This window comes from Odocoileus virginianus, chromosome 10 (genome assembly GCF_023699985.2).
Source record: "Odocoileus virginianus isolate 20LAN1187 ecotype Illinois chromosome 10, Ovbor_1.2, whole genome shotgun sequence".
Classification (NCBI taxonomy): Eukaryota; Metazoa; Chordata; class Mammalia; order Artiodactyla; family Cervidae; genus Odocoileus; species Odocoileus virginianus.
Window position 1 is genome coordinate 68580295 of NC_069683.1, and position 71380 is coordinate 68651674.

At 41.9% G+C, this 71380-nt stretch overlaps 2 protein-coding genes, 1 long non-coding RNA gene and 1 pseudogene across 6 annotated transcripts; all 4 read right to left on the bottom strand.

Annotated features, from left to right (window-relative positions):
* Positions 1–2878: 2878 nt before the first annotated feature.
* Positions 2879–3719, bottom strand: LOC139037039 (transcription factor BTF3 pseudogene; annotated as a pseudogene).
* A 4272-nt stretch (positions 3720–7991) lies between these two features.
* On the bottom strand, positions 7992–11089 carry LOC139037040 (uncharacterized). Its single transcript, XR_011489819.1, has 3 exons — positions 10714–11089; positions 9109–9191; positions 7992–8672 (listed from the first exon to the last, which is right to left on the bottom strand). It is a non-coding gene; the product is annotated as an uncharacterized lncRNA (long non-coding RNA).
* A 5387-nt stretch (positions 11090–16476) lies between these two features.
* Positions 16477–30384, bottom strand: MMP27 (matrix metallopeptidase 27). 3 transcript variants are annotated; one of them, XM_020883407.2, is made up of 10 exons: positions 30204–30384; positions 29182–29420; positions 27933–28081; positions 27714–27842; positions 22470–22631; positions 22179–22299; positions 20264–20394; positions 19143–19302; positions 18255–18358; positions 16477–17052 (listed from the first exon to the last, which is right to left on the bottom strand). In XM_020883407.2, exons 1-10 carry the CDS (start codon positions 30300–30302, stop codon positions 16811–16813), a joined length of 1536 nt encoding a protein of 511 aa, XP_020739066.2. In that variant the 5' UTR covers positions 30303–30384; the 3' UTR covers positions 16477–16810. The 3 variants fall into 3 exon arrangements, with proteins under 3 accessions (XP_020739066.2, XP_020739065.2, XP_020739067.2); XM_020883406.2 differs by having other exon boundaries at positions 29182–30296; XM_020883408.2 differs by lacking the exon at positions 27714–27842 and having other exon boundaries at positions 29182–30296.
* A 4301-nt stretch (positions 30385–34685) lies between these two features.
* Positions 34686–47296, bottom strand: MMP8 (matrix metallopeptidase 8). 2 transcript variants are annotated; one of them, XM_020883411.2, is made up of 10 exons: positions 47147–47296; positions 44669–44913; positions 43626–43774; positions 43413–43538; positions 40642–40803; positions 38549–38666; positions 37726–37859; positions 36994–37147; positions 36231–36334; positions 34686–36073 (listed from the first exon to the last, which is right to left on the bottom strand). In XM_020883411.2, the coding sequence occupies exons 1-10, from the start codon at positions 47249–47251 to the stop codon at positions 35964–35966; spliced, it is 1407 nt and encodes a 468-aa protein (XP_020739070.2). In that variant the 5' UTR covers positions 47252–47296; the 3' UTR covers positions 34686–35963. The 2 variants fall into 2 exon arrangements, with proteins under 2 accessions (XP_020739070.2, XP_020739074.2); XM_020883415.2 differs by lacking the exon at positions 47147–47296 and adding an exon at positions 46581–46760.
* Positions 47297–71380: the final 24084 nt, after the last annotated feature.

The following is a 71380-nucleotide window of genomic DNA, read 5'->3' on the forward strand; positions in this document are numbered from 1 at the left end:
TCCCTAAGAAAGGAAATGCCAAAGAATGCTCAAACTACTGCACAATTGCACTCATCTCACACGCTAGTAAAGTAATGCTCAAAATTCTCCAAGCCAGGCTTCAGCAATACGTGAACCGTGAACTTCCAGATGTTCAAGCTGGCTTTAGAAAAGGCAGAGGGACCAGAGATCAAATTGCCAATATCTGCTAGATCATCAAAAAAGCAAGAGAGTTCCAGAAAAACATCTATTTCTGCTTTATTGAGTATGCCAAAGCCTTCAACTGTGTGGATCACAATAAACTATGCAAAATTCTTCAAGAGATGGCAATACCAGACCACCTGACCTGCCTCTTGAGAAACCTGTATGCAGGTCAGGAGGCAACAGTTAGAACTGGACATGGAACAACAGACTGGTTCCAAACAGGAAAAGGAGTATGTCAAGGTTGTATATTCTCACCCTGCTTATTTTACTTCTATGCACAGTAAATCATGAGAAACGCTGGGCTGGAAGAAGCACAAGCTGGAATCAAGATTGCCGGGAGAAATATCAATAACCTCAGATATGCAGATGACACTACCCTTATGGCAGAAATTGAAGATGAAGTAAAAAGCCTCTTGATGAAAGTGAAAGAGGAGTGAAAAGGAGTGAAAAGCTTAACATTCAGAAAACTAAGATCATGGCATCTGGTCCCATCACCTCATGGGAAATGGATGGGGAAACAGTGGAAACAGTGTCAGACTTTATTTTTTGGGGCTCCAAGGTCACTGCGGATGGTGACTGCAGCCATGAAATTAAAAGACGCTTACTCCTTGGAAGGAAAGTTATGACCAACTTAGATAGCATATTAAAAAACAGAGACATTACTTTGCCAACAAAGGTCCATCTAGTCAAGGATATGGTTTTTCCAGTGGTCATGTATGGATCTGAGAGTTGGGACTGTGAAGAAAATCGAGCACCGAAAAATTGATGCTTTTGAACTATGGTGTTGGAGAAGACTCTTGAGAGTTCCTTGGACAGCAAGGAGATCCAACCAGTCCATCCTAAAGGAGATCAGTCTTGGGTGTTCATTGGAAGGACTGATGCTGAAGCTGAAACTCCAATACTTTGGCCACCTCATGCGAAGAGTTGACTCATTGGAAAAGACCCTGATGCTGGGAGGGATTGGGGGCAGGAGGAGAAGGGGACGACAGAGGATGAGATGGCTGGATGGCATGACCGACTCGATGGACATGAGTTTGAGTAAACTCCAGGAGTTTGTGATGGACAGGGAGGCCTGGTGTGCTGCGATTCATGGGGTTGCAAAGAGTCGGACACAACTGAGTGACTGAACTGAGTGTAATTTTTATTTCATTAATTGTATTCTGCATCTCTGGTTCTTCTAACTTCTCTGTTCTGTTCATCCATTCTTCTCTCAAGTTCTCTGATCATCTTTATGGTCATTACTTTGATCTCTTTATTGGGTAGATCACTTATCTACACTTCATTTAGTTCTTCTCCTGGGATTTTATCTTGTTCCTTCATCTGGAACATGTTCCTCTGTTGCCTCATTTTGCCTGATTTGCTAATTTTATTTCTATGTATTTGGTTTGGTAGGTTGGTTAGATTTCCCAACCTTGGAAAAGTGGCCTTTGGTATGAGATATCCTATGCATTCCAGAAATGCACTCCTCTCTGTTCACCAGAACTATTTTCTAAGGGTGTCCCCTATGTGAACTCTGAATCTTTCTGTTGTAGAGGGCTGACTATTATGGTAAGTCTGGTAGGCACCACTGGCCCCTGGCCTGAAGAGGCTGCTGGCTGGTGGTGGGTAGGGCCACATCATGAGGCAGCTGACTGTAGAAACCTGGGGTTTCAGACTGGTGATGGCCCGCTTGTGGGTGGGGCTGGGTTCTGGGGTGGGTGGTTGCAGGGTCAGGTATCTCAGTTCTAGTGTTGACCTGCTGGTAGGTGGGGCTGGTTCCTGACACTGCTGGCTGTGGGGTCTAGGGTGTTCCAAAGCTGGTGTTGGCTCACAGGTGAGTACAGCTGAACCTGGGGTGGTTTGCTGAGGGGTGCAAGTTGTCTGAGATCTGGTGCCACCCAGCTGGTGGGTCGAGCCATTTCTTGAGGCCTCTGGCTGCAGGGCCCTGATTTTGTGCCTGATGGTGGATGGGGGCTAGTTCTTTATATGGCTGGCTGTGGGGTCCAGGGTATCCTGAATGTGGCTTGTTTCTTTGTCATCTTCAAAGGGCCTTTCATGGGGAAAAGGTTTTTAATTTTGATAAAGTTCTTAGATATCTTTTAATATTGATGATATGTTATATTAGTCTTTTTAGTGGTTGCATTGTATTCAGTTGTAACGATGTAGAGTAATTCATTTAATTGGTCCTTTATTCACATTGATTATTTCTAACAATTTACTAAAAGCAGAGCCACAGTGATTTTCTGGGGAAACTCAACCTTGTGTATATGTGCACATATACACATATGTATATGTGCAAATATATCCTTAAGATAAATTCCTGGACATGGTCTTCACTGAATCATAAGCTGTATGTATTTTAATTACTCATCACCTACATTGCAACAGTTTACATCTCTACTAGCAGGATGTGGTGATGGTTTTTATCCTATACTCTCATTAACTCTCATCAACAATGTTTCATACTAAAAAGCAGACAAATAACTTTGATGATCTTAGAGGTATTACCTCTAAGATCATCAAAGTTATTTGTATCTATATATACATATGTATATCTCAATGACTTTTCATATTATTTCTCCAACTATGAGTGATATTGAGCATAGATTCATATGTAAGCCTTCCTTCTATTGACCTTGAACTGTTCCTGTCATTTGACAATTTTTCTAAGTTAATAGTCATTTTCTTTTTTTTTTTTTTTTACTAGGCAAAGAACTTTATTTATCTTTGTCTCAAACTTTATTCTTAGGCTTCTTCAGCTTCATTAGCTGCAAAGAATAAATTGTATATAAGCAAAAACTGAAAAGAGCTGCAGTGTCCAGGGGCTTAGGCTTAAAAATATTAGAGATCTAGATTTTATCAGATCCATAAACAAAATTTTAAAAAGCAGTCATAACATAAAATAGCAGCTCCCAGTAACTTCCTCTAGATTTATCTTCTTCAGAAGTTAACTCAATTCAGTTTGCTTCATTCTTGGAAGCCTCATCAAAATTCTCCACAAGATCTGGAACTTCATCATCATCCTCCTCTCCAGTGGCAAGTGGTGCTTTTCCATCCACGGACTGTTTGGGCAGAGCTTCAGCCAGTCTCCTTAAACTGGTCAGACTGTCGGCACCAAGCTGGTTTAAGATGCTGGGGAGCATTTCTGTCAGTTGCTTTGTCTCAGCGTGGCCTGTAATGGTGAAAGTGTTTGCTGCCAGAGATGCCTGAACTTTAGGGTTGTTAAAGTGGATCACTGTTCCTTGATTTGTGAACATAGTCACCTCTTCAATACCAGAGATATTGTTTACCCCTAACTTCTTTAAAGAGAACTGAAGTTTTTTGTCATCTGCTGTGGCTGTTCTATGAACCACCTTCTTCTTTCTGCGAGCAGTTCCTTTCCCACCAATGCGCACTTGTGCCTGCAGTTTGGCGAGTTTCTCCTGGTTCATGATAGTTTCTTTCATCTTGTTGGAGCGGAAATGGGGCCGTGCGGGGGACTAGGGTTGGCGCTCAGGTGGTCTCGGGCAGACCAGCTGAGGTTAGGCGCACACACGCGGGGACGCAAGATGGCAGCTAGAGCAATAGTCATTTTCTTAGTGAAGAAATTTCGACATTAAAAAGGGAAACAATCCCTTTCCATATGCAAATATTTTTCCTGTTTTGCCCTGATTATAATACTTTTTACCATGGGAAAATTTAGATTTTTGTCATATTTTTCAGTTTTCTCCTATTGTGATTTTGGATTTGTAACCTATGTAGAAAGGAAAAAAAATGTTTTTAAAAATTCTCCCATGTTTTCTTTCAGTATTTTGACATTTGTGATATAATCTATAATACCAGTTCAGACGGGATAGATTCAAGTGCTTTTCAAAGAATCTCAGGCTCTACTCAAGGCTATTTTACAACTCATTTTACTCTGCTCCCTCAGTGATTCAAATGCCCATTAACATCAGAGAAGCATTGGAGTAGATTGTATATGTTTGTATTTTCCCCTTTACTAAATAGTGGTCAGACCCTGCAGAATAGATGAAACAGCACATTTTTCAGCTCAAAAAATTTTCACTAGGTGACACATGGAGACTTTTAAATAGTCAAGATTCAAAGAATTAAGCTCAGCAAATTGTAAAAACCAGACTTGACCTATTGGGTCCACTCAGCTATGAGAGTTGAAAGAGGTTAAGACAGAGGTTAAGAGAGAGTTAATCCAGGTCTGTGTCTTGTTCTGTAATCTTGTTTCATTCTCTTCTAGTCAGTGGTTTGAATGTTGTCAATGGCTGAACCCCATATTTTCTAATAACTATGCAGAAGTTTGTGGAACCTGATTGATTTCTATTAACCCCTAGAAATGGAATTTTGACTTTCCCTGATGGAATCACCCTACTTAGTAATGGCTCACTCCAAAGTCCAGCTAGCCGGGGCAGTTGGTTAGTGCAGCCTGGATTGCCCTGAAAAGTGAAAGTAAAATGAAAATGAAAGTCTCTTAGTTGTGTCCGACTCTTTGTGACCCCATGGACCATACAGTCCATGGAATTCTCCAGGCCAGAATACTGGATTTGGTAGCCTTTCCCGTCTCCAGGGGATCTTCCTAACCCAGGGATCAAACCCAGGTCTCCCGCACTGTGGGCAGATATTTTACCAGCTGAGCCACAAAACCCTGGGCTGTCATGAACACTGGAATTGTAATACTTCGCTCTCTCCTTTATGTCACAGCTGTCTTTAATCACTCAGTACAGAGTTCCAAACACTTAGGGCCAGGGGAGTTGCCTATTTTCTTTGGGAATTGAGTGGCTGCTTATGAGGAAGCCCAAGTGAATGTGAGGCTGGCTCCTATTTGGTAAAACTGTGATAGATGAATGGGGACTGTGGAGAGAGTTAGACTGCCAGCTGCCTTGATCCAAATTCTGGAGTTGACTAAATAGAATGCAGTCAAGCACTTTATTTTCCTGGGCTCCAAAACTCACTGCAGATAGTGACTGCAGCTATGAAATTAAAAGACGCTTACCCCTTGGAAGAAAAGCTATGACAAACCTAGGCAGTGTGTTAAAAAGCAGAGACATTACTGACAAAGGTTTGTATAGTCAAAGCTATGCTTTTTCCAGTAGTCATGTATGAATGTGAGAGTTGGACCATAAAGAAGCCTGAGCGCCAAAGAATTGATGCTTTCAAACTGTGGTTTTTGGAGAAGACTTCTGAGAATCGCTTGGGGGCCAAGGAGATCAAACCAGTCCATCCTAAAGGAAACCAACCCTGATTATTCATTGGAAGGACTGATGCTGAAGCTGAAGCTCCAATACTTTGGCCACCTGATTTAAAGAACTGACTCCTTGGAAAAGACCCTCATGCTGGGAAAGATTGAAGGTGGGAGGAGAAGGGGATGACAGAGGACGAGATGGTTGGATAGCATCACCGACTCGATGGACATGAGTTTGAGCAAGTTCCGGGAGTTGGTGAAGGACAGGGAAGCCTGACATGCTGCCTCCATGGAGTGGCAAAGAGTCAGACAGGACTGAGGGACTAAACAACAATAACAACATAAAGACCCGGATCCAAGCACAGTCGAGAGATGGGGTTTTCTACCCGTCTTCCTTGGTTGTGCTTTCTGTCCTCTTGGACTTTCAGTATTGCAACCACAATGGAGCTAGGAGGACAAAAAAAGCAGGAGCGGTGCTGATAGGGGCAGGGCACACTGCAGTGATTTCAAAGTGGGATCTCCAGACCAATCATATCAACATCACCTACTGAATCCTTAAGTCTAAAGTTAGGCCTAACAATCTGTATGTTAGAAACCTTCCAGTTAATTTGAAAATTTGTTTACTGATTTTTGGTTGTGATAGGTCTTCACTGCTGCATGCAGGCATTCTCTAGCTGTGGTGAGTGGGGGATACGCTGTAGTTGTGGCGTGTGAGCATCTCATTTTGGCCGCTTCTCTCGTTGCAGAGCATGGGCTCTAGGCTGGCAGGCTTTAGTAATTGTGTCACATGGGCATAAGATTTTGGTGAAGGTGATCGATGCAATCAAGGCTTACTTTACAGAAGTAATAGTCACCAGGGGCTCATGTAACCATGAAAGCTTTTTGAGATAGGAGGAAATGAAAGGACTGGGATCATGAAATCAGTTCCTGAAAATATCTAAAGACTTGTTCCCCAGTTTCCCTGGAGCACAGAGTGCCTCACTCTCCACCCTGAACTTCCTTCAGGGCATGTTGAGGGTCAACAGCTGCAGCAGCACAGAATTCAGTCTCTGCATTGGCAGGTGGCAAATGCTCCTGGCAAATGCCAATCTGTAGTTGATACTCATTTGGGAGCTTCTTAGAAATGTGCAATCTCAAGCCCCACTCTCTTGAGATTCTAATGTAATTGGTCTGGGAAAAAGGAGCCTAATTATTAGTAATTAAAAAAGCTCCTCAAATGATTCTAATTGTGCATTGGCATTGCTTTGGACCAAATGTTTGTATCCCCTCAAAATTCCTATGTTGAAATCCTATTAATAATACCTAGTGTAATGGTATTTGGACGTGGGGCTTTGGGGAGATAAGCAGGGTTAGATTAAGTCATAAGGGTGGGGCCCTGATGATGAAATCAGTGCCCTTATAAAAAGAGGAGGAGACAGGAGATCGCTCTCTCTCCCCCTGCTTATACACACCAAGAAGGATATAACGTGCCATGTGAGGACATAACCAAGGAGAGATCTCTCACAAAGAAGTCCACCGTGCTGGCACTCTGATCTTCCAGCTGCTACAACTGTGAGAAATCCATGTTGTTTAGGCCACCCAGTCTATGGTATTTTGTTATAGCAGTCAAACTGACTGAGGAATGCCTCTAGAATTAAGAATTACTGCTCTCAGGAAGAAATTGTTAAGTGTATTTTATGTTTTTTGGGGGGAGAAAAGGTAGTCCCTTCCACACAGATATTAAAAGATTTAAATGATTTTCCTTTGCAGATGTACTGGAGCTCAGTTAGAAGAGCTCAGTTATCACAGCTTTTTCTCAAAGTGGGTAGGTTTCAGAGTTTCAGCACTAGATGATGACTCTAGTCCAGGTGTTATAAATAGTTCAACATCATTCACTGAAATTTTCAGGTTCCCATAAGGGAATGAAGCAAAAAACTAGATCTAGCTACTACCCATGGCCATGAAAAACCAAAATGAGGAATAAGAAAATGAGGGTCTAGCTCCAACTCCAACCCAGCCCAGGATCACTGGCCCAGAGGCTGCAACCAAGGAGAAAGGTGGGCAGGTCCCACCATGAGAAATGACGGGACTCAGTCTGGACTCTGCCTGAGGCCCGGCTGAGTTTAGCCAGCAGAGAGGCAAGCTCAGGGGAGAGGGGAGGGCAGTATTTGGAGAGGGGTAGGACTGCCCCTGCCAATTGGACGCCCATCAGGATTGACCTGCAGCCTCCCCAAGAAACATCAGCATCTTGTTCATTCAGGTTAACAAACTGTCTGTATATGTGACATCTTTAGAAAGCTGCAACTCTGTGGGTTGTGAACAGCTGTTTCCACTTAAGGCTGCTTCCATTGTTTTATAACCCTTAGGGTGACTGGCATTTATGTTTTGGGGTGTTAAATTTTAAATTTCCTGAATACTCATCTTCTATGGCTGATGCAAGGCAGTGAGTTGGATTTTAATATTTTTCAAACCACTACTGGGACTTCAGGCAGGCTTATTTCTCATGGAATAAATGCAGGGAACATGAAGACCTAAACAAAATCATAACAATATGACTACAAGATCATTTATTCCAATCCAATACATATTCCTTGAGGCCTCTTAGGTATTAGAAATTATATTAAATATAAAACTTCCTAAGGCATGGTCCTTACACTTGGGAAAAGAGTCAGTAAATGTTAAAACAATATAAGAACAACATAAAAGAAGTTGGAGAAGCAAAGAATATTATACAGAAAAGAGTTATAGTAAAAAAAATACAGAACCACAAGCCAGGGTATCTAATATGAATTCCATCTTTGTTATCATCTCAGTATGTATCTTAACTTTTTTCTGCATTAAATAGACTTATTACCACCATTCTCTTTTTTATCTCCCAAGGTCATCTTGAGAACCAAATAAGGTCATGGATGTGAAATAATTAGTGAAATATAGAATTTCAATCATCATATTGTCATACTTTGCTTAGGCAGTCTGTACAAATCACTTGCAAGTCAATACTTTAGTTATTTTTTAATTACTATAAAATAAGGGAGTTCCTGGCCAAGAGGCTGAAGAGTTGAGACTTCTGGGTTTCCCAGAGCCTCTTTGATGACTGCATTCAGCAGGACTGTTTTCATGGAAGGATGCAGGCACCATTGGGTCCAGTAACCATAAGCTGGGTTACTGCGGTTACAGCCTTTGGTTACTTGGTGTGTTGTAGGATTGCTTAACAGGGAAGGTACTGTGTTCTTTCCTTTTCCTTCACACATATTGAGAAAATAAACCACAGCAATTGTGAAATCAGAACTCTGGTGGAACATATTACAGAAGAACCAGGAAACATACTGCAATGGAGCCTGCTGGGTGCTGCTGTAGCCTGGGGAGTGAACAAAAGAATCAGGTTCTCATAGGTAGATAACAAATGTGTGCAAGGGAATTATGTATTGCTTTCTTTTGAGTGATGGTGAGTACTGGACATAATAGAGTGTTAAAACATTCACATTCCATGAGAACATTGAAAATGAGACTTTATGAGACAGAATTTGGATTTTGACATTTATCATATGACCTTGGGCAAGAAAAATAAAATAATCTCTTAAACCCCATTTCTTCATTTATAAAGTGCAATAGGAGTTTTAGGATTTTTTAGGATTGTTACAAGGATAAGTAAGATTCCATAAAATAACTAGCATTGTTAAATATTGTGTTTAATACATGGTCACTATTACTATAATTATTTAAAGAGTCCTTATAAGCTTGCAGATAACCTACTTTTAACAGTGAAGATAGGGGCTTAAAAATATAAAACTTACTTTCCATCTGAGTATCTGCTTCAAATAAGGTAGGTGCTCCATTCTGATATGTGTTGAGGAAGATGCTTTCCTGATTTGAATGACTGAGGTAGAAAACGATCAAATTAATTTTTAAAGAAATGTTGCCTCTAACCTTAAATTCTTGCATTGATTCTTTTAGTGTTTTTTAAAAACAAGTTCCATTCTTATAGAAAAAGAAAATAAAATTTCAGTGTTTTTCAGTTCAGTCGCTCAGTCATGTCCGACTCTCTGCGATCCCATGAACCGCAGCACGTCAGGCCTCCCTGTCCATCACTAACTCCTGAAGCACACCCAAACCCATGTCCATCGAGTCGATGTGCCATCCAACCATCTCGTCCTCTGTCATCCCCTTCTCCTCCACCCTCAATCTTTCCCAGCATCAGGGTCTTTTCAAATGAGTCAGCTCTTCGCATCAGTCAGTGTTTATAATGCTTGCTAAAATAAAGTCATAAGAGCCCACTGGAAACTGAGCTTGCAGGCCACTTAGCAAGGAAAAGCAGCACAGTTCTCCTCCACCACAGATAATAGGTCTCTCCTCAGGATGGCATGGTGGAAGCTTTCCCATTTTATAGATTTTTCCACACTGATAAAGATGTATTACATGTATGTGTGTTGTGTGTGCTCAGTCATGTCTGACTCCTTGTGACCCCATGGACTGTAGCCTGCCAGCCTCCTCTGTCCGTGGGATTTCCCAGGCGAGAATACTGGAGTGGGTTGCCATTTCCTCCTCCAGGAGATCTTCCTCACCCAGGGAACAAACCCGTGTATCCTGTGTCTCCTGCACTGGCAAGTGGATTCTTTTACCACTGAGCCACCTGGGAAGCTCTTATTACCTGTACATATAAAATATAATGATGACATATATTGTTGGCACGAACTTGATGCACACCCAACAGGAAGCATGTGCCCAGGTACATAAATAGAACTGCTGTGGGGATCAAATGCACAACACAGTTTTGATCTTTAATCTGTCAGTGACTAGGGATCAGTTCTCCATGTCTTTTTCATCTGAGTCACTGCCCAGGTGACCCCGTCCAGTCCTGCGTCTCTCCACAGTATCCCCCAGATGGACCCCTCTCACCCATGCTCAGGCTCCCCTCCCAACTTCAGGTCTGTGTATCCGACTGCCAACTGGACACAGTGATTTTCCCCTCAGAGTCGTTCCTCCCCAAGACTCGGTCACAGTGAATACACACCCCAATCTTCCAGTGTTCAGAAACAAAGTTGGCTTACACCCGACTCCTCTCTTCACGCGGCACCATGCATCCAGTCAGCTAGCAAGTTCTCCGGTCCTACCTTCAAAGTACATCCTCAGGCTTCTGGCGGCTGCCACCACCATCTGAGATGGTGCCACCACCTCCTGTTGCCGCTCTTTCGCTCCTACAGTTTATTGTCCTCAGAGTAGCCTGTGATTCTTTTACAACGCAAGTCAAGTGATGTTTCTCTTCTTAAGCCTCTAGAAGCTAAAGCCTGTACAAAGGCCCACAAGACGCTGCACCACCTGTCGTTCCTGCCGCCTCCCTCACTTCATCTCCGTCCCTCACTGCACCCCTAGCCCAGTTTCCCCAGGTCACAGGAACTCACCGCCCTTGCCCCGCGGTTCCTCCCGGGCGCCCTGTTGCCCAGGTTGGGTTTCTTGCTCACTTCCTGCAGCTGTCGGGTCAGCTCTTCACCAAGGCCTCTGCGTGATTCTCCCCGAAACACCCACGTCCGCCACGCTCCCTATCCCCTTACTCAAAGAATTAAGTCAAGTGTCAACCGGAAAACAGAAATCACTCAAGCATTTGAAACAGGAGGTATTTAACGCAGGAAATTCGTTCCCTGAGTGATGGCTGCGAAGCCGGAAGGGACAAGCGACCCAGGAGCTAGGAACACCGGAAGCCGCTAGTCCTCGTCTCCCCGCGAAGGTGGGGGAGGCCGCCCGCATCACCAGCAGGGAGCAGGCAGCTCAGAGGCTGTGGCAGAGCTGAGTCCGGGGAGACGGCCCCCACTGCCAGGGGAGGCGTCTTCTCCTTCGCCCAGGGCTCTCAGCGCCTCTCCTCAGAAGGACTCTTTGAGGCCGGAGCTCGGCCTGCCGGCGACGGCGCCCACCACCCCGTTCTGAGCGGGGAATCCAACCCCGAGGCAAGCAGGCCCAGCACCCACAGAGGCTGCTCCCTGCTTTTCCTCAGAGCATTTATTATCCTTGACATAGTTAAAATTTTTGGTTTATTTGTCATTTCTTTATTTTGACTGGTCCATGAAGCCTGGCGCTTTGCAGTGTTGTTCACTGTTTTATCCCTGGCCCTAAAACAGTGCCTGGCACAGAGTAAGCACTTAATAAATAATTGTTGCAGGAAAGGATAATCCTCAACAGACAGTGCATCTGATTTACAGCAGGCATTAGATATGTTGAATAGTTGAGACTGATTAGCAATTATAATACCCAGGTAAGTGTTACGTGAAAAATAACAATGTGCCATCTTCGATGAAATCCACCTCAACAGTTTTTTTTTTTTTTATATTCCTAATTTTTTTTTTTTCCATTTATTTTTATTAGTTGGAGGCTAATTACTTTACATCATTACAGTAGTTTTTGTCATACATTGAAATGAATTAGCCATGGATTTACATGTATTCCCCATCCTGGTCCCCCCTCCCACCTCCCTCTCCACCCGATCCCTCTGGGTCTTCCCAGTGCACCAGGCCCGAGCACTTGTCTCATGCACCCAACCTGGGCTGGTGATCTCAACAGATTTTTTAACACAAGACTCCTGAGAAGATCAGATCAGGTTGGCTTGAAAATCTTACCATCTAAGACGCGTTTTCATATATAGTTCCTTCAGATCCTTAGTATCATATTTCTTGAGGTTTTTAGACCCATTTTTTTTCCACTTCAACTTCATGAATTCGTCAGTTGAAATTTCCTATTTGAAGTACTTTGCTTCTCAGTTTTACGAATAGTTCAAGAAACTTGAAATTCTGAACTCAGTGTGATAAAAAATACAAGAACTTTGAAATAAATGCTCCTATTTGTTACTAATAAAACTGAGCACTATAATTCACAAAAATGGACAAAAATCATTAATTAATCAAAGCTCAAGATTAAATTAAAATCTGGCTTATGGTCAATTAAGCAATAAATACTGCATAAAACTATACATAGTGGTCAGACAGAAACACTTCTTTGTTCTGGGAACTTACAACCGTAAGGAGATTTTGAATTCATTGTTAACTATCTTATATTTTCTTGATGTTCCTAGAGATAAACTTCTAAGTGGTTCAAAGTGGATTTTTATTTTCTTGTGGAAACTGCAGATAGATAGTGGTATTGGGGAGTGAATAAAGACCCAAAATGAATGATTTTGTGACCAGTTTCAGTATGGAAAATATTTTGTAGGTGTTGATCTTCCTTTTTAAGATTGTCTATACCTGAAGACAAACAAGGGACTGAATTTCAACCTAAGGAGATGTTGAATTCAAAATAACTTCAAGACCAAAACCAAAAACAACAAATCATCGCGTTTTCCTCTGGGACAGATGATTCATTTAGATGACACTCTTAAGGAGAGTCCGTCCATGATGAATAACAGAAAGATTATGATGAGCTTCTTTCTTTGTCCCAAAGCAAGAATAATTCAAAACATTCTCTGCGTGTGAATTTAATTCTGTTCCATCTCAGCTGCTCAAATCTCCAAAATGAGTAAATGCTTGTTAACATAGTCTTGTTCATGCTTGTTTTTAAAGCTGTTTCTTTCTTCGAAAACCTGAGCACAGGTCCTTGAGAAAACCAGAAAGGACACAGCAAACTGGAACAAAGTTTGTTCTTCCAGTTAATTTATCCCCAGTAAGTGTATTTTATAGCAGGCTTCTAGTTTTTCCAATTGTTTGTACTTTTGGATAAACTGTTTAACTTACTGTTGGATAAACAGTTTAATTTGCCTAGTTCCAATAATGATGGCTCACAGTTATCAAGCAGTGTGTCTCAAGTGCTAATTCTACATGCTGTATGTGACTGGTTCAGCATCTGGGTCCCTTCCTGTTCTCCTTTCACAAATGGAGAAGCCAAGGTCTAGAGAAGTCAGTAACTTGCCCAAGCTTCCACAGCTGCTAAGCAGAGGAAGTGGGCTGCAAGTCTAAGCAACCTGGCTCCTGAGCGCATACCCTTCCCCAGCCTCCAAGCTGGTGAAGGGAAACCAAATCATCTTCTTTATGAAGCAAGCTCAAAGTGCGTTTTGGTCCTCTTCTCTTGGAGAAAAAAATAAGCTGCTTTTCCAAGTAAAGGGAGGCCCTGATGGCATGTTTAAGAGACAGCAAATGAAGTTACAGCTTAACTGCTTTATGTTTAAAGAGAGAAATAATTCAGTAAGGAGGAGCTGGGGTTCCTCACAGAGGGCAAAGCAGAGAGGGGGTCAGACAGAGGAGCAGGAGGGTGGAATCCAGGGGAGACGTGACTGGTGAGATGACTGGAGGTGGGTTGGCTAAAGAACATTAAGAATATGAATTTTTTTCCCCAATAGCTTGGTGGAGGGCCTTAGAAAACTCCAGAGGCTTTTCAAAATGACGTTCCTTAAAATTTCAAAGAATGAATAAAATCAGCTGATCTTTGAGTTATACTTATAAATATTTAATAAAGCTCTAATAGTCAACATAGATTCTTTGGAAAACTGTTTTTAGATATTCCTATATTTAGATTTAAGTGTTGAAAATTAAGAAGAAAGGAGAAAGTTGAAAATTAAGGAGTAATCAATATATATTGCAATCAATATAAGCAATTTCAGATGCTCTCTAAATACCCCAGGTGTTTATACCACAGAACCGAGAACAGATGTAAGGAAACAAAGGAAGTTTGATGAATATTTGAAAATCTGCATGCATGCTAAGTTGCTTCAGTCATGTCCGGCTCTTCAAAAAAACCTATGGTCTCTAGCCCGCCAGGCTCATCTGTCAGTGGAATTCTCCAGGCAAGAATATTGGAGTGGGTTGCCATGCCTTCCTCCAGGGATCTTCCTGACCCAGGCATCGAACCCCCATCTCATGTCTCCTGCATTGGCAGGCAGGTTCTTTACCACTGGCGCCACCCTGAGAAGCCCAATGTTAACTACTAAGCTGCACTACTTTTTCTAATAAGCAGTGTTGTAATAGAATTAGCATATAATAAAATTCACTAATTTTAGGTGTACGGTTTTAAAAAATATATTCAGTAGTGTCACCACCACCATAATCATGATATTGAACATTTCTGTCACATATATTCTATTGTGGTCAATCCTTTCTTTCACTTCTGACCACTGGCAACCAGCCATCTGTTTTCTATCATTATAGTCTGCCTTTTAAAATTTTTCATATAAATGGAATCATATGATATGAAGTCTTCTGTGTCTGTCTGCTTTCATTTACCATAATACTTTTGAGATGCATCCATATTGTTGCATGTATCATTCATATATTGTTTTTTATTGCTGAATAGTTTCCCACTGTCTAGATGGACCAGTTTGATAGACATTTGGGTGGTTTCCAGGTTTTACATATAAATAAAACTATCATGAACATTTCTGTATAACTAATTATGTTAGCATGTTTTCATTTTTCCTAAGCATTTAGGAGTGAGGTTGTTGGGTCACATGATGTGTATGTGTTTAACTTATAACAGCCAGACCATTTTCCAAAATGGGTGCATCATTTTTCACTCTCACCAACACTCTAAGAGTGTTCCAGTTACTCTGCATCTTGTCAACATTTGGTATCTTCAGTCTTAAATTTTAACCATTCTGGTAGATATGTAGTAGTATCCTACTGTGGTTTTAATTAGCATTTTCCTAATGATTGAGATGTTGAATATCTTTCCATGTGTTTATTTGCCACTCATAGCAAATATTTTAGCCATTGAAAAAATTGAGCTGTTTGTCCTCTTATTTTTGAGTTGTAAGAATTATTTACATATTCAGGATATAAGTACTTTATCACATGTTTTGAAAATATTTTCTCCCAATGTGTGGTATTTCATTCTTTTTTTTTCAAAAGCAAAGTTTTTGAATGTTCATGAAGTTCAATTCACCAATTTTTCTTTTATGGCTCACACTTTTTATGTCCCCTATTGAAAAATCTAAAAATCTTTGCTTAATCCAAAGCTACAACATTTTAAAAATATTTTCTTCTAGAAGCTTTATATTTTTAATTCTTCTATTTAGAGGTCTATGGCCCATTTTTAGTAAATTTTTGTGAACAGTGTGAGTTAATCTAAGTTTTTTATGTGTTTGGATATTTGATTATTCCAGCACTATTTTTTTTTTTTCCAAAGACTGACCTACTATCTCCTATATGCTAGGTATTAACCTGTACTTCTTAAAACTTACTGTTTCAAATATGCAACTACTTTTTTCTTTGGGATAAAAGAACACCCCATTCTTTTAGGAAATGTGTGTGAGTTGGAGGGCCAGCTGTAGGAATTCCTGAGATTTTCTGCTCTCACTTTCTATCAATTGACACCTACGCAATTTATCACCTAATCAGATTCAACTGACAACCACCCATCTTTTGGGTCACAAAACTTGTGTAGAGCTTTGCTAAGCATTTAGCTATAAGGATGTAAAGGCAAAACTTAACCACAAGAATTTAGAAGCCCAACATGCACATGGTATAACAGAGGACAGGAACTTTCTACCAATAGGTATAAGGACAGATGACCCATAAACTGGAGAAGGAAATGGCAACCTAATCCAGTATTCTTGCCTGGAAAATCCCATGGACAGAGGAGCCTGGTGGGCTACAGTCCACCGGGTTGTGAAGAGTTAGACACGACTGAACACACATGACCCATATACACAGGAAACACAAGAAATTTCCACATTTCTTGTATATGATATATGAGGACAGTGTGCACAAAACTTGCTTGTAAACTTTCTGAGGAATGGTTCAATGGTCTCTGCTTGGAGGGTGAGGGTTGGAGGGAACATTACTTGCCTACTCCTGCTAGTTTCTGAATTGTTGGGGGGTCATTTGTAGTGGAGCACTTCCTGCATCTCTCTAGGTTCTCACTCCTCTCTTCGGGAGGCAGAATAGCTTATTTGATTTGTGAATTTGGGAGCAGAAACTAGGTACATGTACCTCCATCCTCACTTCTTTCTCTTTGGGCTCCTTGCAGTCTGCAGGTAGCTGACTTTTCCTTGGGGAGGCAGGGTGCTTTCCAGTTCTTCCCATGACATGTGAGTAAGTATGTCTCACTCTAGAATTTGATATCAGGAAGATTGCTCATCCACAGATACATTCTCTAGCATAAGCTTTTCAGTAATAAAGGTGGTATTATACTCTCCCAACTGTATATTTCTCAGTAGATTCAAAACATGGGTAGGGATGTGGGTTGCAGTTTATTGAGCCTCTCCAACTCCAAATGTCCAGACAAAATAGAATGCTAAATAAAGATTGGTTTAATAAATGTTTTCAGTATTTTGTTATTATAAGACACAGAGCTTACTTCTTCAAGTCTACAAAACATAAAATATGCTTAAAGTCCAGTGAGAGTTTTGTTTATACATAATTTCCTGTAAAAAGAATCAGGCAGCTCAAAATAGCTGTTTCACTCTTCATTCAATAGATATTTATAACTAGGCCTGGTGACTTGACGTTAAAGAACAGTTCTGTTCTAATTTGAAGCAGAGTTCAGATTAAAAGATCTCTTGAGGTTTATATTAGGTCTATGAATTTATTGGTAACTGTAGATTTTGTTCATCATGTGAACAATACTAAAAATAAGAAAATTTAAATTTTTATAATGAAACATCTCCACTCCTGAATGTACTTTTTCCTCACTGATAGTAAAATCAGATGATGAATTTAACAGTTCTTTACACCGAAGCCAAGTATTGGTTTTCATTATTCGGGTAACGGTCTTTGCCATAGGATCATATTCAAATTGTTTTGATCTACGGAAGAAATAGAAGAATCCTAGAGAGAGAGAATCATGATTAGTTATCTTATGCAACTGTATAATTGTTCCATACTTTTCAATTTTATGAATGTAGAATACAATAATTGAACATGATATGGAGAGAAAATAAATATGTAACTATATACATACATTTTACTTTACCCAGTCACATAAAAAATATTACTTTTATTTCCCTGAGGAAAAAGCCAAGGTATGAAACATGAATTTCAAGGGGATGTAGTTTATACCAGAGGGTCTCAAACTAGATTTTCAAACAATGTCTCAGTGAGGGGGAGAAAGAGGCCTCTGTGAGTATGGCCTTGGGCCCTATTTCATTTTCCTAGAGCTGCTCTGGTTGATCTGTTTTAAGTTCTGAGGTTCCGTGTTAGATTTCACTGGTAAAAGATGGCGATACTCAAAAATATCTCTAGACTTCTGCTTACTCCATGGTCTGCTTTGTTGTCTTTGAAGATATAGTAGCTGGACTGATTCATTAATTTGCCTGAGGTTCTTTTAAAACTGTAGATTCCTGGATCTTACCCACAATCCTACTGCCTCAGAAACTCTAAGGAACTTGTCACTTCATGCTACTGCTGCTGCTGCTAAGTCGCTTCAGTCGTGTCTGACTCTGTGCGACCCCATAGACGGCAGCCCACCAGGCTCCCCCGTCCCTGGGATTCTCCAGACAAGAACACTGGAGTGGGTTGCCATTTCCTTCTCCAACGCAGGAAAGTGAAAAGTGAAAGTGAAGTAGCTCAGTCGTATCCGACTCTTAGCGACCCATGGACTGCAGTCTGGCAGGCTCCTCCCTCCATGGGATTTTCCAGGCAAGAGTACTGGAGTGGGGTGCCATTGCCTTCTCCGTGTTGCTTCATACACAAATCCTAAACTGTGTATATGCTATATACATTGAGGCTTGAGAATCACTGTTCAGATGCTCAGTCATTGTTCCACACTTAAAACTCTTCAGGGGTATCTTTATCAGACATCTATGATCAGTGATAATTTTGGTAACTTTTGCATAGTTTTGAATTTGTATGTCAGAGAACATAACTCAGAACTTACTATTCAATTTTGATAAGTTCCTCAAAGTTTATTATTACATGTACTCAAAGCAGTAAAATGACATTAAAATGGAAACATTTAAGTTTTCATGCTGAATTCTTTCACAGTCAGTAAAGTCTTCTAAGTATCCTAATAGTCAGGTGCTGATGCTTACCTTTGTGTTGGAAAGCAGCATCCACTCGGAGACCAATTCCTGGGAAGTACTTTACCACTCTCCGTGGGTACCCTTTGTCCATGGTTTGGGTCACTTCATCATACCTGGAGACATGGATTTGAAAGGTTTTCAGGGGACCTTTGCTTCAACGGGAGAGGATTAATTTTTTTACTGCACAACTTGGAGTCAAGAAAAGATGTATAAAAAGAGTAGCCCTATTGGAAGAAAACTAGTTGGATCAATAGTTAAAAAATGGCTAAGAGTATGTTCAGTCAGATCACTGACAGTGTCTTGAAAACAAGGAATTATGAGGGAAAAAAGCCACATAATTTGTCAGATCAATACTATTCTGAGGAACTGTTAAATCAAAGGACTCTTTCCAGAGTTTCAACGATTTTGACTGAATATGTTTGTCACTGGCAGCTTGGTTGGCACCACCAGTCTTATTATTTTATCTTTACAAAAATTTTTTTTTTCATTCATTTTTATTAGTTGGAGGCTAATTACTTTACAATATTGTAGCGGGTTTTGTCATACACTGACATGAATCAGCCATGGATTTACATGTATTCCCCATCCCGATCCCCCCTCCCACCTCCCTCTCTACCCAATCCCTCTGGGTCTTCCCAGTGCACCAGGCCTGAGCACTTGTCTCATGCATCCAACCTGGGCTGGTGATCTGTTTCACCATAGATAATATGCATGTTTCGATGCTGTTCTCTTGAAACATCCCACCCTCTTTATTTTTATAAGCTGGAGAAAGATCTTTGACCTGACTGAAACATTCTTTTGTTTGGTGAATACACTTTTGGAAGACCGTGTTAAAGTGATGCTTTGTGGCTATTTTTCTCCAGAATAAAACAAGGGTCCAATTGTCAGCAAACTTACCTCCAGCACCAAATGCCCACAAAGAAGTAGGTCTTTCTTGTGCTGTGGTCACACACAGCTGCATCAATTTTCTTTACACGTCTTGGAAAGCCAAGAGTATAGATGGATTTGGGATAATCCGGTAAGACAGCATATCCTCTGATCACCCAGAAGTTGTCATCTAGGATGAGAGGGAGAGTCAGTATTTTCTGATTTATTTCCTAAAGGGAGAAACAGGCATCTTAAGAAGTTTGAAAATAATTAGATTCCTAGTTCCTTTCAGGTTCAAATCTTAAAGATTTAGTTATCTTGTGTCTTCATTTATTCTTACCGCATTCTTTAGCTACTTAAATATCATTAATACTACACAAATAATATATACCTAGGAAATGGCTACCTGCTCCAGGATTCTTGCCTGGAGAATTTCATGGACAGTGAAGCCTGGCAGGCTACAGTCCATGGGGTCACACAGAGTCAGACACGACTGGGCCACTAACACTTTCACTCTCACTTTCGTAGTTAATAGTATGCATACCCTGGTCAGTTGAGTTCATTATATTGATTCTTTTCTAATTCTGACAAAACCGTCGAGTATATTTGTTCTCCTAAATTTCCATACCCTCGTGTTCTCAAAGGCAAGTAATCTGATAAAATCCACCTGAAAAGCAGGCTTGCTAGATTGAATATAAGATACCAATTGAATCTGAATCTGAATTTCAAGTAAACAGTGACTAATTTTTGGTATACATATATCCAAAATATTACAATGGACACACTTAAACTAAAAAGTTATTTTTTATTTGTCTGAAATTCAAAGCATCTTATATTTTTATTTGCCACATCGAGCAACCCTAGTAAAAAGGGAATATAAGAAGAGAGATGGGTTAACTTTATTTGGCAGAAAAAAAGACTTTTTAGTTTTTGTTACACAGGTTTCTGTTCTCCTGTGCACTTGGGATGGTGTTTATCTTTATAGCCAGAAAGAATCCTTAGATAGTTGTTCTTATAATAGGAACTTAAGGTCAGAGTGGAAGCCCTGTCCTTTTGGCTCATGCATGAAGATTATATTCCTTGAATTAAAGTATCTGCTAACTAGTTCAGGCATACATAAGGAGAAGAGGCATAGTGATAGGCAACGTTACCTTTAAAAACCAGAATCTTGTCGATGGGGTTCTCATATGCAGCATGAATATCAGCAGGCAGAGATGGCCAGAATGAAGAGATTAATTCAAATTCAACGTCAGTGATGTCATAATAGATCCTCCATATGTGCCTGTGTTAGACAGGAAACCATACTTTATATACAGTCTATGTGTATCTATTTCAATGAAACCACTACAAACTTAGACTTGACTTTATCTAATTGGTCGATATTTTCCTCAAACAATTTATAGCATTAACACAATTTTCCTCAGCAATTTTAGGTGGTTATGAGTTCAGTCCTACCCTTTGGACCGCCAAAGTCCGGACATGCCTTTGTGCCCACTCTGCTGGGTGCTTAGAGTAGCAAACCACTCATGGAAGTCTCATTAACAGTTCTCAGTATACTCAGCCACCTCATTTTTGCCAAAGCAACAATTCCCAATATTCTAAGCCAACACCAAGCATTCTAAGAAAACATTTCTGGTTTTGATTGCTAGAATTAAAACATGTTATTATTGTCATTGCTAAATATTTCCTCAGATTTCCTTTCTGACTGCAAAGCTCTGAGCCTGTGAGCAAGACCTGAAAAGTCCTTATAGTTCACTTTTCTTCTCATGCTGGGAACCCATCCCTGACACGTGGTCTTTCAGCCTCAGCTATTAGGAGCATGGTATGACAGCATGTCACTGCTGTTGTTGTTCAGTTGTTAAGGTGTGTCTGACTCTGTGACCCCATGAACTGTAGTGCCACGTGGTCATGGGTGGAAGGAGTCTGATTTCACATATTCTTTCCCTTTGCCCACATATCCTTGTCAGATGGTGTATGTCCTGACACTTAGCTCTGAAAGTGTGGCCACGGTATACACAACTGACAGACCATGTTGCAAGTTAAGTGCAGTTATTACAGAGTGAGAGAAGAGATTTCCTACCGCAGCTAACATTTTGTTGATTCAACTTCGAGGAATGGTCCACTGATGCATATTTCACAACTGGCTCTCCAGGTGGGAAAAAGACCTGGTTTTTATCATTTGGTGACTTTCAGGGTGTAGGTACTCCAACCAAGGCCAATTTCAAGCTACTAAATCAATATGAGCTAGTTTACAAAATTCTTGAAAATTTAATAATTGGATCCTAAAATGGTATAAGCCAGGTCCAGGACATGGTTGGGATTGGGGTATTATTTTAGCTAAGAGGTTACTGAAAGTAGGCTCTGGTTCAATGGAAATTTTAAAATTTGCTTTAAAACATTTAAAAATTAATTTATCAATGTGAGATCCCTTTGGCTATTGCATGTATGAAAGATGGGAGCAGAAACAAGCAGGCCAGTAAACAGGCTTCTGGAGTAGGAGATGAGAAATGATGGTAGCTTGGATGAGCTGGAGATGGTGGTGCAGACAGAGAGAAGGGAGTGGGTATAGACCATAGATGTATGTGCAGTAGGACTTGACAAGAGCGACTGGATGACTGATAGGGGAAGGGATGGGGTGTAAATGAAAACAATGGTATCACAGAGGAAAGAGCGGCTCACCTCTACCTGGGAGGGTAGAGAGAAATGTCACAGAACACATTCTCCTAGAGGTGACATCAGCAGGGATGGAAAAACAGAACACAAGTATTGGTGAGGATGTGGAGAGACTGGAACATTGGTTGTCACTGGTAGGAATGTAAAATGGTGCCGCCTCTATGGAAAGTGGAATGGCAGTTACTCAAAAAATTAAGCAGATAAGTACCATTTAAAAAAATAATTTATCAAACAGGTAAGAGATATGTGCACAGAGTAAAATATTCAAGCTATGTAGACAGTTATAAAACAAAAAGCAAAGACACATTCTCACTATCCCAACAACCCCCTTATCCCCAAATCTGAAAAGAAAAACTTCACAGGAAGTTGAGGTGTTTAAGGGAATGGGTTTACCTGCCTTTAAAGAACATTACTTCTCTGCGGAAAGTGGTGATAGCATCAAAAGTCAAATTGGGGTCACAGGCATGAGGTACAGTGGGTTCCTTTGGCTTCACAGGTAACTTAGGTGGCCCTCCTTTGATGAGAAAAGAAATACCTCAGTGAGTTAAGAAGGCATGTGGAAATACCTACAGAAAGATCTTTCCCAAGAGAATATTTTCTTCAGAATAATATTTCAAGAAGTGATTTTTCTCAACTTCCTTCCTGAAAGCCTTCAGTTCACATATATTCAGATTTGTTGCTCACCGTAGATGGATTGGATTCCTTTGATATCGTCCTGAGAAAGTGGGTATTTGCTAGGATCCAAGGAGACGTAGTTTGGGAACATCAAGGCTGTTTGATCACTGGAGTGAGAGAGCCCCAGTGAATGACCAAATTCATGAGCTGCCACAAGAAACAAGCTGAATCCTTAACAAAAACAGGGAAAACATGAGTATATTAGCCAATCAGGATAATGATTGCATCTGAGATTAGGAAGTAACTGAGAGAAATGAAAAAAAGGCTTGTCATAACATATGAACCATCATTTATCTGGGAAATTTTTCAACATTGATAATTGGTATTAGTCACATCATGGAGAAATGTACCCCAGAGCAAGCAGATGGCAGAAAACAGGTGTCTCAAAATGGATAGTAGTGGGGGAAAAAAAAAAAGCCACCAGTTTTGGGTTGTTGTTAGGTGTCTGTATGTGATCATATTTCCCCTACTTATATGCTTCAGAGATTCTCCATTGGCTGTAGGATCAAGTCCAAATACTTAAACATGGCCTTCCACGAACTAGTCCCTGCTTTTTTCCCCAGCTTCATATTTTATTTTCGTTTTACCTGAGCTAGCCATGTGGAATCATTTGCATTTCTCACCTATGCCATGCTTTTTTTTAATCTGTGTCTTTGTATCTCTATCACTTCTTGTCTGGAGTATAACCTTTCTCACCCCCTTTCACTCATCTGTCCTACTTAGTCCTTAGGAATCCCCTTCAGAATCATCTCCTTTACGAAACTTCTTTCCCCCAGCTCCTATCCACGTTGACTTAATTGCACCTCTCTCCATTTCTATAGACTGAGCTTAATTCTGTCTTTGCAAATAAGTACTGCTTTCTTTCTTTCTTTCACTAAGTGTGCACCCTTTCAGTCCAGAGACCATGTCTTAATCATCTTCCCGGGGACTGATAAACAGCTTAGTAATGGGTGCTGGATATCCAGTCTTTTATTTGGATGAAAGGATGGTTAGATGCTCCTCCTGGACAAGACTGTAGTACCCTGTACTTACCCACACCAGAAGTCATACCATGCATGGTTGGAATTGCCCTTTTATTTGTCTGTCTCTCCTACAGTCTGTAAGCTCCTAAGAATATAAAAAAGACTGTCCTTGGACTTGCAGCTAAGCCTATGGATACTAAGGAAAATGCTGAGCCTTTTGTGATGGAGCCTTGTCCAGTGATGTTTGCATAAAACAAATATGGAAAGGCAAAGAATTATTTCATGGACTCTCACGCTTTTTGCTCTGGCTTTTGCTGCCTCCCCTTGTCTGGCTAGCAATATCACTGTGTGTGCTTTTGGACAGGGATGGGACAAGTGACTCTTTAAAAAAGTAATTGAAACTCAGATCGTCTAAACGAAGTGCAAACTTTTACTGTGTCTCTAAGACCCTCTGTATAGGATTCTAACCTACACCATTTTAGCCTTCTGCTCCATTACAATTCTAGTACCTGAGTTGGTCGGGTTATCCTGTCTAGAACACTTTTTACTCCACTTTGCTTCAGAATTCCTGCATAGCCTTCAAGTCTCAGTTGGCGTCACTTCCTCCCTGACCTCTGTATATGGGCTGGAATTTCTTTTAGGTGCTCCTATTACATTACCATAGTTCCTTTTATCCCAAGGTTGATCATACTAACTTTAAATGCCATTTGATAGAGTGTACCATCTAGACTGTAAACCCCTAGAGAGCAGGGTCTGTGTCTTGTACACTATTGTATATTCCATTTCTATTACAGAGCGTGGATTAGAGTAGATTCTGAGTAAAGGATTGTTGAAAGGTTTCATTTACTATTATTTGTAGAACATTTCTCATGTACTGAATATTATAGGATGTATGATACAGTAGAAAAAAGATTTCATTTCTGCCTTCTTGGAGATGCAACTAAATAGATAAGTTTGGGCATTATACATCAGTACCTTTGTGAATTTTTTTTCTCCTAGAAATCACTTAATCATCACCATTATCATTAGTATTAATAATCACCAACATAATTATCAGTGTCAAACACTTTCTGAATGTTTGCTAAGGACTGGTGCCTTGCAAGGTTTTTCTGCCTTTATTGCAGATAAGTTGTGTCATCTTGCTGCATGCAAGCTCCCCCATGCCACAGACCATCGCTCTGCTCCGTCCCAGCCCTGCGCCTGCAGTGGTCTCTGAGGTCTGCTTCCGTTGCCTGGTGTCAGTGCATGCATGAAGGATTTACATTCACACACAGGTTTGAAACTAGCCTCACTTTGGGAGATTCCCAGGAAACCCTCTCCATGTGCTTAAGTCTCTCTGATATCACTGTGCAGTGACTTCCAACCCCTTAGGGAGCAGTGGGATTAGCAGATTGACTGCTATCTATGGCTTTTGACGGAGTTACACTAAGACTTTTGTGCCCTTTGCATAAAGAGAGCCCACATATACATAAAAAAGTAATCATATATTATACATTATTGCCAAATTTTCTATTTTAAAAAATACATTTGATTAGAGGTTACAGATACTTGAGATTTTACATTTTTATTAGAGAACAGGAAAACATTTTCCCATGTAGGTCAGAAAGCTGAGAGTTATAAGATTAGGGATCCTCCAGGGCCAATAATTTCAACCCTGAGGGAATATATTATATAAAGCAGTTACAGAACACCGCTTTTTAGTTTTGTTGCCTGGCTATCCACCCAGAACTTAATGGAGTGCTATGTTTATCCTCTGCTTTGCTCAGGCAAGTTTTGCCAACTTGGAGCCCAGGACCCTCTGGATTTTTTCATAATCCATTCCACACATCCCCTTTGGCAAGGGGCCAGTTGCAGTGTGGGGAATAGTACTTTTACCACTAAGTGTTGGAATTAATGGGCTTCCCAGGTGGGAAGCATCTGCCTGCCAGTGCAGGAGACATGGATTCAATCCCTGCATTGGGAAGATCCCCTGGACGAGGGCATGGCAACCCACTCCAGTACTCTTGCCTGGAGAATCTCATGGACAGAGGAGCCTGGTGGGCTACCGTCAACCAGGTGGCAAAAGAGTCGGATACAACTTAGCGACAAACAGCAACAAACTGGAACTAATGGGGATAAAATGATAATGAGGGGACTTCTCTGGTGGTCCAGTGGTTAAAACTCTGCCTTGCAGTGCAGGGGAAATGAGTTCAATTCCTGGTCAGGGAACTAAGATCTCACACGCCATGGAACAACTGAGCCCACTTGCTGCAAGTAAGACCCAGTACAGCTAAATATAAATAAATAAATATTTTTAAAGAATGACAGTGAAACCTGAGACTAATCTCTGCTTCTAGATATGCAAGTAAAGCCTGGCTGAGTGAGGGGAGTCATTCTGACTTCAGTGAGCACTAGAGTATTTCCTAACCTGCCTGACTGGATGTATCCATGCGACCTTTAGGCCAAATCCAGGAAAACACTGGAAGACGTCTCAGCGGGAGATGGACTCAGTCTCCAACTCCCCTGTCATTTGGATCCTGGGGTCGCCCTACCTCTTTCACTTTCCTGGCTGTAATGTTACCTCATGTGGAAGTGCAGCAGCCAACTCAAACTCCCCCTGAAGTCCAGCCAGCACGGAGTCCTTCCCCCTCTTTGTTTCCTAGCTCTTGGAAGAACACTTCCATCACGTGCTCAGACTTAGCAAGGAGAACCCATGCGTCATTTTGAGTCACTGGCTTTCAGTTTTGCAGAAACTATGACTGACTCACAGGCTCCATAGAGTTATGTGGTCAGGACTGAATTGTGGCCTTGCGTACCACCCACCAGAAAACCACAGCATCCTCTTTCCTGGAACCCTGGAAACCAGAAACACGATGACTGTGGTCAATGATAGAAAAAAAAAAAAAAAACATTAGGGAGAAACTGAGAGTCTACTGAACTGCTCCTTTGTTAGAGGTATGTATTTTCACTTTAACAAAGTTTTGTTTTTTTATTTGAAACATAATAAAATATCTCTTTTCTTCATGCCAGGGAGGCCTATTAACAGAAATAAAATCACTGCCCATGGTCTAAAGAAACCCCAATGTTCATCGCAGCACTGTTTATAATAGCCAGGACATGGAAGCAACCCAGATGCCCATCAGCAGAGGAATGGATGAGGAAGCTGTGGTACATATACACCATGGAATATTACTCAGCCATTAAAAAGAATTCATTTGAATCAGTTCTAATGAGATGGATGAAACTGGAGCCCATTATACAGAGCGAAGTAAGCCAGAAATATAAAGACCATTACAGTATACTAACACATATATATGGACTTTAGAAAGATGGTAACGATAACCCTATATGCAAAACAGAAAAAGAGACTCAGATGTATAGAACAGACTTGTGGACTCTGGGAGAAGGCGAGGGTGGGATGTTTCAAGAGAACAGCATTGAAACATGTATATTATCTAGGGTGAAACAGATCACCAGCCCAGGTTGGGTGCATGAGACAAGTGCTCGGGCCTGGTGCACTGGGAAGACCCAGAGGGATGGGGTGGAGAGGGAGGTGGGAGGGGGGACCGGGATGGGGAATACATGTAAATCCATGGCTGGTTCATTTCAATGTATGACAAGAACTACTGTAATGATGTGGAGTGACTGGCCTCCAACTAATGAAAATAAATGGAAAAAAAAAAAAAAACAAAAAGAAAAAACAAAAAATCAAATATAAAGACCAGGGTCTAATTCTTTGGTAGACAAGCAAGAGTTAGAAGAGGTTCATGTATATAAATGGACGTCCTATGGACCATGTATCCACATAGCCTCCTTCAATCACTAGCTTGGAATTACCACCTCCCAGAGTCTTCTTTCAATCCTCAAGCTAGAGACGACCTCTGCCATTGGTGTAATACATAGCCCTTTTTGCCTTTTATGGTGGTGAGTGGGTCTAGGCCTTATACATCACCCAAGATCATGAAACTCTGAACTTTTCTGGAACAACTTTGTGGTCTTCACTACACCTTGCATAGTTCCAGACTCGTAGTGGCCCTTCAGGCATTGCAGATGTATGAATGAATAAATGAGTAAGGGAAGAATGTTCTGATTGTAATAGGATTAGTGGCTTTATGAAAGTGCTGTGTGGATAAAGCTCTGAACCATACAAGCACAGCTGTCTGAATAGACATTGAACACTTTCATCAATGTCATCTGGAATATGAAACATCATAGGGAAACTGGGAAGTAAAAAGCAACTAATTGCAAAGCTATTCCTTTCAGGGATTTGTATGAATAGTAACATTTTGTTCATAAAGAAAATTGGGCTCACCTACTCCATCCTTGGTCCAGTTCTCATCCTCATCAAAGTGAGTGTCTCCACCCAGTCCCAGACCAGGGGGAAAGGCGTGGCCGAGGACTCCCAAGGGGCCGTCGAAGTAACGAGGACACAAACCATGGACTGGGAAACAGTCACAGAGGGGGAAGATCAGCCTTGTCAAAGCTCCCGAGATGAAAACAGCCATATTGCTTTCTCTGCGGAAAACCTTACCTCGGGTCCTAAAGGCAATCATGATGTCAGCGATCCCTTTGGAAATCTTGGTGAATATTAGCGGAGTGACTCTGCTCCACACTTCTAAACCTTTTTGGATAGCCTCATCCACATCAGCTCGAGCCATATCAGGAGTGTAGTTTACAATTCTTACAAATTAACAGATATATATCAGTTGGCTGTTATACAAGCATGGAAACACACATACTAGGAAAAGAAAATACTTTCTGTCTTATCCATCACATGGTGCAGTAACTTTTGGTATGGTGCTATCGCTAGATTTGTACAATTCTTTACCATTCAAATTAGGTACTTTTACATATGCTATATGTTAATAATTCAGACTTTCATCTGTGCTATTCATCAGGTAGTATTATCACACGTTGACAAATGAGGCTCTAAGAGGTTAAATGACTTCCACATCTTAAGTGGAAGATCATTCATTTTATGCTTGGATTTGCTGTGTATATGACTCTATGATACATATATTCTGAAAAGAACTGAGATTCATTTTCTCAAACAGCTTATAGAAATCAGTTTTATGCATGTGTCATATATTAAGTCTCACTTGAGAGCCACAAAGAGTTTGTTTCTCAGGAAAAGATCTTCCTTTTGTTTATATTCTGTTTTGCTAAACCCACTTTTACCTCAACCCCTAAAGCTCAAGAAGAAGGAAGGACTATTAGACTTTTTAAGGCCAGCCAGGAGAGCTCTAGAGCAGTGGTCAAGGCCACTGCCTCTATCTCAGGTCACAGGTACCCTTCAACACCTTTCTGCCGATAAGCCAGCTCCTTTGTTTGTGATATCTGAGGTCCACCTGAGATTTGACCATCTAACTCATACATGTCTCCAACATGACCTGGTTGTACTTCATTTTCTCATTTTCCCTTGAGCACACTTCAAGTGTACCTTTAAGCATCTGCAGTCAGACCATAGTGGTTCTGGTCCTGAGTTTCTATGGAGAAGGCAGAGGCTAGAGATTAGAGCATATTTGCAGAGCCAGTCTGCTGAGACGAGCTGTGCAAACTGGACTATGCTAAACAAGCTTTTTCTTTTTCCTTCCAGTTTCTCCTGTGTTTAAAATGGTAATAACAGGGGTGCCTATGTCACAAGTTTTTTGAGAGGGTGGGAAAAATAAAACCTATCAAGTACTATGCACACAGGAAGTGCTGGGTAAAATAAGCCATTATTATCTTTGCTTCTTAGAGATAATATTCACATTCATTTAGATTAAGAGTAGAAGCATTACCTGTAGGTGAGGTTGTACTTCTTCCACCCGGGGAGAGTATAGCCATACTGACCCACGTCAGGCACCCCACACCTGGGTGTCTTCATGATCTCCAGAGTGTTCGAGTCCAGTTTTCCAGTCACTGTCAATCCAAAGAATGCTTGCATTTCACGAATTTTGCCATCTATGAGACTTCTGTTACTGCTTTGAGCAAGATGACTCCCTTCTATTTCAAGAGAGTAGAACTGGTTGAGATATGCCTGACCGAAAAGACAAAAAAAGGTACAGACTACAGGAGAGCAGACCTCCATCTCAGGATAACCAAACTTTCCAAGATCCTTTTTCGGCAGTAGGAGGGAAAAGAAATAAATAACAAGGGAAAGGAAGGGGAGAGGAAGAAGACAAAGAGGAAAGAGAAGAGTTACCCTCTTTTTCAGTTTCCAAGAGCTCATTGAGCTGTGTGTGACCAGAACCGGTTAAACCGATAGAGCTATGGGATCCCAAACTTTAACAGACAAAAGCAGCCTTCTGTGTGTTGAATGATTTTGTGTCATACACATTTTTACTGTTACTTTCATTTTATGTTTCCTTGAAATAAATTATGGAGAAAATATGATTATTAACATGTAATCACATTTAAGTAATTTCATCAAATATGAACTGGATTGATTTTTAGAGGGAATCTCCAAAGCAGTGTGGGGTTCTTGCATGTAGGATAAGGAGCTCCAAACTACAGTTGGGTCCCCCTGGCTGGTCTTCAGATGCTTTTACAGAGATCTCCATTCTTGCAGAGCTAACCATTTCTCTGCTCACTCTCTCCTCACTTGTATCCAATGCTTAAATAGCCTGCCTTTCTCCCAGCCCACGCCACTCTCCACCCCCGACCATTCCTAATGTCTTTAGGGCCAAGGAAAGGAAAATTGGCTCCTCACAAAAAAGTTCAGGACTCTTTGGTAAGAATGAGCTGTCTTTTTAGGTGCTCGGACAATCAGTAAAGTGAAATTTTTATGGATAGCCACGAATGACATTTACTGAGACAGTACCTGAGTCAGTTGCAGATTTTCATCGCCTTCCATCCTTTGGTCTACAGGAAATGCAGAGGACAGTGTTACAAAGACCAAAAGCAGAAGAGGGTTCTTCATTCCTCTCTCTCCAGTTGAAGCCTCGTTCTGTTTGCATAGAATTTAGAAAATAATAGTGAGACGTGGCATGAATCGGCTTGTGTTATCCTTTAATTAAAAACAGAAAAGGACATTTGCCATGGAGTGTGTCATGATATGCTTTTTTTTTCTTAGGTTGACTTGATTTCACAATCATGATCTACGATTTGTTTGGTAAATATAGTCACTGTTATTACTGAATTTAAAATAATACGAAGTGAGGCTCCAAGCTACTCTTGTCCTTGTAAAGTTGGAGGCTTTCCTATACATAAATTCTTGTGAGTTGAATAATTTTCATTTGAACGAAAGTCCACAATATTTGTATAACAAGATAATTTTCTTTGCAAAAATTTTATCTTTTATTGTAATCACCTGATATGCTTGCAAAATTGTAATTTTTTGCTTCTTCTGAGGAATATGATTTCACCTGTTGTCTTGCTCTTGATACAGATACTTCCTTACTTCCTGTCTTCTAATAAACAAGGCATGTCTGTTTTTCAAAAAAAGAAAAGGCATGGTATCGCGAAAAGACAATTTATTTAGGAATCAGATTATCCTAATTAACTGAGTAAATATGAGATGTTTATTGAGCACTCACGATTTGCTGTCACTATTAATGCAAGAAAGAATAAGACACTGGTCCAAACTTATTGGAAAATTCAGACACATACACAGTCTAACATTAGATAAAATGGAGAAAAGTGGCAAAATGCACAGTAAAGAGTCTGAAGACTGAAATGGCCCAAAAGGTGGAAAGATCACTACAGATGAGTGTGGTCTACAGGCTTCAAGCAGGTTGAGTTTGCACTGTCTCTTAAAGAGTGTGTAGGATTGGTTCTCACAGAGGAAAGGAGAAGGCATATGAGTGGAGGGAGGCCACGGGAAGCAGGGACCACGGCAGAGATGAGCTGTAGGAGGTCTGACCGCACTGCAGCAAATGCACATGTAGGGGTGGGGGTCTCAGAAAGGGTGCAAGGAAAGTGCATGTCTTGAGTCTTTTCATGTCTAGAATACCCTTTATTCTGTCTTCGCACTACATAGAGTGTGTGCCTGGTTATGGAATATCAGGCTGAAATCAATCTGCCTTAGAATTTTGAAGTTTCTGTTCCATTTTTTTTCTAGAATATAGAGTTGTTGTTGAAAAGCCTTTTATTCTTGGTATGTTTCTTTTTATTTCTGAACAATTTTGGAAGTCTCTTTACCCAGGTATTCTGAAATGTTATAAAGATATCTCTTAATGTGAGTCTTTTTGCATTAACATTGCTTGGCAATAAGAGAGCTCTTTCATTATGAAAACTTCAAAGAAATTTTCCTCTATTATTTCTTTGATAATTTCTTTCCACCTAGTTTCCTCTTTTCCTTTCTGGAATATATAGCTATTGGAATTCTTGGGTTGAATCTCTGTGTTTCTAATATATCCTTTATTACTTTCCATCACCCTTATTTCCAGCTCACCTATTGAGTTTATCTTAGTTATATTTTTAATGTCCAAGAGCTCTTTCTAGTTCTCTGAGTATCCTTTTATTTTTTTATGTTTTTGTATTTTGTTAATTTTTTTGGGACATAAGCTGTGTCTTACTTTTAAAGAATGTTAAGTATTTTTTCATTTATTTTGACATTTTCTTTTGCTTCCAGGATTGTCTGTATTTCTTCAAAATGTCTGTTTTGGTGTCTGTTTTTGATATTAGAAGCTTTTTAAAAAATGTCTGGAGATGTGATCTGCAATCTGTTTAATATTGAGAGACAAGAAAGCTGGCTGGAAGCTATGTGTGCTTTGGCAGGGCTGCTGGTCAATGACCTGCACTGCAGGGTGGTAGGGTGGGTTCCAGACACTTCATATGATCTATTAGTTGGACTATTTGGTTGAAATGTAATAGAAAAAATCCAAGTACCAAATGATTAAGAAACATTTCTTTCTCCCTCACATGAGAGAAGTCCAGATTTGGTCGTCCAAGGCTTGTGTGACAATACCACATCATCAGGGATGTAGGCAGCAGACACCTGGCAACACCATCTGTCAGGGCCAGTGCCTCACAGTCCAGGTGCCTTCTCAAGCTTCTGCAGCTGCATCTGCATTACAGGCAGCTGGAGAAGGAAATGGCAACCCACTCCAGTGTTCTTGCCTGGAGTATCCCACGACAGAGGAGCCTGGCAGGCTACAGTCCATGGGGTTGCACAGTATCGAACACAACTGAAGTGACTTAGCACATACGGGCAGCAGGAAAGAGGAAGGAAGAGAAAGGAAATGCCCAGTCTCTTTCTAGAAGCCCATACAGTATTCTGCTTACACTTTTTGGCAAGAAATTAAACACATGGCCATATCTAGTCATAAGCGAGGCTACAAAACAGTCTTTTAGCTGGATGAATTGCTACCTCAAATGAAATTTACTGCAGCAAAGGAAGAGGGGATCATGTTAATAGAGGTAACTAGTAAGTCTTCGCCCCGCTGAGATTTCTATAGGTCGGGTATCTGTGAATCCTTTTTCTTGGGTGAGTAAGTTTCCCCAGAGAAGACTCGTCCAATTCCCCACTTTGATCTCCCAGCAACAAAGTTACAGGAGGTGCCTCTTGTGCCTGTGTGACAGTCTCCCAGCACACCTCTGAGCTTAGCTGAGCAGCTGTGGACAGGTCTTCAAAACTCACCTTACTGACACAGGCCACCCTTGATCATACACTGGGTGTCTTTGTGCTTTTTGCTTGGGGCATCGAGCTGCCATGGTGACTGACAGGTCAATTCCTTAGAGCTACCTGGTGGTGGGGCAGGGACTGAAGATTGTTCCAGCCTCCCACCCACAGGAGAACAAGTGAACAACTGAAAGGGGTTCTGTATGTTTCTCAGTAAGTCCTCCTGGAATTGAGCCCCAGCTCCTGTAGCAGAAACCTCAGCGACACATACTTGAATTAATGAACTTTCCCTCTTTCTGTTTCACTCTGCTTGCTCATCCTCACTCTTGCTTCCTGGGACCATGTACCCAATAAAATGACTGCACCAAGGTCTTGCCTTAGCCTTTGCTTTGGAAGGAACTCAATCTAAGGTAAAAGTAATATCATTCTTAAGTTTTAAGTTTAGATTCTCACATCTCTTGTACTCAAAACTTCAACATAGCATCCAGAAAATACCACATGTTGCCCAGAAGAAAACCTTAAAAAATGCTAAAGTTTAAAATTCTTTACTATACTTCATATTGCTGTTCACTTTCTTTGCCTGTGAAATATGGTTAAAGAAATAACATGAATTCAGTTCTTGGGTTGAAAATGCACAGATGAGGCTTGGGCCAAGAGTCTGTCATAAATAGCCGGTGCACAGAGCAGGTGTTGTGAGATGAATTTTCCATCTTTGCGCCTATAAAAACTGATTTCATAAGAAGTTTTAAAAGATACCATAGTCTGAAATTGACACTTAAAAATGAAATCTCAAATTCTTACAGGTCCTTTTGCTATTTGACATTGGTACAATGAATTTCTTATCCATTTCCCTCACTTTCCTTTGCACAGTACCTGGAACAGGTAGGTGATTAATTGTAGAATAAGTGAATAAATGAAATTATAGTATAACTAGTTTCTATTTTATCTTATAAAATGAACTGAGAATAAAGTATTGACATACTAAAGAGACTCTTTGAAGACACTGAATACTGACAAAATATTTCATTAACCTATGAAGCAATATCTAAAAGTGTAATATCAATAGTATAATATTTCTGATAAGGGAAAAAAACCACAAATATATTGAAAATTCTCTTTTTTTACTTTAGATTAACTATGTGGTAGTATATTAAGAAATTCAGTAGATCACAAGTCAGTCATTTAAAATATTTATTTTGAACTCAGTCAATAGATAAAGTTTGAACCAAATTTAAGTATCAAATTATACTAAATTAATCATATGCAGGGCTTAAAAATTTTAACAGAAAAAGAACAAAGTATATGATAGTGTTAAATATATTTTATAGTTCACATATTTATTATGTTATTACATAACATGCAGCTTATTAGCTGCATTCTAACGACTGCCAATTTATTATAATAATTTTTTAATTGGAGGATAATTTCCTTACAGTGCTATGGTGGTCTCTGCTGTATGTCAACATGAATCAGCCATAATTATATACACGCCCCCTCCCTCTTGAGTCTCCCTCCCCCGCCCCATTCTACTCCTCCAGGTCATCACAGAGCACCAGCCTGGGCTCCCTGGATATTATAATGATTTTAATGTCTGGGCTAACCGTTATGATCCCACGAATCTTAAAGTTCTTAATAGAAAATCAATCCATTAGCAAATTTATGCATCTCATCTCAGTTTAATTCAATTAAATAAGAGTTACTGAATTTTGTGCCCAGCACAATTCTGTTTGTGTGGCAAACCCTAGTTTTCTGTAGAGGGTGTCCTTTTGAGGCGCTCAGGGAAAACAGAAATAAAGAGCAACATATCTAACCAGCCCGTTTGCTCAGACTCTAGAAGCCAAGGAGGAGGCAGGGGAGGAGGTGGTACCCCTCCTTTTTGCTGCTTCCCTGGGAAGGTACCAGTCATCTTTACTGGGGTTTCAATTCTGTCTTTCTGTACTGATTCATTTCTTTAAGTGCAGCTGTCCTGTTTCAGCTTCCTAGAGCTGCTGTAACTAAGTATCACAAACTTGGTAGCTTAAAACAAGAGAAAAATTTTTTTTTATCACAGTCTGGAAGCTACAAATCAAAATCAAGGAGTCAGGAGGGTCATGTCCTTCTCTCTGAAGGCTCCAGGATGGATCCTTCCTTGCCTCTTCCCAGCTTCTGGTGGTTGCTGTCAAGCCTTGGCACATAGATACATCATTCCCACTCTGCTCCATCTTCACAAAGGCCTTCTCAACTGGGTATCTAGGGTCTGCTCCTCTTATAAAAACATCAGTTTTTAGGCCTTCCCTAATCTAGAATAACCTCATATTAACTAATTACATCAACAGAGATGCTAGTTCCATAGGTATTTGGGGTGAGGGCTTCAACATACCATTTTTTGGGGGATACAATTCAATCCACAACAGGTATCAACAATATTTCCTTCCAAGAGTGGAAAATAGCATCACATTTTTTGGTCAAGGCAATGTGTACTGCTTGTGTTGTTCATAACACTTGTTGTTGTTGTTTATTCACTCAAAGAGTTGTGTCCTACTCTTTGCGACCCGATGGACACAAAGCTGGCCAGGCTCCTTTGTCCATGGGATTTTCCAGGCAAGGATATTGGAGTGGGTTACCATTTCCTTCTCTGTGGTCATAATCCTTACTTCTAAGCAAAATACAGTGCTAAATTACATGTATCAGGTATACTTAAGACATATTTAAAAGACTTCAGAATAAATGGGCATTTTAAAAGTCAAATAAACAAGTTAAGGAAATAATGAATATTGATCGAGGTGGCAAAGAGGACTTAATCTCCTTTTTTTGATGGATTCACTAACATGAGACGGAATGTATGAGAACCAAATCAACCTCTGCAAACAGTGGATACTCCAAATGTAATTTCACTGAGGACAGGTCCAAAGAATACAGTGATAGCAAACAACATTATTTATTATTCAGAAACTATAAATAGGACACAGTGTAATAGATGTGCAAATTAAACTTCCCTTCCATATTCAGAAAATGGATACAATCACATTTAATTTTGCTTCAACTGTATCTACAGTTAAGCCATCTATTGCTTTTGCCGACTCTAGTAATTCTACGAGCATGAAAATCAAATGCATGATATCTTGGTCCACTGAAGAAAAGGAAGAAGGCTATATTAAAAAAAAGACACAATGTATTGAATTAGCTAGTAGAAGATCTTGGATATTTTCAATTAAAAGACCCCACTCCAGTCCTATTATAACTATCAAATGCAAATGAGCTATTTAAAAAAATTGAACAAATTTATTAAGTTCATTTTCTACTTACAATTCTCCTGGAAAACTGCATCAACTCTACTATTTATTCCTGGAAAAAATTCTTCTATGCTTTGGGGATAGCCTGGTTCCATCGATTGACTTTGGTCATCATATCTGATGAGAAAAAAATCATTTAAGACCAATACAATATACAATGATAATGATTTTCTTTAAATTGTTTATACTTTAAAAAGTGCCTTCACACATATTTTCTCATTAGTCCTTCACAATATCCTATTTACTGGAACTAATGATGGTTAAATTCTCTGCCTAAGGGTACATACCTATTTATAAAATATACCAGTATCACTAATACTAAGGCAGATTTCTGATTGCTGGTGCAGTGTTATTTTCAAAAAAGAGAGTTTATGTTTCTAAGGTTTTTACTTAACTGATTCATCGTCTCTATCTGAATAAATATAAATAATAATTTCAACTTGGGGATCAAGTTCAGTATAACATTTGCTTGAGTGTAGAATTTAACTCTCAGAATTTCATGAATAAATGAGACTTAGCCTAACTCTTTCTTGTATCCCACTTTAGTGCTCTATTAAAGTTAGCTCTTTTTCAGGATATAGCATGCTCAATACCATTGTGCAGGCGTCTTAACTTTATGAAAATCTCAAAACCCATAGCAACATCAATCATCTTGTGAAAAAGAATGCTTATCAGAGACCATCTAGATATGTTAAACCTTCAGATACCTGGTCATGGATGGTTTCTAGACAGGGTGAAAAACACAGATTTCAATCTCCAATGGAAACAAATCTTACCTCCAGAATTGGTAATTTACAAAGAAGTACGTTTTTCCTCTGTAGGAAACAGCTGCATCAATTGCTTGGACACTGCTCGGGAAGCCATAGTTTGATATATGCTTGGGATAACCTTGCTGAGTGTCATAGCCACTCAGAGCCCAGTACTGCGTGCCTGTCAATGATTCAGGTTGTATGTCAGATAAAGTTTTTCCATTCCTACAAAATGTGTATCACTTCTTAACCTTTGCATAAACTCATCATAGGAATAAAAATGGGAAAAATAGTCTTGAAAAGAAAAAGGTGGTCAAGTTAAGATCACTGGGCTATGATAGCCCTCACAGTTCCCCAGTACCTGTAATAAAATATTCCCAACTTCTTAGCTTAGCATTCAGGGCCCCACACTTGGATGTCTTATCTCATGTGACGGCTATCCAGAGATTTAACTAGAACCTTGGGGGAATCTTACAGAATTATACCCGGGATGAGGGTGGAAGAATGCTAAAGCTGGTCTAACGAAGTGTTTTTATTTTGTAAGTGAGGAAATTAATGCCTGAAGAGGGTACAACCTGCTGAAGTTCACACAGCAGTTAGTGGTGAACAGGGGACCCAACCCAGGTCTCTCGACAAAAACGCAGTCAGCGTCAACACTCTCTCCTTGACTCACCTCTTTGAACCTGGGAAAGAGCACAAAGGCCTCCTGCCCTTCCCTCCACCAGGAACTAAATGAAGAGGACAACCTCAGGCAATTACCTTTGAATACGAAAATCAGGTCCCTGTCAAAATCCTCATAAGCAGCCTGTATGCCGTTTGGCAGGGAAGGCCAGTAGAGAGAAATTAAATTGAATTCGATCATTCGTAGCCGAGGGTGCTTCCTCCAGACGTACCTAGTGGAACACAAGCAGAGAAGCATGTGTGACAGTCCACGTAGGCGGCTTCTGCGGGTCGGGGGCTGGGAGTGGCCCTGTTCGCCTGCTGACAGGATATGACGCACACGAAGGCGATGCTGGCAGCTCGGCGGCCAGCATGTGACCAGTCTTTGTGGTGACCCCGTCCACCTCGGTCACATGTTACGCTACCGCCATTCTCACACACCGACAAGTCTTCTGTTGTTAGGCCCTTTCATCACCGGGGCTACGATATGATGAGGATATTTAGAATACAAGCACTCAGCCTGTGGGTCCACAATCACAAAACAGCCAATGGAAGACTGAAAAATTCAGTCAGATGATTTCTCCCGGATCTTATTAAGGGGCAGTTTCCATTCACCTGACTGAATCTGGGTAGAACTGAATACTATTTTGGTCTTGGGGAAACCTAGCCACAGAATTTCCAACAGTTAGAGCCCATGTTTGTTTACATCTTCAGAAACATCTGAATATTTACAAACGTTTAAACTATTTTTTCTTTTCTGGGATGTTCTGAGTTATCCAGAAAGCACTACCAATTCCACTGAGATTCACATGCATAGAATTCAAAGGAAAAGCTGAGAAATGTGTACTGTATGACTTACTTAGAATCTAGTTTTAAGTTAGCCAGTAAAGAAGTCAAAAGAAGGAATATCTCATTCTCATACTTGTCTTTGAAGAAGAGTGTTTCTCCACGGAGTGTGGTGATAGCGTCAAACGTCAGTCTGGGGTCGCAGGCTGTGGGGGTGGTTGGTCCAGTAGGTTGGACAGGGTTGCTTGAGGGTCCTGAAATTTAAAAAAGACTTACTATAAACATAAGCCCAGGGTGTATATTCGATACGTCTCAGGTCATTGAAGGGTCTTCTTATAAAAAGAAATGCTAGCTGATTATCCTACAAGCTGTTAAAAAGTAATCACAAATTAAGCTCTCTTTAAAGTCTTTTTTTTTTTAATAATTAAAAAAATCACACAGGGCTTCCCTGATGGCTCAGTTGGTGAAGAATCCGCCTGCCAAGGCAGGAGACATGGGTCTGATCCCTGGTCTGGGAGGGTCTCTCATGCCACGGAGCAGGTCTCTGCTGAGGTCTCTCTAAGCCCGTCTCACACTGGAGCGCCCGGGAACTGCCACTAGTGAGCCCACGGACCGTGACCACTGCAGCCCGAGCACCCCGGAGACAGTGCGCCGCAGCAGGAGAAGCCACTGCCGCGAGAAGGCCGTGCGCCGCAGCGGAGAGCGGCCGCCTCGCGCCGCAGCTAGAGGAAACCCGGGCAGCAACGGAGACCCAGCGCGCCCGAAGATTAGATAAAAATAAACAGAGTAGTGGTGACTTTAGGGACAGTTCCAGGTTGTGAAGCAAAGAAATGTGAATTCTCCCCCTCCCCCTCTGCCAGTTTAAAATCAAAATCCCATGTTTCTTTCCCGTCTTGGCTCCTCTTTCTGCATGTTTAGTCACTCGGTATCCACTTTCTCGTTTCCTACAAAAACCCACCTTCCGGAAGCTCTTATCTATCAGTCTTCTGCCAAACAGCATAAATATAAGTCCAATTTAGACGTATTTTTCTTATAAATATTTAAACCATAATGTATTTTCTCATTGCAGAACAAAAGGTTCTGCAATGCAGTTAAACTTGCAAGCAGTTAAAATATGGGTAAGCGAGGAAAGGAGGTGTTTTCAGAGGAAAAGGAATTGGGAAGTAGAGGTAGTCATAGACTAGGTCTCCTTGTTCCTAAAAATTCTACTGTCATGAAAAAAATTCATAGTTGTGAGACCCTAGCAAGCTTGGTTTTGATACTGCTGTCTTACCAGAAAGGGAGAATGTTTTACCCAATGTGACTCCACGACACTACTATCCCATCCACACTTTAATTTTTTTTTTTTTTTTTTTAAGAGAAAAAGCTGCAAGCCTTTCTTTGGCTTCTTGTTCCTACAGCCACTAGGGGGCAGCAGGGCAAGAGGAAGGAGAGATGGAACGGTCCAGACCACGCTTCGACAGGGCCAAAGGCCTCTATATCCCTCCCTGAAACCTGAAAAGTATGTCTCTGCTTCAAAAAATGTTTCTATCTCTCCATACTCCATCCCACTTCCTTCTTTCTGTCACACACAACTATCCTGATATGTTCAACATAAATGTATAAATATATGTTTGTTAGCACGTTTCTTGAAAATGCTTTGCTTTGTCTATATGCATTCTTAATTTGTGTGGATTCAACACATTGTATAATTTGTACACTGTGTGATATGTATCATTCTGTTTCTTATCCAGGAATCACAATGTTTTAAAGACTCATCTGTGTGTGTGTGTTAGTTGCTCAGTAATGTCCAACTCTTTGCAACCCAATAGACTGTAGCCCACCAGGCCCCTCTGCCCATGAGATTCTCCAGGCAAGAACCCTGGAGTGGGTTTCCATTTCCTTCTCCAAAAGGAACTATAGAAAGAAACAAAGTGAAGTTGCTCAGTCGTGTCTGACTCTGTGCGACCCCAGGGACTGTAGCCTACCAGTCTCCTCCATCCATGGAACTCTCCAGGCAAGAGTACTGGAGTGGGCTGCATTTCCTTCTCCAAAAGACTCATCTGTGCCCACCTGATTCAGAGTTTCTCAGGGCTGCACATTAATGTATGGCCTGCATCGACCACATTTTCCCTGTGTGTTTTCCTCCTGATGGGTTCCCAGGTGTCCTCCAACCTCTATCATCACAGCAGACTGCAGTGAGCATCTCTGATGTGCCCAGGCATCACCATGTACTTAAGATGACCTTACCATAAATGGCCTGGATGCCATTGATGTCATCTTGATGCAGTGTGTAGGTGCTGGGGTCACTGAAAGCGTAGTTGGGATACATCAGGGCCCCAGGATCGGAGGAGTGAGCCAGCCCCAAGGAATGGCCAAATTCATGGGCAGCAACAGGAAACAAGTTGTAATCTGAAATGCAAGCGTGTGCGGTGAATGGGTTGAAGTAGATTGAAGGGTGGTGGGAATAGGATCTCGAGGAATGCAGCTTCCAGGCCCAAACTACCTGACTTCTCCCTTCCCTCTTCATTATCTGGTGAGATAGAGACTGGAAGGAAGCAAGGTAGGAGTCATAGGTTGCGATTGGGAGTAATGAGCGCCTCATCAGGCCTTAGACTGCCTTTCTTCTAGTTCTATAGTTCATGGACCTGAGGTTTAGGGAAATGATAATGAGGCCATCACAGGTCTCAAGACTCTGAGACCCTCTCCCGCCATGTCCCCACACCTACTCGTCGCCAGCCTCCCAGACCCACACACCACGAGCAGAGTCGCAGTGAAGAGGCGCATAGAAAAGAAGCCGGTCAGCCCACAAGACGGGCCTCCTGTGCGGGGTTGACTCCTTTTGGCTTCCAATCATCCAGAGCCTAGCGCCGGCTCTTCCTTGATTCTGAGCTCTCCAGGAAGCATCAGGAATTTACCACCAGAAAGAGACAAACCCCACCCCTTATTGGTTCCTACTCTTATCTTTTGACTTCCATGAGTACTGTGCCTTTCATAACTAGGAACTGAAAAACTTTCAAGGCTTGCACTTCCTGTCAAATAAAGCCCAAACTCCTTTGCCAGGTCCAAGACTACTGAATTTGGCTCCGGCAGATGTCTGAGGACTGGATTTCTGATGTGAACCCTTCCCTCCAACTGGTCTACATGTCGTCTCACAAACACGCCGTGCATTTTCTAACACTGCCTCCTTTAAAAAAAATCATAGCTGCAGAGCACTTTCTTACATGGTAGTCACTGTAATAATATTTAATCTTACAACATTCTTATGAATTATTTCTAATAATACTTCTACAAGAAAGGAACTGAAGCCCAGAGATTTTGAAGCCTTGTTATTCATCTTGCAACTAATAAGTGGTAGAGCTGGGGTTGAACCTGGTTATGATAGCAAGACCTGTGCTCTTACCACAGTGTTCAACACTTCCTGATGATAATTAGCCTTGAATATTCTACCCATGCTCCAAGATTCATGCTCTTGATCATCACATCCTTCCACCTTGCATTCATGAATGCTTAAAAAAAAAACATCTTTGAGTGCCTGAAGTACTGGGCAAGGAGCTCTGGGGGATTTTTATTATCTGCATAGACTAGACAGGGAGACACATGCAAACAACTTGAATGCACAGAATAATGAGGAGGAAAGTCAGAGAAGACAAAACAAAGGCTACTAGGATTCTCAGAAGAAGACAAAATGGGGTGTTTCCATACCGGTTGACATAGTATGGAAAAAGAGAGACTTTGAAAGGTGGGGCTTTGGGTGTGGGCAAGGGCATTTCGGGAAGAGGAAGCGACATGAGCCAGGGCAGGATTGTTGGAGAGCAGACGCTGTCATCTGGGAACAGTGAATTGCAGTGTGGCTGCTCTGTGTGAAATGCGAAGACAAGCCTTGAAAGATGATGCTGGATGATCCCTAAGAGCTTTCAGTGTCAAGTGGACATATCTGGCCTAGAAAATGTAAATAATGGGCTTTCCAAATGTAGACATGGGCTTTCCAAGAACAAAACTTCTTGCAGTGTTGGGGAGAATTAGAGGGACAGAGACTAGAAGTGAACAGTCCAGGTGGGACTCTGGATCAGGTGAGCGGTAATGACCATCTAAACTGGTGGGGAGGGCAACAAGAATCTGAAGTCGTGGGGAGAGTTTATTATCTTTGTGAACACACAGCTCCAAGCACAGGGATTTAGGTAGAATAAATACTTAGATCATTGATGTTGAGGAAATGGTGGCAGGAACAGGTCCCAAGCAAAGATAAATGTACCTTTCTTATTATTTTCAAAAAAGTGTTCCGTGGCCTTTCATTACCCTATAACCCTTTAAAGTACCATATGGTCCGAATATACCTCTTCTTATACCCAGTTCTTTCCTTCAGGTGATCTTATACTTACCCTGAGTCTTCTCCTGAAAGGGGTAGTTTGCTATATGGGAACATATCTTTGAAAAAATAGTTCTATGAAGATGAAATAACTAGATAAACAAGAATATGTAGATGGCTGCTCTTTCCTAGGTAGGAGAGTGTTCTAAATAAACCTAATTATTTCTTAATTTCCAAAAGTAGAAATCTTTTCAAACATCATAAAATTTCACAATATTAAAATAAAGATTTGCCCTAAATAGTAAGTCAGTGGTAAGCAGACTTTTTCTATGAGAGTCCAGATAGTAAATATTTCAGATTTTGTGAGCCATAAGGTCTCTGTGACAACTGCTAAGCTCTGAGATTGTGGCATGAAAGTGGTCATAGATGATACATAAAAGGAAGAGTATGTGGCCCTGTTCCAATAAAACTCCATGTATACAAATAGGAACAGGAAGGACTTAGCCATGATTTGTGTTTTCTGATTCCTGCCTTAGGAAACAAGGTCAGGATTTAGCTTTTAAGATTTTTTCTAAACCTAAATTAACTTAGTATCTTGAGGTAATAAGGATAATGTGTATGTGTGTGTGTGTGTGTGTGTGTGTGTAGGAGTGCAAATTCTAATGTGAAAAAGCTCAGTTAGAAGCTACATGTTGTCCCTTGGTTAACTTACTTTCAGGGGTTTTGGTCCATGTTTCTTCTGCATCAAAATGAACATCTCCTCCAATACCCGGGCCTGGCTGAAAGGCATGAGCAAGAATTCCATCGGGTCCATCAAATGGGGAATTGTCCCCATGATCTGAAATAAAACAATTTGTATTAGGTATTTGCCAAGTTTCAGGTTAGCCAAGGAAAGCACAATCGCGTCTGGCTTCCTTGAGCCCACCTTTTTGGGCAAAAGAAATCTGGATGTCCGCTTCTTTGTCCAGGGTCCTGTTGAAGGTCAGGGGTGACACGTCACTCCAGACTTTAAAGGCTTCCTCAATAAGTGCTTCTATATCCATCCTTGTCAAGTTCGGGGTATAGTTCACAATCCTTCAAAATGAGAAGGCTCATTATTGTTCAGAACAGCAGCCCCTCGGTACATTAAATTGCTCTAGCTTGGAGTTTGTTGCACGTGTAACATGCTACCGCTGAACAGTGCGTAAGGAGGGGGTGAAGGACTTAGGGTTGAAGACAGACCTGGGTTCTGGACAGGTTACTACATGTCTTTAAACTCAGCTTCCTTATTCAAGGAAGATGGTAAAATAGTACACCTCTCATAAAGTTTTTGTGAGAGTAAATATATATAAAGCATTTAGTTCACTACTCGGCATAAAGTAGTCTTCAATGAATATTGGGTATCATTATTAGTTAATATCATCAAAATGGATGAAAGGTGAGGCTAGATTCTCTCCAGCAATGATTAAGTCTTTTGGGGGGTCCCTGGTGGCTCAGTGGTAAAGAATTCACCTGCATGCAATGCAGGAGACTGCCTGTAAATGCTGGAGGCTCATATTTGATCCCTGGATGGGGAAGATCCCCTGGAGAAGGAAATGGTACCCCACTCCAGTATTCTTGCCTGGGAAGTCCCGTGGACAGAGGAACCTGGCGGGCTACAGTCCATGGGGTCATAAAGAGTCAGACACAACCTAGTGACTAAACCATGAACCACCGACATGAGTTCTTAGAGAGGCAGCCTAACTTTGCCACAGACCTCTTTAGATTGTTAGAGAAAGGAGACCAAAAGTGGCAGGCTTTGGATTGACAAGAACCCATGGGATCTTCACCACTTTATCCTCTCACTCATTCACTAGGATCTAAACTGTGTAAGAACAAGGACATTTGTTTGTCTCTAGTGGATTCCAAGTTCTGTATCAGTGCCTAACCCAGCAAGAGTTCAGTGAACACTGGCCCCATGAATAAACTCTGAAACTCGGGAAATGTCACCTGTAGGTCAGCTGAGTTTTTTCCCACTTGGGGTTTCCTGGGGTTCTCATAAAGCCCCCCGAGTCGGGCACTCCACATCGAGGCTTTCTCATCATCTCCAAGGTTTCCTCATTTGGCTTCCCTGTCTCATTCAGCCCGAAGAATCGCTGCATTCTTTTAAGTGTCTCAACAATCACATTAGTTTTGCTCTTCCTTTCAGACTTATATGTGTACCTTGGCAATTGGTAGAACTTCTCTAGGTAATTCTGGAAAAAGACAGACATAGAAGGGATTTGCTGTGAAATTACCTTCAGTTCTCTGGGGTTTTGCATTCCTTTTTAAGTTAGTGCAGAGGTCAAACCAGGGCTAATAACCTGATCGCAGCAAAGATAAAAGCACAAATTTGTTGGTTGACTTTGACAGAAAAGTGCCTACTGGAAAGAATAGTTCATCCCTTCAGTGCTACAATTAATATTATTCATAAAAGTAGGTATTTCATTAGGGGTAAGATCGACATCTCAAGCAAAATGCTGGTATACAGTTAGGAGACTGCCTTCTTATTTTTATTAAAAAGCAAAACAAAGCAAAACAGCATAAACATTTATTGACTTCTTGAAGTATTAGTTGCAGCATGCAGATTCTCTTTCTTAATCCTCTTTTCACTATTGTAGAGGAGGGTTAATCATTCACACTGACATTAAGAGCAAAAAAATAAGGAACTTGCCAAGATGATAATCAGGTCCCAATTCACCATGTTGCTTCCCAGATGAGAACTGAGAATTTTGAGAACACCAAACATGTTTTGGAGTAATAGCAGCATCACTCTCATTAGCCTCTTATCCACCACAGTAACTCTTCAAGAGGGGCCAGAAACTCATTAAGAAGTAAAGGTTCTGAAAGTTGTTAATGAGCCAATTATGAGGCTTCTTTCTTTCACCTTAAGCATCCTGAAGTGGCACTTTGCAAGTGACGCAGGACACAGCAATTTTGTGCTCACACAGGCTTGGAGATCAGATAGCTTTGGGTTCAAAACTTAGCTTTGCCATGGATTAATTGTGTCCTGGACACATAACTTAGATGATTTAAGATTCACTTTTATCTCTAAAGTGGAATTAATATTCTGTCCTCACAGGGTTGCTGTAAGATGAAACGAGACAATATTTGAGAAATGCTGAGCGGGGCACCCTGTGTGGAATAAGTACTTAATCACTTCTGGCTATCATCCCATGGGTTACTGTATCATGGTAAGAAATATCTTTTTTTAAAGTCAAACAAAAAGAATCAACAAGAAAAAAATGCTTTTCTAAAACTGTAATGCTAAGAAAATTGTTCATGACAAATTTCTGACAACATTCCTTTGTGTTCCTTTAAAACCTTGGCCTGACTTTCATACTGCTAAACAATGGGAAAAAAGCTATCAGTCTTGCTTTTTACAATGCTTCCAAGAGTTTATAAACAGCCCCATAGTCTGATTTTAGGAAATATGACCGCATGATGAACTGATTTCTAGTTTCTTATAGTTTCCCATCCTCACACTCTCTCGTACACCTGAGATATTTGGCTGCAAAGACAAGTCCATATAGAAAGCACCAGTCATGTAGTAACTGCATTGCAGACATTCTAGAAAGGAAATCTTAGGTAGGTGAGAAAGAAAATCATTTTGTAATTAAAACCATTCCTTCTAAAAGGTTTTTCCAGCTGGAGCAGTTTGGTGGGCATGTTTTCCAAGTGTTTGAAGAGTCCAGCGTGTTTGCATGCCCGGCTTTCAGAGAGCCCCGTTTGGAACTCTCCTAATCATTGAAACAAGATGTTCAGCCTCAAGCAAATTATTCACGTAATTCCTTCAGGCTGTTTCAACTAAAAAGAGAAGATAACCCAAACAATATTCTCATCACCAGCAAGTCATCCACCCACCTAAATGATAGTTGAGTACCTGAACAATGTTTCTATTTTTCTCTTCTGGGGATGCAGAAGACACTGGGAAGGCCCTGGAAAGCTGCACGTGGAGGAAGAGCAGAAGTGGGAGCATCTTCAGGCTGAACATGGCCTTGTCTTCAAAGACTGCCTCTCCCGGCCCACCTTCTGCCCCTTCCTCTGACGGGTACCCCGAAGATCACCGCATCACATGTCACTCACCACTTCATTTGGTCCCTTATAAAGCCGTCTCTTAAACGATTGCCCCATCAGGAATGTGAAGCAATGCAGACTAATTACACTCTGGCAGTTCTGCAATGTTATAATGTGATCGAGAACCCTCAAATGGGGGAGCCTTTCAATGGAGAAAAGTACAATTTGCTACTCTGCTTTTGGGGCTTTTACATATTTACTTTTGCAAAATTGTCAAAGAGAAGGAATAGGAGACTAATTCTGAAGTTAATAAACAGCATTTCTGGATATGTCAGAAACTGAGGCTGTGTTAACTTAAACAGTAAAACATTGTATAATTAGTGGTAGGTGTCTTGGCACTAAGGAGTCTAACTGGAGAAACTCTGCACTTACCCCCCATTGTTGTAGGTCAGAAGCATGTGTGCTTGTGGGTGCTGTGACCAAGTTGGATGCATCAGGGGGTCCTAGAGTAGTTTCTGGAAGATGTGGTTTTGACATCAATGCAATAGAAAACCCCAGTCCACCAGCTGGATTTTCTTTGGAAAGACACAGAAAACAATACTGATGGTAATGATAATAACAATCGTTTGCTAAATATTTTTTATGTTCCAGACTTACATGCTATATGTATATGACCTTGGCCCATGCTCACAAGGCCTTGGAGGGTGGATGCTACTATTATCTGCATTTTGCAGATAAAAATCAAATCCAGAGACGTGAGATGGCTAATATAACTCACGTGCTAACCTTGTGGAGGAGCCAGGATTCAATCGTAGGGAGAGGATGAACTGGTAGCTACGACTGATTCATCAGGACTTATTTTTCAGTCTCCCACTCTAGCACCTGGCTGGCCCGTGATGGAGCTGTAGGTCCAGGCCTGCAGCAGCTGGGAGACCTGGGCTTGTGTGGATGGAGAAGACAGCAAGAAGGGGCACAGGATGCCTTGTGTACGCCCAAAGAAAAAGACACAGAGTGGCTGTGTAGCAGCCGTGCTGGGCAGGGGCCCTTGGGCCTGCTTTTCACACCATGGCCCTCGGTCCCACTCATTCTGACTGCATGTGCATGTCCACTGCTACCACACAGAGGCCCCGAATAGATTCATTCACACATGTTTATACACACAGCTGGGGCTTCCCTGGTAGCTCAGCTGGTAAAGAATCCACCTGCAATGTAGGAGACCCTGTTTTGATTCCTGGGTCAGGAAGATCCCCTGGCAAAGGGACAGGCTACCCACTCCAGGATTCTTGGGCTTCCCTGGTGGCTCAGATGGTAAAGAATCCGCCTGCAACGCGGGAGGCCTGGGTTCAGTCCCTTGATTGGGAAGATCCTCTGGAGGAGGACATGGCAACCCACTCCAGTATTCTTACCTGGAGGATCCCATGGACGGAGGAGCCTGGTGGGTTACAGTCCATGGGGTTGCAAAGAATCAGATATGACTGAGTGACTAAGCACATACATGCATACAGCTGACCCTTACCAAGGGGGCGGGTTGGGGTGCTGACCTTCTATGCAACTGAAAATTTGCACATAATTTATACTGAGCCCTCTGTATACTCAGGTCCTCTGTATCTTCATTTCTGTGTTGGCAGATTCAACCAATGCTCAAGCCTGTCATACTGTAGTATTTATTATTGAGAAAATCCAGTGGGATGAACTGGGAGACTAGGATCGACATACATACACTCCCATGTATCAAACAGATGCCTGGTGGGCGCCTGCTGTCTGGCTCAGGAGCTCAGCTCAGGGCTCTGATGACCCAGAGGGGTGGGGATGGGGGTGTGGGGTGGGAGGGAGCTCCCAGAGGGAGTGGATACGTGTGTACATACAGCTGATTCATTTCATTGTGCAGCAGAAACTAACACACCATGGGAAAACAATTATATTCCAATAAATAAAATGAGAGATAAAGAAGGAAACAATCCAAGTGTGAGTGGGCCTACAGTTTAAATCTATGTTGGTCAAGGGTCAACTGTATTCTGTAATGGCGGGCTGTTCTTGCACATAAATGTATATATCAACATGTATAGCACATGTTAATATGTAATAATATCTCTATTTGAGAGGCTTTGGTAAGTGCTTCAGTTCCCTCCTGAAGTCTTTTAACAGCTTTTAAAACAAGCCGAAGAAACAAGGCTTGGGTTTGAACCTATCTAGAGAGCAGATAAATGTTTATGATGTAGATTCTTACATTCATTCAAGAAGTATTTCCTGACACCTCCTGTGTGCCAGATGCTGTGCTGAGTGCTAGGTTACTGGAGCTAAGTTAAAGTGGTTCAAGTGAAATACTGTGGGAGTCTGGCAGAAAGTGCAGGGTGGGTGTAATAAGGGAAGGTTTCCTGAGGGAAGTAGAATTTGGGCTTGTCCTCAGAGGAAAGCAGAATGTGGATGTGCAGAGATGTGGGATACGATCCTTGTCCCCATGTTCTAACTTTTTCCAAGTGGTTCAAGCTGTTCTCCGTGTTAACACTCCCTGGGCACACAGCTTAGTCATGATGTGGCTTTCTATGTGTTAGGTCTTTAGTGGAAAAACCTTTTCTGCCTAAATGAGAACGCCCTATGTTGAGTTATTTTAATTCACTGTCTTGTTTACAAGGTTTGTTAATATACTTTCTCCTGAACATAATGGGGATTTAGGCAAGAATCCCAAAATTTAGTGAACTCGGTTCTCTAGTGTTTCTGTAAATGTTGTGTTGTATACCTATGGCTGATTCATGTTGAGGTTTGACAGAAAACAACAAAATTCTGTAAAGCAATTATCCTTCAATAAAAAAAAATAAAAAGAAAAAATATATACATATAAGGAAAAAAAAAAGAAACAGAATTTTGGACTTGGATCCCAGATGACAGGTCCAGCCCCAGTACAATGGTGGAGAAGGCCACGCTTGTTGTCAGGGTCTCTGGCTTCTGCTTTCTGAATCCTTTCTCTACATTTGACTGACACACACCTCCATGGTGTCTATGCCTCCCTTCTGCTGGTGCCTAGGACACAGAGTTCTCTCAGGCCCTCCCTTCTCTGAAAATCTGCTTCTGGGCAAAGACCAGTTATCAGTCATTTCCACTTTAGTGTGAACTTGGGAACCATTTGCCTTTTAAGGCAATTTTTACTATAAAAAAAAAGCTGACATTTTTTTAAGTGAAGGTTTGCTAGAGCAAGTAAAGGAGATGGTGGGAATTTAGTTTTGGACAGAGACAGTGAAAGGCAGCAAGGGCCATCCTGTCTCCATCCTCCCACCCCCTGGAGGCAGCAACCTCGTCTCACCATCCAATGTGCCACTCCACTGCAGAGGCAGCAAGTCGATGTTTTATAGCTGTTCTGCTTTCTAGGTCCAAGAAGAAACTGATTGCATAGATACAGCTTGCTTGCCCTTGAACTTTAAAGAAAAGAAAAAAGGAGAAGAATATGTCTGGCTAGCTGGGTGACATAGGTATCAGGGAAAGCTACCTGAAGGTGCTCAGGGAGGCCTGAGTCTTCAAAGCTGAGTAGGACTTTGCCAACGCAAATGTGAGCTGGTAGAGGCAAGAGTACATGCTGACTGCAGTTCACCCAGTGAGGTGGATGGGTCTTTGAATCATTTGTGAACAGAAAAACTTGTTCCCTGCATCACGCATTTTTGAACTGTGATGATCAGCATGGATGTCTCCACCCTCTGACCAAATGATCAGATGATTGTCGGGATCATTTGTGGTGAAGGTAAAGAGCATCAGACATGAAATCATACTAATACTAACTGGGTTTGATTTGCAGTTCTGCCACTTCTACTTATGTAACTTTTAGCAAATCGTCTAAGTTCTTTGGGGCCTCAACTTCCACATCTATGTAACTGGGACACTAACATCTCCCTTGCATGGCTTCAGGGAGATTGGATGAGACAGTGCATGTGAAAGTTGCATGTAAACCCTCTTGTGCACTCTTCTCTGCATTGTAAATGGGATAAATAATGCTTCTTCTTGTGCTCATTCTGTAAACTGAGTCAACAGTGGTGAAAATCTCCATGTTTCCAGAAAGAGAAGTACTTCAACATTAAGCCACTGAGTGATGAAGTAATTTCCATAAGCTTTCTTCAGCATCCAGAGCTCAGGGCAGTCAGGGTGTAACTTACACACCCTTCACATAGAGTGTAAGCAGTTAAGTTAAAGATCACAGAAACCAGCTTTATTAAACACTGCATGAAGCTGGCAGCCTTTACTATTTAGTGAGTGGGATGTGTGTATTAAGTGTCTTCACCCTGTAGGACTCAGTCTTAGATATTTACTACATATTGCCTCCCTTAAGCTTCATAATAAACCAAGGAAGAAGGGGTTATTATCCTCCTTTTAAAGGTAACCAAACTGAGGTCCAGAAATCTAATTCAAACTTTCCTTTCCATTTATCTTTCCTGGTAATCTCCCCTTTGTTCTCCCAGTGAGGAAAAATTCAAAATAAGACAATAGTTCTCAGTCTCAGGTCTATATCAGAGTCTGTATTAAAAACACAGATAAGTGGAGGACTTACTTAGTGTTCCAGCAGTTAAGACTCCATGCTTCCACTGCAGAGGGCATAGGTTTGATCCTTCCTGGTCACAACATTAAAAGACATTTGTTCCTTGTAAGGAAAGCTATAACAAACCCAGCGTAGTAAAAAGCAGAGACATCACTCTGCTGACAAAGGTCCATATAGTTAAAGCTATGGTTTTCCCAGTAGTCACGTACTAATGTGAGACCATAAAGAAAGGTGAGCGATGAAGAAACAATGCTTTCAAACTGTGGTGCTGGAGAAGACTCTTGAGAGTTCCTTGGACTGCAAGGAGGTCAAACCAGTCAATCCTAAAGGAAATCAACCCTGAATATTCATCAGAAGGACTGATGCTGAAGCTGAAGCTCTAAAACTCTGGCCACCTGATTCAAAGATGTGACACTGGAAAACACCTAGATCCTAGGAAAGACTGAGGGCAGGAGGAGAAAGGAACAACAGAGGTTAGATGGCATCACTGACTCTATGGACATGAGTTTGAGCAAGCTCCAGGAGATGGTGAAGGACGGGGAAGCCTGGCATGCTGCAGTCCGTGGGGTCACAAAGAGTCGGACATGACTTAGTGTCTGAACAACCACCACCAATGGGCTCTGCTCCAGACCCTGGATCTGAATCTAGGGGGCGGAGCAGAGGCACATATAATTTTAGAGAGCATCCCAAGTGACTCTGAGAATGAGTTAAGAACCCCTTTGTCCAAGAGGATAGAGAACATGAACATTCACACGTTAAGGGCTCAAGAGAAAGAGCAATGAAACCCACTTGAAGAGACCAGCAGAGCCTTCACAGAGGGAGTGGCCTTGCAGTAAGTTTCAAACAATGGACTGCATTTTGGCCTCAACGTTGAGGCGAACGAGGGTGGGATTAGAAGAAACAAAGAGCAAAGGCAGAGACCGGAGAGTCTTTAGCATTCTGAGATGCAGTTTCAGCGTGTGTGTCTGTGTGTAGTGGGGGTGGAAAGTGAAAATGAAGTCGCTCAGTCGTGTCTGACTCTTTGCAACCCCATGGACTAATGTAGCTCACCAGGCTCCTCCATCCATGGGATTCTCCAGACAAGAATACTGGAGTGGGTTGCTGTTTCCTTCTCCAGGGGATCTTCCTGAGCCAGGGATCGAACCCGGGTCTCCCGCATTGCAGGCAGACGCTTTAACCTCTGAGCCACTACGGAAGTGGGGGTGGAGGGCCCCACAAATGCGTCAAGCGATTCTTGGTCACCAGCAGGGTTTTTGAGAATTCAACTCAGTCCTGACACTACCCAGAAAGAACATCTGGCTCCACAGTTTCAGGGTTCAGTTCTACAAGACTTCCCTTCACACCCCCACTTCAGACGCCAGTCACAAGCCCAGGTTATCACCTCTGCTTCTGACCAACTGGCTTTAAATTGAGTTTACACCATGTTTTCCTTGAGGTTAATTAATTTGCTAGGACAGTTCATAGGACTCAGAAAAACATTTTACTTAGTAAATCACCAGTTTATTATAAAAGGGTGTAACTCAGAATCAGCCCAAGGGAAGAAAGGCCAGAGAGGAAGGTGTGCGGGGAGGGGCACTCATCTCCACGTGCTCACCATCCTGAAAGCTCTCCGAGTCCCATCTTTTGGGGCTTTTATGGATGCTTCATTGCATGACCGCAATTGATTAAATCATTGGCCATTGGCAACTGACTCAGTCTCCAACCCTTCTACCCTGTCTCCCCAGAGAGTGGGATGGAAAGTTCCAACCTTTAATCAGGCAGTTGTGTCTTTTAGTGACCAGCCTCTATTCTTAGGTGCTTTCCAAAAGTCACCTCAACCTTTATCACCCTCAGCACTTGGGAAATCCCATGGTTTTTGTGAGCTGTGGGTCAGAAACTGTGGCTCCAAATGTTGCTGCTGCTGCTAAGTCACTTCAGTTGTGTCGACTCTGTGCAACCTCATAGACGGCAGCCCACCAGGCTCCCCCATCCCTGGGATTCTCCAGGCAAGAATACTGGAGTGGGTTGCCATTTCCTTCTCTAATGCATGAAAGTGAAAAGTAAAAGTGAAGTTGTTCAGTCACGTCCGACTCTTAGCGAACCCATGGACTGCAGCCTACCAGGCTCCTCCATCCATGGGATTTTCCAGGCAAGAGTACTGGAGTGGGCTGCCATTGCCTTCTCCAGCTCCAAATGGTCAAATATTAAAAGGTATTTCTTATAAACCACATCACAGAAACCTTGGATTACAGCTGGGGACTAACAAGGTTGTGGGGTTGGAAGGATAGAATTTATAAGGAGAAGCAGGTTGAGAAGGTAGGCTGGAACTGGATGGGGGAAGGACAGGAGCCGAATATCGAAAAGGTCAGCCACAAGCAGCCTCTGTTGGTGTCAGGGCCTAGAGATGATCTGGGCTGAGCGGGTCACAGTGCCCAGGACAGCCGGGGTGGGGAGGAGCGCGTGGAAAGGGCGGGAGGACAGCTGTGGCCACAGGCCCTCCTACCCGCTGGGCCATCACAGCTCTCATCTCCAGGAAGACCATTCACATGGCAGACGTGCCCTGGGGGATCCGCAGGGGAGAATACCGGTGTCTGCATGAAGGAAGAGCCGTTGTTTTGGGGATGGCAGGTGACAGCCAGGTTAGAGCTTGAGCCTGCAGGAGGTGAGGGTGACTAAACAGAAGCTGGGGCGGTGAGCGCAGCAGGCAGCTGAGGCGACTAAAGCCCAGCTGAGAGTAGAGACGGGCCCAGGCTCACGAGAGGGCGGTTACAGTGGGCAACTAGGATCCAGTCTCTGTCTTGTGCTTTAATTGCAAACATTCCCATTTACCTCGCTGACTCTGCCACCACTTCACATCACCTCCCAACTTGAGCGTGTTGAGGATAAGACAAGATGGAGAAAAAAATGATCCCATGATACTGCAAAAAACCATTTGACAGAAACCCATGTTGGACTTCCCTTGTGGCTCAGCTGGTTAAAGAATCCTCCTGCGATGTGGGAGACCTGGGTTCAGTCCCTGGGTTGGGAAGATCCCCTGGAGAAGGGAAAGGCTACCCACTCCAGTATTCTGGCCTGGAGAATTCCAGGGACTGTATAGTCCATGGGGTCGCAAAGAGTGGGACACGACTGAGCGACTTTCACTCCTGAGGACAGGCCTTGACAGGAGACAGGCATTTGCGTTCCAAGCGGCTCTTTCTGGAGGGAGGAAACTGCTGACTGAAGGTTCTGGTTTTCGGCCACACCGTGTGGCATGTGGGGTCTCAGCTCCCCGACCAGGGATCGACTGTAACCGCCTGCCCTGGGAGCACAGTCTTCACTGCTCTGCCACCAGAGGAGTCCCTGCTGACTGCATTTGCCCAAATTCTCTTCCCTTCTCAAGGGGTTCGGCTCTGTGATCGGGTGTCTGGGTTTGTGTTTCTCCTGAGCTATGCGATTTCCACATCTTCTCCACTCTCGGAGGTCTGGCCTCACATCCCATCTTGCTACATCAAGAGACATGACTTCTTACCACAGGGAAGTTACTTCAATTTCTGTGCAAAAAAACCCCAAAGCAAGCTGATCTCACTCATCCCAGACTCCTGATAAGGGCCCTTCCTCATGTCCACGGATCTCTCTTGTTTCCAGCCCGGAGCCTGTTCTCTTTCCACCTTCTCCCCCCTCTTCCTGTCCCTGCCTTGACACCTTCCCCTCTGTCTGCAGACGCTTCCTGATGGAAAGAGACAGGGCAAACCAGCTGCCTCCCCCATCTCTTCCCCACGCAGACTCCGGGCCCTTGGAGGCGAGGCCGCCCCTGAAGAGAGAATGAACCTCTCTCTCTTCAGGGCCCCACTCGGTCCTGATCCCCCCGCCTTGGCCCGGGGGTCTCCCCATTTAACGCCTCAGAAGGACGCGCGCGCGCCCGCTGGGGACCCACTCCCCGCCTCCGGCCACGTGTGAGCTTCCTGCAGTCACTGGAACCGACCACCACCAGCCCACAGCGTTAAGAGGAGAGTGCGTTCTCTGACGGTTGTGCCTGGAGTCTGGCTGTCTGGAGTCTGACACGGGTCTCCCGGGCCAAAATCCAGCTGTCAGCGCGGCTCTGTCTCCTGCCGGGGGCTCCCCGGGGCATCAGCTTCCCCAGGCGGCCTGGACGCGTCAGCTGTGGCCCCTTCCTCGGTCTTCAAACCCTTCACGCCCTCTCTAACCCTTCTGTCCTCAACCTCTTTCCCTGACGGCAGCTGGGAGAAGTTCGCTGCAGCAGCAAGTCCCCTGCGTATAGACGCGCTCTGTTCCCAGAGTGCATTCCCAAGTCCATTTTGTTCATAAGTCCACAAGAGTTAGCCGAGGTCCCCAACTCACACAACCAGCTATATAGTACTGTACTAGGCTTGTAACACTTTCCACCCAAATGGTACATAAAAAACAACAAACACAAGCGTTTTTTGACTCTTACAGTACCTTGAGAAGGACAGTAGTACCAGCGGCACCACTGCTGCAGTTAGGCTCGCCTCCAGACATCCTGGGCTTGAAATAAAGGCGTCATAATCTGTATTCTCTTCACTACTGTGCAGTAAAGTGCACAAAAGCACAGCCACATGTAGAGGATGCCTGCGTGTGGAAATGTGCACCAGATGCGTGAACTAACTTACATGACTGAATACATGAACCTCTGTTTGTTTTCTTGAGAGTTCGCAGCTTGAACATATGTATGTAGGGGACTTACTGTAATCAGACTGGGCCCACACGGATAACCCTTGATACTCTCCCCAGCTCGAAGCCTTTAACCTTCGTCACACGTGTAAAACCTCGTTTGCCGTGTAGATGCGCATATTCACAGGTGTCCAGGGATTCAGGTGTGGACGTTTCTGGGGCTGTCACCATGCTCATCACAGGCAGCAAATCTCAGCGGGAAGAGACGGGAGTGGCCGGTTAGTGTGGGGAGGGTGATTGCACAGAGGACAGTAGCTGAGAACCTGTGGGTCTGCGTGTGGTTTTAAAGTCCTTTAGGAGATTGTGCCTTATGACCCCAGGATGATCTGCACCCACCTTGGTCCCCATTTTGACTTCCAGGGCCAAGAATATATCATGTGAGTACTTACTATAACACCCATTCTAAATCAGGGGCTATAGCAGTTCCTTTTGCAAGATCACTTTCATGTAAATCTATTTATATGGGTTTTTTAAGCAATATAGAAATTGAAGATCAGAGAGGTTAAGTGAATTACCCAAGGTCACATAGCTAGCAGGCTTGTAATGTAAGCGGATTTGGAAATTCTGTTTTGGTTTCATAACAGTTTGGTTTCAAACTGTTTCCAGTAAAGCTCAATAAAGTCATAGCCTAAGGCTACCTTTCACCTTAGCTTCTTTAATTTAAATGTACACTAAGGTCCCCATAGGAATATCTTGATCCTTCTTTCCTCTAAATTATGCCAGTGTGGTTGCTAGCACAGGAGGACAGAACTTCAGAGGAAGCTTAAGTAAAGCCCCAGGGCCCCACAGGCAGCCAGTTTATCTTGTGATTTGGAGGGGAAGTCTGGAGACTCGGGTCTGATCCCTTGCTTCCATTTGCTTGAACTTGACAGGTTCCTTCATCTCTGTGCTTCTATTTCATGTCTCTGGACACTTACACCTGTGAACCTTGAACAACTCATTTCACATCCCTAAGCCTTGATTTCCTCCTATGTAAAATGGTGGCAATAACACCTACTTGGTAGGAACACTGTGAAGATTAAACATAGATCTGTGTGGCAAGTGCCTGCACATGGCGCACAATAAGAATTCTCTGACAACTAAATAGGAAAGCACTTCGCAAGATAGCCATGGTTCTAAGGAGGTAACAGACCAACAGCAGACTATAAACCATAAAGGGCTATTTCAAAGACTTATTTTAAAAGTCATTTACTTAAAAGTAATACAGGAATATGTGCTCACTTGTTTAAACAAGCAAACAAACAACATAAAACACACTCAGAAGTATGAAATGCAAATGTGAATTCCCCAAGCCCCTCACTCGTTCAACTTCCCTCCTCAGGAGGTGACCGCTGTTAACATTTTGATATGTCTCCATCCGGATATTTTTCTATGTCTTAATGCTAAAGATGAATTGTCATTACTAGATACAGAAGAAGTTTCCAGGACTATAGTGTGTCCCGAATGCTTGAAGTATAGAATGCTTCAAGGCTATATGGTGTAGTGTGTGTGCGTGAGTCGCTCAGTCCTGTCTGCCTCTTTGGGAACCCATGGGACTGTGGCCCATCAGGTTCCTCTGTCCATGGCCTTCTCCAGGCAAGAGCACTGGAGTAGGTAGCCGCTCTCTTACCCAGGCGATCTTACCAAACCCAGGGATTGAACCTGGCTGTCTCTCGTTGCAGGTGGATTCTTTACAGCCTGAGCCATCAAGAAGCCCGTGTAGAGTAGCAAACAAGGCCTAATAAAGTCATGGAAGACAGACCTGTCCCTCTTAGCCAAGCCAGCGGTGGTCATGTGTGTATGAAACCACTAGAGGGCACGCAGAGTCCATCTGGGCACTGAGCTGCTTGATCAGGCCAGTGAAAAGTGAAAGTGAAAGTGAAAGCCGCTCAGTCGTGTCCAACTCTTTGTGATCCCATGGACTAAACTGTCCATGCAATTCTCCAGGCCAGAATACTGGAGTGGGTAGCCTTTCTCTTCTCCAGGGGATCTTCCCAATCCAGGGATCGAACCCAGGTCCCCACATTGCAGGTGGATTCTTTACCAGCCAAGCCACAAGGGAAGCCCAAGAATACTGGAGTGTGTGGCTGACCCCTTCTCCAGGGGATCTTCTGACCCAGGGATTGAACCAGGGGTCTCCTACGCCGCGGGTGGATTCTTTACCGACTAAGCTATCAGGTCAATAGTCTGAAACAAATGTGAACACAGGTGGCCATTATCTCCTTTAGTGAAGGTTTGGACAAGGCGGGTTGATTGGCAGACTGAGCATTGGAGACTCACCAAGGCTCAGTAAAGTGTAATTTCTGAAGGTGAGCATAGAGAATGGGAAACTCCACAGACTCCCTGAGCACAGAGTGTTGTCCTCCATTAACAGAGGAACATCTTAATGTGATGTTGTGGGGAGCAACTTTAGAAGGCCACGGACAGGGTCATCTATGGACACACTGGTTGTCACACATGTCACAATTTGCTTTGGACAGTTTGCACAATTTGCTAGTAAAAGGAAAAACTTTAAGTCTGCTAAGTAACAGTTGAATACTTGATGACTACTTACTATCAGCAGGAACGAGGTTCAGAAGAACCTGAAAGAAAACTGAGATTCCTAAATCCATTCAAAGTTTGATTTTATACATGGATTATACCAAAGAGGATAGGTTAAATTATTCTGTGATTGTAAGCCCGGAATCCTTTAATGTCTCTTAAAGCAACAAAGGTTTACTTCTTGCTCATGCTATGCAACCATCATGGTTGGACAGAGGGACTCTGCTTGTGGCAGTAATCCCGTTTCCCAGATTTTCAGAGGAGCCATAGTTTTGAGTTCCATCATTTCCTATGTTGGATGGAAAAAGAGACCTGAAGGGTTTTGTGCAGGCAATTAAATGTTCCAGCCCAGAAGAGCCACATGTCACCACCACTCACAGTTCATTGTCTGAGCTAGTGATGTGGCTCCACCTACTGCAAGTAGACTGCTGCTGCTGCTGCTGAGTCGCTCCAGTCGTGTCCGACTGTGTGACCCCATAGACGGCAGCCCACCAGGCTCCCCCGTCCCTGGGATTCTCCAGGCAAGAACACTGGAGTGGGTTGCCACTTCCTTCTCCAATGCATGAAAGGGAAAAGTGAAAGTGAAGTTGCTCAGTCGTGTCTGACTCTTCGCGACCCCATGGACTGCAGCCTACCAGGCTCCTCCGTCCATGGGATTTTCCAGGCCAGAGTACTGGAGTGGGGTGCCATTGCCTTCTCTGGCAAGTAGACTAGGAAGTATCAATATTATCCTTCCTTGCGGTCAGGAGGTGGAGAGCTGGAAATATTCGTTGCCCAAAAGGTGTTTTGGGGTTTTGTAAATCTTACAAAAACCAGAAGGAACTTTTTGGCCAAGCCAATACGTGGTAAAGAGCATTAATCATGAACACTGAATGGGAGAGAGAATCCACCTTTATCTTCTCCATATAGTATACCAGTTTTCTCCAACCATTATTTACTACTCTTTGTTTTCCTTCTAAATTGTGATGCCTCCTCTATCATATCAAGGATGTTTCTTGACTCATATTTGGCTCCATAAGCTCCTATCTCTGCTCCCATGTTAGTTTTATAATGGTTTTGTGAGCTGTCTTAATGTCTGGTACAACTCTATGCTCTGTTAAAATTCATGGCTCTTTGTATTTATTCCTTCACAAAAGCTTCAAAATCAGTTTTTGTTTTCCAAATAATACTCTTTGAATTTAACTGAAGTTTCATTACATTTATAGGTTAATTTTGGGAATGGATTATCTTTAGAGTATCAAGTCATTCATTCATGAATATGGTGTTTGGGCTTCTAGTGTATCTCTAACAACTCTTAAAATTTTATTCAAAAGGTTAAGGTCTGTTTTTTCTAGATTATTTATATAGATTGTAGATTTTACTGTAACCATTAGTATTTTACTTTCTATATTTTACCTACTTTTTTTGGTGAGTATATAGGAATATAAATAATTTTGATATGTTTCTGTTATGTTTGAAAATGTTGAAATTTCTGTCTAAAGAGTTTTGGTTCTTTTGGGTTTTTCTATGCAAATGATCTAATTATCTGAAAATAATGGTAATTTGGACTCTTCCCTTTTAATCTTTATATCCATCACTGTTTTTCTTGTCTTAATTTTTGGACAGAGTTCTAGGACTATGTCGAATAAATATCAGTGACAGTAGGCATCCTTCTGTTACCCCCAGAATTAACAGGAAAGTGACCGAATTTTCCCCACGTGCTATATGGTGATAGTAGAATAAAGCTGCTTTGCTTTCTTATCATTTGTGTGTTCATGGAGTAGCACTTTTATTTTCCTTCAAGAGCTTGTCTTTTGCATTCACAGCTTGGCTGTTTGGTACAAAAAGCCTACCTTTTGATCTAAGTCAGCTTTTGTTGTGCTTTCCGCATTAAGCTGAATCATTTCTAGCTTTTTATTTGAAGTGAGGGCCATGCAAGTTGAACACTTAGAGGCCATTGTAGGATTATTAACTAGCCTAGTTTCAATATTGTTGTTCTCAGGAAATAGACAGGCCTGAGTAGAGGGGGAGGTGGGGAACAGCTGGTTATTGGAGCAGTCAGAACACGCACAACATTTATCAATGAAGTTTGCCATCTTATATAGGTATGGTTCATGGTGCCCCCAAACAATTACAATAGTAACATCAAAGATCACAGATCACCATAACACATATAATAATACCTTGAAAGTCTGAAATATTTTGAGAGTTACCAAAATGTTACATAGCAGCACAAAGTAAGCAAATTCTGTTGGAAAATAGACTTGTTTGATTCAGGATTGTAACAAATCTTCTATTTGTAAAAATAAATAAATAAATAACCACAGGATCTGCAAAGTGAAGTAAAACGAGGTGTGCCAGTAGTAACAGTGGGTCATTCACTGTCCTTTTTATATAATATTCTATTGTATGACTCAGACTTGGGCTATCATGAATAAAAATGCCATGGACCTTCTCGAAAGAGCTTTTTGCATATTATGTGCTCATTGAGCTTGGGAAAATATGTGCAAAAGATCATAGGTTCAGTAAATTAACTTTGTGAGCCATTTCTATGTTGTATGAGAGTTGTAGATATTTTGGCTTTTCATCAACATTTGGTGTCAGTCTTACTAATATTAGTTCTTTTAGTGACCTTATCCTGGAGGAGGCCATGGCAACCCACTCCAGTGTTCTTGCCTTGGAGAATCCCATGGACCGAGGAGCTACAGGCTAGAGAGCAGGGTACAGTTGGCTACCCTCTCCAGTGTTCTTGCTTTGGAGAATCCCATGGACCGAGGAGCTACAGGCTAGAGAGCAGGGTACAGTTGGCTACCTGCTCCAGTGTTCTTGGGCTTTCCTGGTGTCTCAGACAGTAAAGAATCTGTCTGCAATGTGGCAGACCTGAGTTAGGAATATCCTCTGGAGAAGGGAATGGCTTTCCACTCCAATATTCTGCCCTGAAAAATCCCATGGACAGAGGAGCCTGGCGGGCTACAGTCCATGGGGTCACAGAGAGTCAGGCATGACTGAACTACTTTCACTTATATAGCACCTTATGAGAATTTTTTTCTTGATAACTGATGATAAGTACATTTTTCATGTGTTTATTGATCATTTATATGTGTTTTTTTGCCAAAAAAAATCTAATTTAAGACCTCTGTATGTTTTTAAGTGGATTATTTGTCATTTTATTAACAGTTGGTAGGGCCCTTTTACATATTCTAGATGAAAGTCCTTTGTCATACATATGCATTCCAAGTACATATTTCTCCTGTGGTTTCATGTTTCCATGAACTGTAGTTTCCCTGGCCTCTTCAAATGAGTTAGAAATGGGTCCTGGCTCATTCTCTTTGCCGGTTTAGGGACTGGGATGGAATTGAAGCAGCTCGGAACGTGGTACTTGGTGATGAAGGCTGCCCCCAGCGGCCCTCGTTTCTCATTCTCATCAGTGGAACTTCCCATGAGGGACCACTCAGAAATTTTCTCTCAGCTTCTAAGCATTTCTGGGGTTGCTGCTGTGTCTGTAATTTTCTAGTATCTCGGCAGGAAGGGCAGAGAAAGGAGTCCTTTCATAGTTGGTCAAACTGACTACACACTTTGTTATTGACTTCCCAGTTTTGCTGGCATCCAACATCAATTTTGCATACATTTAGTAAAATGTTTTATTGAGCACCTACTTGGTTCTTAGGCTTCCTGGTAGCTTAGCAGTAAAGAATCCTCCTGTAACATAAGAGACGCAGGAGATATGGGTTCAATCCTGTGTCAGAAAGATCCCTTGGAGGAGGGTACGGTAACCCACTTCAGTATTCTTGCCTGGAGAATCCCATGGAAGAGGGCTACAGTCAATGGGTTGCAAGGAGCTGGACATGACTGAAGCGACCACAGAGATATAATATTTGAGAATGAAGTTACTATGAGAAATGTAATTACTGAACTATCATAGAATATTGGTAAAGAGTTTTTCTCTATGAAAACCTAAAGATGAACTATGACCTTGACATGCTCAGCACTCAATTAAAACCAAGTTGTATAAGTTCACAAACCAGTACAATCTAGACAACATGGAATATGTCTAGACTGAGGTTAAACAAGGTTGTGTTTATATGTCTGTGCCTCGTTATTACCTAGAGATTCAAATAAAATACTGAAATATCTCATTTCTCAGAAAACACACCTTCCTTGGGTGATGTAGAAATAGTTTTTCCATCTCCTTTGTGAGAATCAATCAATCAACTGAGATATCAATCAGTTATTTCTGCAGTTGAACCAGCTGTTAGTATTCAGGAAGACCAAAACTTGCTTAGTTTTAGGATCAGGTTCGTACTTCTCTTTTCCATGAAGGAAGTAGAAAAATCTTGGAAATAAAATGAAAGATAATGATCATATTAGATGAATAATAATTTTCCACATAAACTCTTAAAAAAATACAAGTTTTCATGAATGTAATTTACTTTCATATCTAAGTAATAGCACATATGTTATTTCTACAGTTAAAAATGGAGAAAACAGTATGAACTTTTTTGCCAATCCCAGAGATATGAATTATCTTGAGTTATCTCTTTGGGATAATCTGCATACATGAACTTGTAAAAAATAGATTAAAAATATCAGAGTGTGTGATTAATATAATAACAAATAACACTTAGCCTTCACAAAGAACTTTCCAGGTGCCAATCCCTGTTCTAAGTGCTTTGAACACTTAATTCATTTCATCGTCACAACAAATCTGAGAGGTAGGTGCTAACTTTATGTCCACTGTACTGAAATCCAATGGCTGGTTAAAGCAACTGTGGGTGGGTTCATCATTGGTATAAAATAATAGGGAATTTTAACTGGAAAGTGTCCTGGTTTAACAGGATTATAGGAGACTGAGACAGCCTAGACCATACCTAAAGAGGCATTGGTTCTTAAAAAAATCTGATTCAAATTTTATCTCATGCTCCAACCCTTTAAAAATTCTCTGGAACTCAATCCTGAAAGTCCCTTGCCTTCCAAGGACAGGTGTGGCATGATGACAACAGCCAGGGGATAAAATGACACTCAGCTTGGCTGCATCCATTCACAGAAGAGGATACAGCTTTATCCCAATTTGAGAGTAATTTTAAAAGGCAACTTTCCCTCCACTAAGGAGGGATCTGATGTGCTAAGATCTCCAAGGGTCTGTCTTTACCTCCAATACTCACTGTCAACAAAGAAGTATATCTTTCCAATTTCCTGCTCTTGGACGCAGCATTGATTTACCTCACCCTTCCAGGGAAGCCAAAGGAACTGTGGATGTCCTTGGGGTAACTTGGGCAGCATCTGATCTCCCTTAAAGAGTCAGAATTTACTTCTTGTCAGTTTAAAAATTGGCTATGAAAGCAACTTGCCTGGGATTCTGGAAGACAGATTAGGCTCAGTCGTAAAGAATCCGCCTGCAAATGCAAGAGATGTGGGTTCCATCCCTCGGATTGGGAAGATCCCCTTGGGTAGGAAATAACAACCCACTCCAGTATTCTTGCCTGGAAAATTACATGACAGTGGATCCTGGTGGGCTGTAGTCCATGGGGTCGAAAAGAGTCGGACACAACGGAGCATGCATGCTAGAAGACAGTAGCCAGGGTTTCCCCCAGATGTTCACTTCCTAAGAAATCGATGGAGGGCTTTATGCAAAGTGAGGTGCACGTGAGTGGAGCATTTATCGCTAGTGTGACCGGTTTACTTCTTCAGCTGCACGGGGAGTGTGGGTCGCAGACGTGGTCTTGCAGATGTGGGCAGGTAATGTACACACACTTCTACATCTGATTGGAAGGCAGCTCAGCTCTTGATGCAGCTGGGTCTTGGTGAAACACTCAGTATTTGTTCATTTAGTTACCCCAGAATAGTAATTTATCTTAATTCATGGAGACAGATTATCCCTGCACAAATACATATTACCACCTTACAAAAACTTCATCTATAAAAATCCTGATTTTCAAGATATATAATTTAAGCCAATATTTTCCAAGACTCTTTACTATTTAAATCATTCATGTTAAAGTGTCTTTATATTTTGTACATGTAAAAGCCAAACTCCCGAACGCTTTTAAAGAGCTTAACATTATCATAATGAGCACAAAGTCAGAGGTGGTCATTAGAATGACTGGATATGGCAAAATCTAAGCATTTAGTCCATCATTTCATGGTAGTTCATCTATCATGTGGGCAGTGGGTGGGGGAGTCACTCTACGCCTCCCTTAAGATGGTGATGCATATTTATGGACTTGCTCAGAGCACCAAAGAACAAGTATTTGTGTTCCATTTCTTATAAATGTGACATCTATATCTATATAGAGAAATTTGCATACAGATTTGTAGATATAGATATGTATACTGAACCAGACCAAATTTCCACTTATATATGTGTATGTATATACACCACTTCCTGTGCGGCCTGAGTTGGTATATTAATAGATATAGTAGTATATAGATATTCCTATAGCTATGGAAACTTGACATAGATAAATATAGAATTAGAGATATTCACACATATATCTGTATATACTGACCCACTGACCTAGGCCGAGTGTTCATCTAGGTATGTGTTTTATTAATATTTCTTGTAAATGTGTCCTGAATTGGTTTCACTCTCTCTCACTCTCTTTTCCTCTCTCATTCTCTCTATATTTTTACTGTTTGTTTTTTTACACAAATAGATAAAAATATCTAAATACATATGTTTACTCAAGCCTCCATACTTATATATAAAGATATATATTGACTCAGGTCATATTTGCAAGAAATAGAATACTTATAATAAATTATAAATACATGTATAAATTTTATCTGAGTCAGTATCTACATCTATGTCTGTATCTATGTCCATATACTGATATAGAGATCTTTATCTAGCTATACATATAGATATATAGATACTGACCCAGCTAAGCTTTCATTTTATATGTTATTAACATAATCAATATTTATATCAATATATTTGTATATACCGACCCAGACCAAGTTAACTTATATATATATACTATATATAATTGAATGCACCCAATAATGTGAAATGTATTTAAACTACATTTTTAGTTTGCACTGAGAGCAAAGTATCTTCATTTTAGTATTACAATTAGTAGGTAAGGAAAGTTATGATTGCAGTCATTTAATACACAACTAAAATTTTTGAGAAACAGTCTCCATAAATTTTAATCACCATCCCAGAGTTACAGACTTGGTAGGTGAAACTGTTAGCTTTCAAGGGAAATCCACGGCTTAAAAAGTATCCTGTACCCCCTTAATTTTCAATTAAAAAACTAATGAAAAATCTAACTCCATAGAAATATTGACAGGAAAAAAGTCAGAAGCTTTACCTTTAAAAAAACGTATCTCTTTTAACAACTTTATAAGCAATCTCAACTCCATTTGATAGTACTGTCTAGAAGTCACAAATGAAATTTAGATCAACTATTTTGTGGAAGACATCTGTGTGTGTGTTAAAAGAAGATAACAGATTCTATCTAACTGCCTTCAATCTGGCTGACTTACAGGTGTTCTTATGTTTGGAACACAAGCCTAATGTTCACAAAAGTAACCACTTCCAACATAAGTCCTTTACCTGCCTTATATCTCATCTCAAAAAGTCCTACATGGAAGGGGATGAGAAGTTGAGGGTAGGTTGACCCCAGGAGGCTAGAGATGTCTAAAGCTAGTAAGAGACCACAGCTGCTCAGACTAAACTCTTCTTTATTATGATCTTTCAGCTGGGAGTTTGGTTGTGTTCATTTCACAGTCATGGAAACTGGAGTAACACAGCAGAGACTTCCATGTGGGCTGACACACGTGTCCCCAAAACTACAGAAACGGAATGGAAGCCCCATAGCCAGCCAGGCTTGGGAAATGAAGAAGGATCCTGCAAAGGTTGACGCATGGCAAACACCCTCTTTGTCAGTCTCTGGAGCAGACCCTCGAATGGAAGCACCATAGCCAGCCAGCCTTGGGAAATAATAAATGATCTTACAAAGGCTGATGTGTGGAAAGAACTTTCCTTGTCAGTCTCTGGAGCAGACCCTCCTGATGCCAAATCCCTGGGCCACCACCAGATGTGCAGCTCTGACAGATGGTCCCCATCATCACCCCCAGCCTCAAGCCCTCCCCGGCCCAGGGGCAGGCTGGGCCAGTGCAGTGCCCAAGGCTCTGTCTAGTGACACCTTCAGTCCAGTTCAGTCACTCAGTCATGTCCAACTCTTTTCGATCCCATGAACCACAGCACGCCAGGCCTCCCTGTCCATCACCAACTCCCGGAGTCCACCCAAACTTATGTCCATTGAGTCAGTGTTGCCATCCAACCATCGCATCCTCTGTCATGCCCTTCTCCTCCTGCCCTCAGTCTTTCCCATCATCAGGGTCTTTCCAAATGAGTCAGCTCTTCGTATCAGTTGGCCAGAGTATTGGAGTTTCAGTTTCAGCATCAGTCCTTCCAATGAATATTCAGGACTGATTTCCTTTAGGATGGACTGGTTGGATCTTCTTGTAGTCCAAGGGACTCTCAAGAGTCTTCTCCAACACCACAGTTCATTATACACAGTGAAGTAAGCCAGAAAGATAAACACCATTACAGTATACTAACACATATATATGGTATTTAGAAAGATGGTAATGATAACCCTATATGCAAAACAGAAAAAGAGACACAGATGTACAGAACAGACTTTTGGATTCTGTGGGAGAAGGCGAGCGTGGGATGTTTTGAGAGAACAGCGTCGAAACATGTATATTATCTATGGTGAAACAGATCACCAGCCCAGGTTGGATGCATGAGACAAGTGCTCGGGCCTGGTACACTGGGAAGACCCAGAGGAATCAGGTGGATAGGGAGGTGGGAGGGGGAATCGGGATGGGGAATACATGTAAATCCATGGCTGATTCATGTCAATGTATGACAAAAACCACTACAATATTGTAAAGTAATTAGCCTCCAACTAATAAAAATAAATGGGAAAAAAAAAGCATCAATCTTCAGTGCTCAGCTTTCTTTACAGTCCAACTCTCACATACATACAGGACCACTGGAAAAACCATAGCTTTGACTAGATGGACCTTTGTTGGCAAAGTAATGTCTCTGCTTTTTAATATGCTGTCTAGGTTGGTCATAACTTTCCTTCCAAGGAGTAAGTGTCTTTTAATTTCATGGCTGCAATCACCATCTGCAGTAATTTTGGAGCCCAAGAAAATGAAGTCAGCCACTGTTTCCACTGTTTCCCCATCTATTTGCCATGAAGTGATGGGACCAGGTGCCATGATCTTCATTTTCTGAATGTTGAGCTTTAAGCCAACTTTTTCACTCTCCTCTTTCACTTTCATCAAGAGGCTCTTTAGCTCTTCTTCACTTTCTGCCATAAGGGTGGTATGATCTGCATATCTGAGGTTATTGATATTTCTCCTGGCAATCTTGATTCTAGCTTGTGCTTCTTCCAGCCCAGCGTTTCTCATGATGTACTCTGCATATAAGTTAAATAAGCAGGGTGACAATATACAGCCTTGACGTACTCCTTTTCCTATTTGGAACCAGTCTGTTGTTCAATGTCCAGTTCTAGCTGTTGCTTCCTGACCTGCATACAGGTTTCTCGGGGGCCGAGAGGAGCTACCTCATGTCCAAAATAAGAAGCAGGGGCTGCACTTTGCTGCAGCAGCTGTGAAGAGATACCCCATGTCCAAGGTAAGAGAAACCCAAGTAAGACGGTAGGTGCTGAGAGAGGGCATCAGAGGGCAGAAAGACTGAAACCACAATCACAGACAACTAGCCAATCTGATCACACGGACCACAGCCTTTTCTAACTCAGTGAAACTAAACCATGACGTATGGGGCCACCCAAGATGGACTGGTCATGGTGAAGAGGTCTGCCAGAATGTGGTCCACTGGAGAAGGGAATGGCAAACCACTTCATTATTCTTGCCTTGAGAACCCCATGAACAGTATGAAAAGGCAAAATGATAGGACACTGAAAGATGAACTTCCCAGTTTGGTAGGTGACCAATATGTTACTGGAGATCAGTGGAGAAATAACTCCAGAAAGAATGAAGGGATGGTGCCAAAGCAAAAACAACACCCAGGATGTGACTGGTGATGGAAGCAAGGTCCGATGCTGTAAAGAGCCATATTACATAGGAACTTGGAATGTTAGGTCCATGAATCAAGGCAAATTGGAAGTGGTCAAACAGGAGATGGCAAGAGTGAACATCGACATTCTAGAAAACAGCGAACTAAGATGGACTGGAATGAGTGAATTTAACTCAGATGACCATTATATCTACTACTGTGGGCAGGAATCCCCTAGAAGAAATGGAGTAGCCATCATGGTCAACAAAAGAGTCCGAAATGCAGTACTTGGATGCAATCTCAAAAACGACAGAATGATCTCTGTTTTCCAAGGCAAACCATTCAATATGAGGGTAATCCAAGCCTATGCCCCAACCAGCAATGCTGAAGAAGCTGAAGTTGAACAGTTCTATGAAGACCTACAAGACCTTCTAGAACTCACACCCAAAAAAGATGTCCTTTTCATTATAGGGGAATGGAATGCAGAAGTGGGAAGTCAAGAAACACTGGGACTAACAGGCAAATTTGGCCTTGGAGTACAGAATGAAGCAGGGCAAAGGCTAATAGAGTTTTGCCAAGAGAACGCACTGGTCATAGCAAACACCCTCTTCCAACAACACAAGAGAAGACTCTACACATGGACATCACCAGATGGTCAACACCAAAATCAGATTGATTATATTCTTTGCAGCCAAAGATGGAGAAGCTCTATACAGTCAGCAAAAACAAGACTGGGAGCTGACTGTGTCTCAGATCATGAACTGCTTATTGCCAAATTCAGACTTAAATTGAAGAAAGTAGGGAAAACCACTAGACCATTCAGGTATGACCTAAATAAAATCCCTTATACTTGTAAGTGGAAGTGAGAAATAGATTTAAGGGACTAGATCTGATGAACAGAGTGCCTGATGAACTATGGATGGAGGTTAGTGACACTGTATGGGAGACAGGGATCAAGACCCTCCCCAAGAAAAAGAAATGCAAAAAAGCAAAATGGCTGTCTGAGGAGGCCTTACAAATAGCTGTGAAAAGAAGAGAAGCGAAAAGCCAAGGAGAAAAGGAAAGATATGCTCATTTGACACCTTAAGGACATTCTCAAATGAGAGGAAATGTTGGTGGGAAGTACCCCCAGCACCCTGCCCTTTGGTGGGACAGTTCTGAAGGGTGCTCTCTGAGGACTTCAAGGGTCTACAGTGGGACTGGGCCCCTGTTGGCCAGAGTGGTAACTGCTCACGGGCACACCCCTCTGGTCTCTGCTCACTTATCTCAGTTCCTTACTCCTTGACCATGAGGAGGAGTTAAGTCTCATGGGATCACCTCCAGACCAACTACATGCTCCCAAGTCCTTGTGTCAGTCACTAATTCAATCTTCCCCCAAGTGGCTGAGAACTTTGTGCAAATCTGTGATCACATCCAGGTTTCACTTCCCTCAAGGATAAATGTCAAGGTCACAGGGAATTCTCTGAGTGATTCCTGTATTGCCAGACTCCCACTCTACCTGAACTCTTCTTGCCAAATGGAACTTTGCCTTCACAGAATTGCTTTAGAGAGGATTTTCCAGACATCCTAAGAGCTTGCCATTGAAACAGAAGGTGAGGAAGAAAGGAAATAAGAAAGGGGTGGAGATTGGGCGAAATGGAGAAAAAAGGGAAGGAGGAGAGAAAAAAGGGAAGGAAGAAAGAAAAAATAAACATCTTCTAGTATTGATCCATGCATATCTATATTTACCAATACAAATGAAAATATATTGTAGCCATGTCCATCACTGTCTTATATTTCTTTCTTGTGTAGGTACTGACACATGATAGTAAAAGTAACCAAACATTTTATAGGATCAGGGAGTCTTTTTGACTCCCTTCAAATTCCTAGCAATTCTCATCTTCTGGAGGACCAAAACTATGAGAAAGCATAATTTGCTTCTCTATCCTTCAAGGCATCAGTTTGGTGGGAAGAGGAGGCCAGACCCACATGTGTGAAGGGAACCTCAGCAGTTTTGAACCCACACACTTCAGAAGGAGTTCTGACATTTCTGCTCCTCTCTGGAGGGACGCCTGATGCGTGCCTGCCCTTACCTGCCTAAAGGGGTGTCCCCGTGAACTCAGGGGGATGCTCCCTGCAGTGACTTCTTCCCTTCTGTGTGGGGAAGCGGAGCCCTGTCAGGATGGTAGGCTTGGATGGCCGTCCTCTCCAGGTCAGACGGGGACACGTAAATGATGTCCTCCTTGTCTGGGCTGCAGGTTACGTTGCCCTCAGCACAGTGTAGAGATCTGACTTAAGCAGCTCTTCAGAACAATCTATTTACTCTAACTCACTAACATGTTTATCATCCTAGACAGGGAAGTAGTGAAAGGAATTGGAAAATCATTTCTGGCTCTGCTACTAACAAGCCTGTGGTCTTTAATGAGGTAAATCCTGTCTGCCTAACTCTACATATTAATATTTGTATGTGTGGTAGTAGTTGAGTGAAGCTCTTATTGTATCTTTTACTTCATGCATTTTTTTAAGGATTTACTGGCATATCTGTGATAAAAATTTTTTTGAAGAATAGATCATTTAAGGTAAATGCACTATTTTGAAAATTAAATATAAAAACTGTATTACTAGAGTGGCATAAAAAACATTTAATGAAATGTCAGAACAACTTAAAAATATGTCAGTATTAGTGTTGACTTCTTTATACCTGTTTTTATTTTTTAAATAATTTTATTTGTTTATTTTTGGCTGTGCTATGGGCTCTTCTCTGGTTGCAGTGAGTGGGGGGTCCTCTCCTACTGTGGTGCTTGGTCTTCTCTTTAAGGGGGCTTCTCTTGCTGCAAAGCAGGGCCCTGGGGCACACGGGCTCTAGAGCACAGACTCAACAGTGTGGGGCATGGGCTTAGCTGCTCCACGGTGTGTGGGATCTTCCTGGATCAGGAATCGAACCCACGTCTCCTGCATTGCG

Bases quoted from the DNA above. Each gene is read 5' to 3' on its own strand.
- MMP27 (XM_020883406.2), bottom strand. From the start codon at position 29,612: ATGAGCTCTTGGAAACTGAAAAAGAGGGTAACTCTTCTCTTTCCTCTT. The intron at 22,632-27,713 runs GTGAGCCCAATT...GTTTTTGTTAAG, and splicing joins CTGGACCAAGGATGGAGTAG to GATTCAGCTTGTTTCTTGTG. The intron at 18,359-19,142 runs GTAAGTTTGCTG...CCATGTCTCCAG, and splicing joins GTGGGCATTTGGTGCTGGAG to GTATGATGAAGTGACCCAAA.
- MMP8 (XM_020883415.2), bottom strand. From the start codon at position 46,691: ATGTTCAGCCTGAAGATGCTCCCACTTCTGCTCTTCCTCCACGTGCAG. The intron at 44,914-46,580 runs GTACTCAACTAT...GTCTTTTTCCAG, and splicing joins AAAATAGAAACATTGTTCAG to AATTACCTAGAGAAGTTCTA. The intron at 36,335-36,993 runs GTAAGATTTGTT...TTTTCTCATCAG, and splicing joins GTAAATTACCAATTCTGGAG to ATATGATGACCAAAGTCAAT.